This window comes from Engystomops pustulosus, chromosome 1 (assembly GCF_040894005.1).
Source record: "Engystomops pustulosus chromosome 1, aEngPut4.maternal, whole genome shotgun sequence".
Taxonomy (NCBI): Eukaryota; Metazoa; Chordata; class Amphibia; order Anura; family Leptodactylidae; genus Engystomops; species Engystomops pustulosus.
In genome coordinates this window covers 250481539-250553627 of record NC_092411.1, presented here as the reverse complement: position 1 = coordinate 250553627, position 72089 = coordinate 250481539, and the positions used below count along the sequence as shown (strand labels likewise).

General features: G+C 43.9%; 2 protein-coding genes across 2 annotated transcripts; both read left to right on the top strand.

Annotated features, from left to right (window-relative positions):
• Positions 1-58910: 58910 nt before the first annotated feature.
• On the top strand, positions 58911-64186 carry LOC140125887 (uncharacterized). The gene is made up of 12 exons (XM_072144813.1): positions 58911-59230; positions 59316-59390; positions 60120-60203; positions 60740-60760; positions 61226-61240; positions 61329-61412; positions 61544-61591; positions 61718-61792; positions 61892-61995; positions 62300-62441; positions 62752-62908; positions 64117-64186. Exons 1-12 carry the CDS (start codon positions 59011-59013, stop codon positions 64184-64186), a joined length of 1095 nt encoding a protein of 364 aa, XP_072000914.1. The 5' UTR covers positions 58911-59010.
• On the top strand, positions 64181-65983 carry LOC140109998 (RAC family serine/threonine-protein kinase homolog). The gene is made up of 5 exons (XM_072132123.1): positions 64181-64253; positions 64947-65085; positions 65199-65389; positions 65514-65629; positions 65756-65983. Exons 3-5 carry the CDS (start codon positions 65261-65263, stop codon positions 65805-65807), a joined length of 297 nt encoding a protein of 98 aa, XP_071988224.1. The 5' UTR covers positions 64181-64253; positions 64947-65085; positions 65199-65260; the 3' UTR covers positions 65808-65983.
• Positions 65984-72089: the final 6106 nt, after the last annotated feature.

Genomic DNA, 72089 nt, shown 5'->3' with positions numbered 1-72089 from the left:
TTTCAGAAACTGCTGATCTACTGGGATTTTCACGCACAACCATCTCTAGGGTTTACAGAGAATGGTCCGAAAAAGAAAAAACATCCAGTGGGCGGCAGTTCTGTGGGCGGAAATGCCTTGTTGATGCCAGAGGTCAGAGGAGAATGGGCAGACTGGTTCGAGCTGATAGAAAGGCAACAGTGACTCAAATCGCCATCCGTTACAATCAAGGTAGGCAGAAGAGCATCTCTGAACGCACAGTACGTCGAACTTTGAGACAGATGGGCTACAGCAGCAGAAGACCACACCGGGTGCCACTCCTTTCAGCTAAGAACAGGAAACTGAGGCTACAATTTACACAAGCTCATCGAAATTGGACAGTAGAAGATTGGAAAAACGTTGCCTGGTCTGATGAGTCTCGATTTCTGCTGCGACATTCGGATGGTAGGGTCAGAATTTGGCGTCAACAACATGAAAGCATGGATCCATCCTGCCTTGTATCAACGGTTCAGGCTGGTGGTGGTGGTGTCATTGTGGGGAATATTTTCTTGGCACTCTTTGGGCCCCTTGGTACCAATTTAGCATCGTTGAAACGCCACAGCCTACCTGAGTATTGTTGCTGACCATGTCCATCCCTTTATGACCACAATGTACCCAACATCTGATGGCTACTTTCAGCAGGATAATGCGTCATGTCATAAAGCTGGAATCATCTCAGACTGGTTTCTTGAACATGACAATGAGGTCACTGTACTCAAATGGCCTCCACAGTCACCAGATCTCAATCCAATAGCGCATCTTTGGGATATGGTGGAACGGGAGATTCGCATCATGGATGTGCAGCCGACAAATCTGCGGCAACTGTGTGATGCCATCATGTCAATATGGACCAAAATCTCTGAGGAATGCTTCCAGCACCTTGTTGATTCTATGCCACGAGGAATTGAGGCAGTTCTGAAGGCAAAAGGGGGTCCAACCCGTTACTAGCATGGTGTACCTAATAAAGTGGCCGGTGAGTGTGTATGTATATATATATATATATATATATATATATGTATATATATGGACAAAGGAAAAAAGGCAGCACACCAGATTGTAGTGAAAAGATACCTTAGTACCTCACTGTTTGGAGCCGAAATGTTACTCTTTCACATGGAATAAATCCACTAAGGTATTTTTTCACTACAATCTGGTGTGCTGCCTTTTTTTCCTTTGTCTCTATAACTGAAGGACCTGATGCCCGGCCCTCTTAGGCGTGCACCGCTTTTAATTTTTATATTTGTTTACCCATTGTCTATTTTGATAGTGCTGTTTGGATCTTTTCTTACTGTATGTATATATATATATATATATATATATATATATATATGTATATATATATATATATATATATATATAAATATATATATATATTGTGAGACACTGAAGGGGTTAACTGTGGATGGGCGGTATGTTTCCCCTAGGTTTTGCTATTATGCAAGGCCTTAGTGCTGAGGTTGGGTGTCCAGCACCTTGGACACAGGTGATGGGAGCAGCCCAATCAGTCTTTTTTTTAAACCGCTCAGCAGAGCTGGAAGTGTTGTCTCTCTCTGGAAGGAGGCTGGAGAGCACACAGCCCTGACCTCTGTGCCTGGAGCAGCCAAGTGATTTTGTATAGTGGTGAGTTAGTGAACACCTGTATAGTTAGCACCCTGACGGGTAGGATTTTTGTTTATTTAATGCCTGAATGTAAAGGCTGTTTTATTTTGCTGCTACAATAAACGCAGGCGAGACCTGTTTTGGACTGTACTTTGGTGTCACTGTCTTGAACTGCATCACAGCACCCCGCTACCACGGTCTCTACTGGGCCAAATCCCCCACAATATATATATATATATATATATATATATATATATATATATATATATATATATATATATATATATATAATTTCACTGATGAGGGTGAAAAATCGGTTGTGGTGTTTTTAAAGCAATGTTAAACCTTCAGTTTAAAACGGAAGAAAAACGGAGACACAATGGAGACAAAATGCAACAGATGCGCAACTAGAAGCTCAGAACTAACGCCAATGTGAAAGAGCCCTAAGGCTGGTTTCATATTTTTCTGTATCAGTCCGTGATCACGGACGTAAGAAGCACTGTGCCACGGACCAATCACTCTGCTGGGGATGGAACTTGATATATGATGCAGGGGGTTCTTGTTTCCCCGTTATACTCCAAAGCCAATACTAGAGTGTCGGCTTGGCTGGACATCGGGGAAACAAGAATTTCATGCGTCATATATCAATATTACGCACTGAGTTCAGTCCCCAGCAGATTGGTCTGTAATAATGATTAAGGTAATGTTGATGTGGCTCCTTTCATCATATATAGCTATGTTATCCTGTCCACTCCACTGGCTCATGAAATCAGGTAACCACACAGACCACTTATATTCATGTACTTTACTGTGTACAGGACTGTGTCAATGTGTTGCCTGTGTCCCCTTCTCTATGAGCATTCATCTAGTGTGCAAAAAGTGGTGGTACAGCAGGTTACAACACACAAATAATGTTACATGACTGCTATAGACTTACCTCTCTATAAACCATTGCAATCAGTTATGTGGTAGAGTTTACCCTTGGTGATCTGTGTTGGCACTTTGTCGGTCACTTTGGGACAAGCAGGTCACATTGGGACATCTTTGGCAGTTGAGGTGAAGAGCTGCATTACATATGATAACTAAAGTAAATGAGATTATGAGAAATTAATCTAAACCATAACCTCAACCACTTCACAACACATTACAACGATGTTTGGCTGCTGCATCATGAGCGGCTTGTCTTACTACGTACTTAATGAAGAACAGCCTGCTATATCACACTATAATTTAGATCGATCACAGTATGTATATGACCTGATGTATACTGCGATCAGTATTGTACTATAATATAGGCAGTTTGGGTGGTAGCCTGGGGCCCAAGCCTTCAAGGGGACCCATGGCCACCCAAACCACCCACCAAATTATATACTTATACTGAGTACCATCAGCCATGAAATCCTTGTATACAACAGCTATTTCAGGACCTTTGAAGGTCCTTCAATGGTCCTGAAACCGCAAATTGAAAGCAGCAGAAGGGACACATCCTCCATTCCCAGATAAGTTTTATTCTAGTAGCATATGTAGGAAATGATACCGGACTATATTATTCATACAGCCCTGGGCTCATGTCAGTCTTAATTCACTCATGACTGTGATATCTGCTGATTGTAAGATAAAAGCCATGTTATCTAGAGGCAGCCATGGTACACTGAAGAAATATATTACTGGCTACATATTTGTTGGGTGTACAGGACCCTGTAGCTGCAGACATTAATCCGCTCCTGTAGGTAAGGAAAGATGCACATGGACAGGCCTTGTAGCAAATTACAGCTTTGAAACATATGTGATTTTATAGTAACTGGAATTTATCTGCATGGGAAGTTTTCATGCTCTGCAGATTTTCTGCTTTAAATGGGATGGAGAAGAAGAATTCACAAAATTTAGGCCAAAATCTGCAATGAATCCACATATATGACTGGACCTCTTACCGACTGCTACAAGGAACCATCATTTTCTTATATGGGCAACATGATAATAGTTGTTTATTAACCCTTGCTATTGTTATGTATTCAGACCATTTTCTGGCTACTAAGGGTGCCATTTATTATTGACTTTTTTGGCAGATTTTTTTTCTGTGGCTATGGCTGCTGTGCCTTGTTTATAAAGTGTCAGCACCTCAATATTTGTCTTTCCCAACATCGGGGGGTGTGGCCATCGGACAACTGGACGGATTCGGAAAAAACACGGAATTTAAAAAATTTGTGTCGCAAGATCAGCACTCACATGCACCAGGATGAAGAAGGTGAACTCCGGCGGACCTCGGCGCAGCAGCGACACCTGGTGGATAACGGGCGCACAGACCTTAGTGAATCCCGGCAGACCCGAATCCTCGTCGGAGAACGTGCCGCTGGATTGCGACTGGACCGGGTAAGTAAATGTGCCCCACTGTTTTTGATGCAATTTTTGCCACACGCTGAGAAGCTGCAAAAAGCCCATCTATGGAGTTTTATTTCACCTTCATGAATGTGGAGACATTTCTACACCTTCTTGGTCATGTGCTAATTCACTAACCCCTTGCACAACAATCTAATATCCCAGTGAAAATTATAGCATGATCCGGGGCGCCAAAAACACGGACCCTGCGCCAAAATTGAACAATGCTTCACGAAGTGTCTAACAAATACATCTGTGCTGATTCTGTCTTACAATAGAGGCTACGGTATCTAGTGGTGTGCTTAGTCATAGTACAAGAGCAGAGAAAACATGAAGTACATAGTGGGGCATACGTGTGAGTGTTGGAAAAGGACGAATATTTTGGCGCCAACACTTGATAAATATGCTACAACTGGTGCAGAAAGGGGAAAAAAATCTGCCAGAAATCTGGCGTAAAGTCATTGATAAATGCGTGTAGGTGTGATGCAAAGAACCAGCATGTGTTTCTTTGATCTATTATGTCTTCAGTTTCCGTAAATTAAAATTATACTGATTTATTAAAAAGATTTTTAAAAAACTGTGTTGCCCTATAGTACACTGCCGTCACTTTATTTGGGTAAAGTTTTGATAACAACCTGTAAGTTCATTATCATATTCTGTGTTGTTCTAAATGAGAAATAATTATGTTGGCAGATTTCCATATGCAGATTGGCAGCTGGACACTAGAATAACAAAACCTAGCGGAATCCTTTCTTCTCAGTTTAAGGACTGAACCCACACAGAGCTGCCATTCATAACATCTGTGTTTACAATGTCCTTCCCCGCCAGGGGCTGCACATTGCTCAGGCCATTCAATGCAGCAGGTTCACAGTCAATGAATGTTTCCTACTGTTTATACGAGGTCTTCCGTTTGTTGATGTCCATTGAAAACCTGCATTCTCGATTAACCCCTTCAATACTTTTGGACACAGGCACTTTGCAGGGCAGGACATGTTATGTTCTTAGAGCTCCAAGTCCATAGTTGATTTTTTAGTGCCTATTGGTGGTTAAATTATTATCACATTGTTAGGTGAGTAGCTAAAGGGGTTGTACACTTTCAGTGTACAATAAAACATTAGACAATGGTGGAGATGTATTAATGTGTTGGTCATTAGACCAGTGCAGAGTAGAACTAGACCGCTCTCTACTGTGCCAGATGAATCCCCGTGTCTGATGCTTGATGATAAATCTGGTGCAGTAAAAGAATAATGCACCTTCTTTTAGTTAAGCTATTTTTCAACACTTGGGGCAGATTTACTTACCCGGTCCCGTCGCAGTTCCACGGTGCGTTGTCCGATGTGGATTCGGGTCTGGAGCGATTCACTAAGATCGTGTGTCAGAGTTCCTTCCTGTGACGCTGCTGCGCCGAGGTCCGCCGGAGTTCACCTGCTTCTTCCCGGTGCATGTAAGTGCTTGATCTTGCGACACAAAACCTTTTATAATTTCTGCAGTTTGTCCGAATCCGTCCGGTTGTACGACAGCCACGCCCCCCAATTTCTGTCGCTTGCAAGCCGGCACCGATGCGCCAAAATCTGATCACGTATGCGAAAATCCCGGTGCAATTCGGCGCAAAACGGAAATATTCGGGAAACCCGACGAAAGTGCGTCCGACGGACCGTTAGTAATTGAGCCCCAATATTTCACTTTCTGGTGCATTTTTTTGCTGAGGTAATGCTCCTTTTTCGGACAAGTCAAAAAACTGCCTCAAAATGGTCCAAAACCGCCTTATGGCATTTGAGGTGTAAATTACTGTAGTGTTCTGGTATAGACAGATTTATACATCTACCCCAATTTTTCCAATTTACTTTCAGTATACATTCCTAGATTACTAGATCTCTGCTTGCTGTCACTCAACAGGAAGCTTCATTGTTTACTTTGTGTAAAGAAACACTTGTCCATGGGCATGTGATGTCACGAGGTGCACGGCTTGTTATAACACACAACTCTGATTTCTGCAATGATCTGTGGGCCCTTATGACATCATATTATCCTATACTGGTCTATATACACATATATTTTAAATAGGTCTTATGACGAGCCCACCCCTTCCCAATACTGGTCTATGGAAAGTGATTACACATGTACAACCAATTTTTCTACCGAAGCAGTAACTGGTCCTGGTAATGGTGTTGCATGAATTGGTCAATAAAGCAATGGTGGACACAGTGGCCAATTTCCCAATAAGAACCAGCGGCCACTGGTCACTGCGTGCTGCTTGGGTTTGGTTGTGAGAAGTCAGCTCCTCTATTTCGTCTTGATGTTATAGGAGTTATATTTTGTGATCAAATGATATGGTCTTCTATGGGTATAGTATGTACACAGATGATATGGAAATTAAAAATCCATCAGAGAAAAATCTCTATTTGCGTAAAGAGGTCCACTCTGAAAAAAATTTAACCATTGATTGGTAGTCACAAAAAACAGATGTTCCGAAACTATGAAGCGAAATCCAGTTCACACTATTGTTCATCCTAGCGCTCTTCCTGTGATGTCTTTTCCTGTCGGATATATTTGCATACAGACGAGGACTGGCTAAACTCCTCCATGATATAAGCAAAGTGCATCAGCCAAAGATGGCTAACAGCTTTCCTCTTCCTGTACAGCTGTTGTTTGCCAGAAGAATGACATAAATTGATTAACTTTTTTTTATGAATGAGTATAAGCCAGCGTAAAACTGCATGAGAGATAGAACAATGGACAGGACCGGCTTGTTATGGTCACTTAAGAAAAAACATCCTGAAGATGCAGGTGGAAGCCTGAGACGTGCTGTGCAGAGACGCAATCAGCTAGAACGTTACTAAGAAATTTCTACCAGACAAAGGTAGAAATCACACATCATTGTGTAGTGAGACTGTATGAGAAATAAGGATCCAGGCAAAAATATGGACTCCAAAATATATACGGTGGTGTTATCAATTGTCTTTTATCTGTATTTTCTTGCTACAGTATATTTGGCTTGGCACGATAGGAACCTATACATGGTGTAATATTTGGGTCACCATATTTGGAGCTGTATTATACTATTGTTTCTAGGGGAGTATAGCTAAATAATGCAGCATCTGAGGAAATATTGCACATTATGGGGAAATGTATTTTATCGTTGCCCTCAAGGTCATGCTAGAGCAAGACACTCTGCTATAACCGGCATGTGACAGTTTGGACATAAAATTAGTTCTTTGCCTGGCGTAGAATTATGTTATAGCCTGCGGCAGGAACTGTGTTCTGACACGGCCCACGCCAAGCCACGCCACTCCCCACCCACTTGTCGGTGTTATGCAGGAAAAGTCACACATTTCTGGTCAGGTGGTAGGAATTGCAACTTTATCAAGGCTTGTTTGCCAGTATAAGCCTTGATAAATCTTTCCTATATTGATAGTGAGAGAGAGAAAATGAATCAGGTCTATAGCACCATATAATGGGGAGATCTATCAGAAGTGTAAACTGTTAGGGTAAAACTGTTCTAGTTGCCCATGGAAAACAATCAGATCTCAGCTTTCATTTTACAAACAGCTGTGGGAAAATGAAAGCTGGGATTGGTTGTCATGGGCAACTAGAACAGCTATTTTTTATAAATCCCATAGAAGTAAATGAAGAGACATATGCACACTGTTCCCTGTCCCATTTACCGGTGGCTGTAAACAGGACATCCACTTTCGATTTACAACTATCAGGTACAGTATTTATTTATTGAATATCCTATGTATATAGCCATAATAGTTGATATGGGAATACCTCTTAAGTAAACAGGGCCAATTGTAGTTCCCTGCGCTACTGGTCTCTGGGAGTAACACTGCCCAAGAATATATAGCTTATGGTCCAAAGCATTAAAGGGGTTATCCCACCAAGCAAGTTAGGCCCTTTCCACAGTTTAGGGCCTAACTTGCTGATCGATGGTGGTTTCAATGATGAGACCCCCCCCCCACAGATAACGAGAACGGGGAGTCCAATGGAGTCCCAGGTACCTCAGTCAGACCACTCGTCACTCCCCAAGATGAATGGAACAGATGGCCGTGCATGCGCTGTCTCACTGAGCCCCCCACCACCGATCAGCAAGTTAGGTCCTGTCTACAGGATTGGTGGGAAAACCCCTTCCAATCCCAAAACTACAGTTTTTTGTTTTTCGGAAGTATTTTTGTGTGAAAGTGGATCTGAATTAGCGAAATTATATTATTACATTGATTGACGTGATTCATTACAATGTGTGTACAGTGTTATAGGACATCTTGGGAATACATCATACAGGAAATAAGCAATAGACAACACTATGGTAACAGGAAACCTTCATAACTCTAATTTTAACCTTTGAAGGATAAAGCCTATTTTGGTCTTTAGGACTCAATTCTATTTATTTCCTACATTTAGATTTCATTAATATATGAAGGCCTGTGTTTTAAATGACTAGTTATATTTGTAATGGGAACAATAAAGGGTTAAAAAAAACCAGACAGCGTTTATTTATTATCCATTCCATTCAGTAACAAATGATAATTTAAGAAATTTGGTCAGCAGCCTGGGGCCCAAAACTACAAGGCCACCTAAACTAAGCACTACATTTCATAAAGAGAGAAGAGAAATACATTTGTTGCTGCTCAAAACACGCAAGTCCAAGTGTCCTTCCAGGACCTTTGAAAGTCCATCAAAGGTATTTAAACTACAGAAAGGACGCTTCTCCTTTCCCAAGTATCTTAATGCTGTTACCATATGTAGGAAGTATATGCTTGAGGGGGCCATGGTTGTCTTAATCTGTCCCTGATCTTGTTATCCATCCCATATCCAAAGCCATACTATTTCTCTTAACAGTACAAATAGTATTTTTGACAAAATACTTCTTGTCAGGCTTTAGGGTTGGTGAACCCCCTGGACCACCGTGGACAATGACACAAGCCAAGATCTGGGACCAGAGTCTACGTAGCAACCGGTCTTCACCAGAGCCCACCACAAAGCAGGATGGTCTTGCTGTGGCGTGGTACCTCCAGGTCGTTCCACAGGTGCGATTTGTTCGCAGTGGCAGCCAAACTCGAAGTACAGGAATGCTAGGCAGTCTTGAGGTTGGGGACAGGCAGCCAGCTTTTAAGGAATCCCGGAAGTGGGCAGTGCCAATCAGCGCGCATTGGCCAGTCGGTGCCGCCACTGAGAGGGGCATGGGTGTACCTGCGATCCAAAACGTGGATCCCAGGGGCACCCATGACACTTCTGTTATTTTGTCTACTGTATTTTGTCACACAACATAGACTGCAATTTTTTTTGCCAATACATTGGGGGTCATTTACTAAGGGCCCGATTCGCGTTTTCCCGACGTGTTACCCGAATATTTCCGATTTGCGCCGCTTGTACATGAATTGCCCCGGGTTTTTGGCGCACGCGATCGGATTGTGTCGCATCGGGGCCGGCATGCGCGCGACAGAAATCGGGGGGGCGTGGCCGAACGAAAACCCGACGTATTCGGAAAAACCGCCGCATTTAAAAACCGAAAATGTGTCGCTTGGGGAACGCTCACCTTCACCTTCTATGGGATGGTGCATTCCGGGGCGTTAAGATTATTTTCGGCGCTGCAGCGCCACCTGGTGGACGGCGGAGGAACTACCATCTTAAATCCCAGCCGGACCCGAATCCTGTGCAGAGAACGCGCCGCTGGATCGCGAATGGGCCGGGTAAGTAAATGTGCCCCATTGTCTTGTCCATGCGCTATCCATTCATTGAAGGGCTGGCTTGCAAAAAAACTTCTATGGGCTCAAACACACGGTCCTGGTTTCCACGGTCCCATGTGTTTGACAAAAGCCTGTGCTCTTTCAAGGTAGCAAAAGGAGGTATTGTTTTCCATGTAACACCTTGAAAAACTTATTTGCATTCTTCCCAGAATTCCCTAGTGGAGCATCTATGGCTTTAAGTCTCCACACACCTTTAAGGTGGCCTTAATTTGCAATCTCTCCTTAAGAACACCTACTGTCTGACCCTAGTCAATAGCCTCTCACACAGCCAAATCAGTTCCCTACACTGTACTGAGGAGACCCAACGAGGTTGAAACAGTACTGTCTACAGTTGTGCAGATTAGCCCGTGCGGCTAATCAGCGTGTACGCTTCCCCTGACAGGGGCGAGCGACTGGAGCTTTTCCAGAACCATGGGCTGCAACTCGCCACCACTAGGGTGGTAGTGTTGGCCGGCGATTTCAAGTGCGTCATAGAGGAAGAGTGGCGCAAGCTGGACTCCACGTCCAAACTGCTGATAGAGATAGTGACAGAAGCATCCCTGAGGGACGCCGTCGGGGCCGACTCAGTGAATTACACTTCCCTTTTAAGATTGACTTTGTGTTCACCTCCAAGGCAATCAGACAGTGTGGGTCCTTCACGGTCCCCTGCTTCTTCTCCGACCACAAGGCCGTGCAGGTCCGGTGCACCCTGGGCCACGGTTTCCCGCCAGGCTCCTGGAAACTGAACTGCGCCCTGCTGGCGGACGAGGGAGTGCAGGCGGAGCTGAGAGACATCTACATGGTCCTGAGAAATGCCAAATGTTTATTTGAAATCGTAAGCGAATAATGGGAATATGCTAAAGTTGAAATCCATTCTTTCTTTCAGGACAAAGACAGGTGGCCGCAGCCAAGAGAGGCCTCAGAAACCTCCAGCTGAGATCCCTGCAGGACCTCGAGTGCTTTGGCTGGGACGTCAGAGAAGAGCTGGAGGACACCAAGAAGGGCCTCAAGAGGCACTTTGAGGAGGAATCCAGGTTAATCATCTTTCGTGCCAAAGTGGTCAACCTCTGCTCAACGTGGACTACAAGATCCTGGCCAAGGTGCTCGCCAACAGGCTGAAGGGAGTCATCGGAGAGATTGTCCATCCAGACCAGTCCGGCGGCATCCCGGGCCGCAGGATCGTGAAAAACCTGGCCCTGGTGAGGGACACCTTGCATTACGTCGGAAGCCGCCGCGTCCGCACGGCCCTGGTGAGCCTGGACCAGGAGAAGGCCATTGACCGTGTCTCTCACCGTTTCATGAGCCAGGTCCTGCGCAGGTTCGGGTTGGGTAAAACATTCTGCTCGTTTGTTGACCTAATGTACCTTGACATCCACAGCTCGGTGTTGGTGAACGGCTGGAAGACTGATCCCTTCCCGGTGCTATCTGGGGTCAGGGAAGGCTGTCCTTTTTCACCCCTTCTGTTTGTTTGCGTTATAGAGCAGTTCGCGGAGCCTATCCGGCAGAACGAAGGGATCAGAGGGATCACCACACAGGGACCCGGACGCGACAAGGTCAAGTGCTTGCTGTACATGGACAACGTGACAGTCTTCTGTTCCGACTGGAGTTCGGTGACGGCGCTTGTCCAGACCTGCGAGGAGTTCGGACAGGCTTCGGGGCAAAAGTAAACTGCAAGAAGTCGGAGGCCATGCTTTTCGGAGACTGGCAGCTTGCTTCTTCTGCTCCTTCCCCTTCACCATCCAGCAGGACTTCATGAAGGTTCTGGGAGTTTGGTTCGGGAAGGAAGGCGCAGCCCTGAAGACTTGGCAAGAACGCTTGGCTAAAGTCAACACCAGAGTCACCCTGTGGAGCCTCAGACAGCTCTCCTTGGAGGGGAAAACACTTGTCCTGCGTAACGAGGTGCTGCCCGCACTCCAGTACGCGGCTCAGGCATGGCCGCCCCCGGCTGCAAGGCCGTTACCAGGACGGTTTTTCATTTTGTTTGGGGCTCAAAGATGGACCGGGTCAAGCGAGCAGTCATGTTCAAGGAGCCAAGCAAGGGGGGCAAAGGTGTCCCGGGCATCTCCACTTTGCTCTGGATCTTCTTTGTTTGCGACTGTGTGCGAAGGACCCTGAGGAATTCTTCAAGATCTGCGGGAAAGTCCATGTCCCGCTTTTTCCTCCTGCCCCTCTGGAGGGGGCTCGGCTGGGACAAGTGGGACAGCTCCATCCCTTACAACTGGGACGGGCCCTTGTACTACAGCCAGGCCGTCCGCTTTGTGAGGGAGCACCAACTGGAGGGAGTCAAGACCGTCCTGTGGAAACCAATCGAGCCAAATATCTGTTGGAATTTGTCCCAGGAGTCACTCAGGACATGGCCAAGACCATCTGTGCCAACGTGTCTTGGGGCAGACTGCTCAATAGGCACAAGGACATATCGTGGATGGCCATTCAAGGGGGGCTGCCCCTGCGGGCCTTCACACATGCCCGAAGACTGAGCAACACACGCTACTGCCCCAGGTGCCCCTGGACGGAGGAGACCCCTCTGCACCTGTTTTGGGGGTGCCCCTTTGCTCAGAGCCTGTTGGATGCCCTGGAGCCCCATTTTCAAGACGGTGCCCAGGAGCTGCATGACGCACCATGCGGTGCTTTATGGGCTGTTCCAGGGCACTCATGCCATAGAGGATATCCAGGCCGCCTGGCTCCTTATAAATTGCTATAAGGATGCCATCTGGTACGCCAGGAGACTCCTCACTTGGCACAAGACAGCTTTGACGACACCAGACTGCTACAGACTAATCCTCAACAGCCTGCTGGATTATTCCCTAGCAGTGAGACAAGAAGGAGAAGCTCCACTGTGGAAGCCACTCTAAAACGCAGAGCAGGTTCTTCCATGTTCTCTGCTATTGCAGTTATTGTAGCAAAAGTGGACCTCACAACCCCTTGACAGATGTGCCACAAACAACAAATCTGGATAATACATGCATCAATGTATAGGTAGTGTAAGGTTACATACACACAGCCGTATGCCCGCCCGGATGTGCGCTGGCGAGGAGGTGACCATTCCATAGAGAAAAGCGGCGCATGGCCACACACACGGGGAAAGATAGAGTATGCTCTATCTTTTCCCCGTGTGAAGCGCGGATCGCTGCCCTACATGTGTGGCACCGTACCGCCGCCAGGCCGCCATTGCCGTCTTTGCAGACGTATATGCGGCCGCATATACATCCCTGCAGATGCCTGTCTAAATGTACCCTAAGTCTGTGAAATTTAGAAGTACCATTATGATGACCGGTGTGATACTCTCTGGAAAATATATCTACTTTTATTATGGTAGTTTCCTTTTAACTCTACTGCTATCTTCATTTCATAGAAGTACCGTATATGTTAATATGTGGTTAATGTCAATGTGTCATGTGAAACAACGGTTTTCTGTCTGTGTTCCCGCTGAGTCTGTTTGCCTTTATTTTTTCTATCTTCCTGAAAAACCTTGGCCCCAGAACATGTGTGTCTTTCACAACACACCTCAGGCTCACATCCTTACAGATTCATCTATCGTAATGTTGTGACTGTTCCTGTTCATAACTGACAAAACTGTAATAATAAACTGAACAGCAAAGAGAAAAATAAGTAATTCCTGGGTTTCTGGATACAATGATGTCATTAGAGAAGGGTTATCAGTAGAGATGAGCGAACACTAAAATGCTCGGGTACTCGTTATTCGAGACGAACTTTTCCCGATGCTCGAGTGCTCGTCTCGAATAACGAACCCCATTGAAGTCAATGGGAGACTCGAGCATTTTTCAAGGGGACCAAGGCTCTGCACAGGGAAGCTTGGCCAAACACCTGGGAACCTCAGAAAAGGATGGAAACACCACGGAAATGGACAGGAAACAGCAGGGGCAGCATGCATGGATGCCTCTGAGGCTGCATAATCGCACCATTATGCCAAAATTATGGGCAACAGCATGGCCATGACAGAGTGACAGAATGAAGCTAGATAGCATCTAAAACATCCAATAATTGACCCTGACACTATAGGGGACGGCATGCAGAGGCAGCGGCAGCAGGCTAGAGAGTGTCATGGCGACATACCCTAAATGGACTCAGGCTTCAAACCAATGGGTGGCAGAGAGGAACCAAAGGAGGTGAGCAAGAAGCGCTCAAATAATATCGGTACATGATAAAAGTTTGCCAGTATATTTTGTGGATTACACAGCAGGGTGGCGACAAAGTTAACATGGAAGCCATGAAAACAACCCAAAATTCTGCCTGACACAGCTCGTTTGATAAGGGGACCATGTATGGAGGCAGTGAACTAGTAGTAGATTAAAGGTGCTGCAGTTAAAACTATGTTAGTTGGATCTTGGCATGGAGCTGGCGCTCCGCTGCCAGGCGAGCTTTCGCCAATCCAAGCCCCTGTCTATAGGCTACTCCCCAAACAGCACTTCTAAGAACCTTTTGTATAAGATCAAGTGTAGTAGCGTTCTTATAAGTTTAGGATATGGCGGGTGAGGGGAATGTAAACAGATGCGCAAGAAGCGCTGAAATAATATCCCTAAATGGTAAAAGTTTGCAAGTATATTTTGGGGATTACACAGCAGGGTGGCGACAAAGTTAACAACTTTGATGTGGAATGCCCTGTAATAGCTCTTGGGCGGTGTGCCTTTTATCGCCTAGGCTCAGCAGTTTCAGCACCGCCTGCTGTCGCTTAGCGACGGCACTGCTGCTGTGCCTAGAGCTACCGACTGATGGCGCCATGCCCACGGATGGTAATTCGGAGGAGGAGGAGGTGGAGGAGGGGTGGGAGGAGGTATAGTAGGCCTTTGAGACCTGGACCGAGGTAGGCCCCGCAATTCTCTGCGTCGGCAGTATATGACCAGCCCCAGGGTCAGACTCGGTCCCAGCCTGCACCAAGTTAAGTGTAGTAGCGTTCTTATAAGTTTGGGATATGGCGGGTGAGGGGAATGTAAACAGATGCGCAAGAAGCGCATGATGCGCATGGAGCTGGCGTTCCGCTGCCAGGCGAGCTTTCGCCAATCCAAGCCCCTGTCTCTAGGCTACTCCCCAAACAGCACTTCTAAGAACCTTTTGTATAAGATCAAGTGTAGTAGCGTTCTTATAAGTTTAGGATATGCCGGGTGAGGGGAATGTAAACAGATGCGCAAGAAGCGCTGAAATAATATCCCTAAATGGTAAAAGTTTGCCAGTATATTTTGTGGATAACACAGCAGGGTGGCGACAAAGTTAACAACTTTGATGTGGAATCCATGAAAACAACCCAAATTTCTGCCTGACACACCTCGTTTGATAAAGGGACGATGTATGGAGGCAGCTATATGGACGACTTTTGGAGGTAGCAATGGAGACAACGTGTGGAGGCTGCTATGGAGACAATTTAATTTGGATAGTGCCTGTATGTGGCAGTCCCAAAAATGTTTCAAACCAGAGGAGCAGGTAGGTGGCCCTCCAGTAAAATGGAATAGATTGAGTGCCTGTATGTGGCAGTCCCAAAAATTGTTCAAACCAGAGGAGCAGGTAGGTGGCCCTGCAGTAAAATGGAATAGATTGAGTGCCTGTATGTGGCAGTCCCAAAAATTTTTTAAAACAGAGGACCGGGTAGGTGGCCCTCCAGAAAAATGGAATAGATTGAGTGCCTGTATGTGGCACTCACAAAAATTGTTTCAAACAGAGGACCGGGTAGGTGGCCCTCCAGAAAAATTAAATGCATGAAGTACTATAGCAAGAGCCAGTGGGCCCTGTCAAAAAATAGCCATTTTCCTCTGCTTTACTGTACAAAGAGGAGGAGAAGGAGGAAAATGAGGAGGAGGAGGAGGAGTGGATCAATTATTCAGGTTGAGCTTCCTTCACCTGGTGGAGATTGGAAATTCTGAGAAATCCAGCCTTTATTCATTTTAATAAGCGTCAGCCTGTCAGCGCTGTCAGTCGACAGGCGTGTACGCTTATCGGTGATGATGCCACCAGCTGCACTGAAAACCCGCTCGGACAAGACGCTAGCGGCAGGGCAGGCAAGAACCTCCAAGGCGTACAGCGCCAGTTCGTGCCACATGTCCAGCTTTGAAACCCAGTAGTTGTAGGGAGCTGTGTGATCATTTAGGACGATGGTATGGTCAGCTACGTACTCCCTCACCATCTTTCTGTAAAGATCAGCCCTACTCTGCCGAGACTGGGGACAGGTGACAGTGTCTTGCTGGGGTGACATAAAGCTGGCAAAAGCCTTGTAAAGCGTACCCTTGCCAGTGCTGGACAAGCTGCCTGCTCGCCTACTCTCCCTCGCTACTTGTCCCGCAGAACTACGCACTCTGCCGCTAGCGCTGTCAGAAGGGAAATACTGTTTCAGCTTGTGCACCAGGGCCTGCTGGTATTCATGCATTCTCACACTCCTTTCCTCTCCAGGGATGAGAGTGGGAAGATTTTGCTTGTACCGTGGGTCCAGGAGAGTGAACACCCAGTAATCGGTGCTGGAATAAATTCTTTGAACGCGAGGGTCACGGGATAGGCAGCCTAGCATGAAATCTGCCATATGCGCCAGAGTACCAACGCGTAAGAATTCACTCCCCTCACTGGCCTGACTGTCCATTTCCTCCTCCTCCAACTCCTCCAACTCCTCTTCTTCTGCCCATACACGCTGAACAGTGAAGGACTCAACAATGGTCCCCTCTTGTGTCTCGCCAACATTCTCCTCCTCTTCCTCCTCATCCTCCTCCACCTCCACCTCCTCCGATATGCGCTGAGAAACAGACCTCAGGGTGCTTTGGCTATCAACAAGGGAATATTCTTCCCCCGTCTCTTGTGACGAGCGCAAAGCTTCCGACTTCATGCTGACCAGAGAGTTTTTCAACAGGCCAAGCAGCGGGATGGTGAGGCTGATGATGGCGGCATCGCCACTGACCATCTGTGTTGACTCCTCAAAGTTACTCAGCACCTGACAGATATCAGACATCCACGTCCACTCCTCATTGTAGACTTGAGGAAGCTGACTGACCTGACTACCAGTTCTGGTGGAAGTTGACATCTGGCAGTCTACAATCGCTCTGCGCTGCTGGTAAACTCTGGATAACATGGTCAGTGTTGAATTCCACCTCGTGGGCACGTCGCACAACAGTCGGTGAGCGGGCAGTTGGAGGCGGCGCTGCGCTGCCCTGAGAGTGGCAGCATCTGGGCTGGACTTCCTGAAATGCGCACAGATGCGGCGCACCTTCGTGAGCAAATCAGACAGATTGGGGTATGTCTTGAGGAAACGCTGCACTATCAGATTTAACACATGGGCCAGGCATGGCACATGTGTCAGTCTGCCGAGTTGCAGAGCCGCCACCAGGTTACGGCCGTTGTCACACACAACCATTCCCGGCTTGAGGTTCAGCGGTGCCAGCCACAGATCAGTCTGCGCCGTGATGCCCTGTAATAGCTCTTGGGCGGTGTGCCTTTTGTCGCCTAGGCTCAGCAGTTTGAGCACCGCCTGCTGTCGCTTAGCGACGGCACTGCTGCTGTGCCTAGAGCTACCGACTGATGGCGCCGTGCCCACGGATGGTAGTTCGGAGGAGGAGGTGGAGGAGGGGTGGGAGGAGGAGGAGGCATAGTAGGCCTGAAACACCTGGACCGAGGTAGGCCCCGCAATCCTCGGCGTCGGCAGTATATGAGCAGCCCCAGGGTCAGACTCGGTCCCAGCCTCCACCAAGTTAACCCAATGTGCCGTCAGCGATATATAGTGGCCCTGCCCGGCAGCACTCGTCCACGTGTCCGTGGTCAGGTGGACCTTGTCAGAAACGGCGTTGGTCAGGGCACGGATGATGTTGTCTGACACGTGCTGGTGCAGGGCTGGGACGGCACATCGGGAAAAGTAGTGGCGGCTGGGGACCGAATACCGAGGGGCGGCCGCCGCCATGAGGTTGCGAAAGGCCTCGGTCTCTACTAGCCTATAGGGCAGCATCTCCAGGCTAAGCAATCTGGAGATGTGCACATTAAGGGCTTGGGCGTGCGGGTGGGTTGCACTATATTTGCGTTTCCGCTCCAGCGTCTGGGGTATGGAGAGCTGAACGCTGGTGGATGCTGTGGAGGATCGTGGAGGCGACGATGGGGTTTTTGTGCCAGGGTCCTGGGCAGGGGGCTGACTAGCAGCTGACACAGGGGAAGGAGCAGTGGTGTGCACGGCCGGAGGTGAACGGGCTTGTTGCCACTGAGTGGGGTGCTTAGCATTCATATGCCTGCGCATACTGGTGGTAGTTAAGCTAGTAGTGGTGGAACCCCTGCTGAGCCTGGTTTGGCAAATGTTGCACACCACAGTCCGTCGGTCATCCGGTGTTTCCTTAAAGAACCTCCACACTTCTGAAGATCTAGCCCTCGCCGCAAGAGCCCTCACCACGGGAGCTTCACTAGTTGACAGTGGCGCTGATGCACCAGCTCTGGCCCTGCCTCTCCGTCTGGCCCCACCACTGCCTCTTCCAACCTGTTCAGGTCGAGGACTCTCCTCCGTCTCAGAAGCACTGTGTTCACCCGGCCTCTCAACCCAGCTTGGGTCTGTCACCTCATCATCCTCCGATCCCTCAGTCTGCTCCCCCCTCGGACTTCCTGCCCTGACAACAACTTCCCCACTGTCTGACAACCGTGTCTCCTCATCGTCGGACACCTCTTTACACACTTCCACTACGTCAAGAAGGTCATCATCACCCACAGACTGTGACTGGTGGAAAACCTGGGCATCGGAAAATTGCTCATCAGCAACCGGACAAGTGGTTTGTGACTGTGGGAAGGGTCCAGAAAACAGTTCCTCAGAGTATGCCGGTTCAAATGGCAAATTTTGCTGGGAGGGGGCAGACTGGGGGGGAGGAGGCTGAGGTGCAGGAGCTGGAGGAGTGCCGATTTCGGTGACATGGGTGGACTGCGTGGAAGACTGACTGGTGGACAAATTGCTCGAAGCATTGTCGGCAATCCACGACATCACCTGTTCGCACTGTTCTGGCCTCAACAGTGCTCTACCACGAGTCCCAGTAACTTCAGACATGAACCTAGGGAGTGTAGCTCTGCGGCGTTCCCCTGCTCCCTCATCAGCAGGTGGTGTCTCACCCCGCCCAGGACCACGGCCTCTGACCCCTGCAGTAGTTGGACGCCCACGTCCCCGCCCTCGTCCTCTACCCCTAGCCCTCGGGTTAAACATTTTTAAAATGAGAGTTATAACTTCTTTTTTTTTTTTACTTCTTTTTGTTTTTTTTGGTGTTTTTTTGTGTTTTTTTTTTTTTTTTGTGTTTTTTGTTTTTTTTTGAGTTTTTAAAACCAAACAATCCTATCCTATTGCTATGGCTATTTTCTAGCCAAGTATCAAAGGAAGCACACTACTATGCCAGATGAGATGACACTGAGTTATTGCCTAATAGAAATCCAACCCCTACTGAATTTTGCCACTTCGGCCTTTGCTATGGATATGTGCGCCACTAAGCGCAGAACACAGCGGTCGCAAGTCTCACTACAAATTGCTCAGAATTGGCAAGTACATGCACTGCAGAAACTACAGCCACCAGCAGATCAACCAGAAATCAAATATATAGAACGCTACTGTAGGCTTCAAGAAGCTGTTTGTATTCTCCTCTGGCTATTTTCTAGCCAAGTATCAAAGGAAGCACACTACTATGCCAGATGAGATGACACTGAGTTATTGCCTAATAGAAATCCAACCCCTACTGAATTTTGCCACTTCGGCCTTTGCTATGGATATGTGCGCCACTAAGCGCAGAACACAGCGGTCGCAAGTCTCACTACAAATTGCTCAGAATTGGCAAGTACATGCACTGCAGAAACTACAGCCACCAGCAGATCAACCAGAAATCAAATATATAGAACGCTACTGTAGGCTTCAAGAAGCTGTTTGTATTCTCCTATGGCTATTTTCTAGCCAAGTATCAAAGGAAGCACACTACTATGCCAGATGAGATGACACTGAGTTATTGCCTAATAGAAATCCAACCCCTACTGAATTTTGCCACTTCGGCCTTTGCTATGGATATGTGCGCCACTAAGCGCAGAACACAGCGGTCGCAAGTCTCACTACAAATTGCTCAGAATTGGCAAGTACATGCACTGCAGAAACTACAGCCACCAGCAGATCAACCAGAAATCAAATATATAGAACGCTACTGTAGGCTTCAAGAAGCTGTTTGTATTCTCCTCTGGCTATTTTCTAGCCAAGTATCAAAGGAAGCACACTACTATGCCAGATGAGATGACACTGAGTTATTGCCTAATAGAAATCCAACCCCTACTGAATTTTGCCACTTCGGCCTTTGCTATGGATATGTGCGCCACTAAGCGCAGAACACAGCGGTCGCAAGTCTCACTACAAATTGCTCAGAATTGGCAAGTACATGCACTGCAGAAACTACAGCCACCAGCAGATCAACCAGAAATCAAATATATAGAACGCTACTGTAGGCTTCAAGAAGCTGTTTGTATTCTCCTATGGCTATTTTCTAGCCAAGTATCAAAGGAAGCACACTACTATGCCAGATGAGATGACACTGAGTTATTGCCTAATAGAAATCCAACCCCTACTGAATTTTGCCACTTCGGCCTTTGCTATGGATATGTGCGCCACTAAGCGCAGAACACAGCGGTCGCAAGTCTCACTACAAATTGCTCAGAATTGGCAAGTACATGCACTGCAGAAACTACAGCCACCAGCAGATCAACCAGAAATCAAATATATAGAACGCTACTGTAGGCTTCAAGAAGCTGTTTGTATTCTCCTCTGGCTATTTTCTAGCCAAGTATCAAAGGAAGCACACTACTATGCCAGATGAGATGACACTGAGTTATTGCCTAATAGAAATCCAACCCCTACTGAATTTTGCCACTTCGGCCTTTGCTATGGATATGTGCGCCACTAAGCGCAGAACACAGCGGTCGCAAGTCTCACTACAAATTGCTCAGAATTGGCAAGTACATGCACTGCAGAAACTACAGCCACCAGCAGATCAACCAGAAATCAAATATATAGAACGCTACTGTAGGCTTCAAGAAGCTGTTTGTATTCTCCTATGGCTATTTTCTAGCCAAGTATCAAAGGAAGCACACTACTATGCCAGATGAGATGACACTGAGTTATTGCCTAATAGAAATCCAACCCCTACTGAATTTTGCCACTTCGGCCTTTGCTATGGATATGTGCGCCACTAAGCGCAGAACACAGCGGTCGCAAGTCTCACTACAAATTGCTCAGAATTGGCAAGTACATGCACTGCAGAAACTACAGCCACCAGCAGATCAACCAGAAATCAAATATATAGAACGCTACTGTAGGCTTCAAGAAGCTGTTTGTATTCTCCTATGGCTATTTTCTAGCCAAGTATCAAAGGAAGCACACTACTATGCCAGATGAGATGACACTGAGTTATTGCCTAATAGAAATCCAACCCCTACTGAATTTTCCCACTTCGGTCTTTGCTATGGATATGTGTGCCACTAAGAGCTAAACACAACGGTAGCAAGTCCCCCTGCTAATTCCTCACAAAATGGTAAAAGATGCAAATTAAAATAAAAAAAGTAGAACGTTATTGTAGCCCTAAGAAGGGCTGTTGGGTTCTTTGAGAATCACTCCTGCCTAACAGTAAGCTAATAGAACACCCTAACGCTTTCCCTGACCAGCAGCAGCTCTCTCCCTAGCGGCATCCAGAGACAGAATGATCCGAGCAGCGCGGCCAGCGGCTAGTCTATCCCAGGGTCACCTGATCTGGCCAGCCAACCACTGCTATCGACGTGTAAGGGTACCACGTCATGCTGGGTGGAGTGCAGAGTCTCCTGGCTTGTGATTGGCTCTGTTTCTGGCCGCCAAAAAGCAAAACGGCGGGAGCTGCCATTTTCTCGAGCGGGCGAAGTATTCGTCCGAGTAACGAGCAGTTTCGAGTACCCTAATGCTCGACCGAGCATCAAGCTCGGACGAGCATGTTCGCTCATCTCTAGTTATCAGGTTTAGGGCACATGAACTAGAATATCACACAGCGCCATGTGGAGGGTATTCTTTTTGTTCGATTACCTAGAAATAAAAGAAAAAACTTCACATATGCATCATACTGCGTATACATGTATATTCTCTTCTAGAAGAAAATGATTATTTCAGTGCTTATGATACATAGTGGAGACAACAAAACAATGGTTTTCCAAAAAATTATATTAAAGGGGTATTCACACGAAGACAAGTTTCTTATATGTACTTAGGATAACAAAGTAACACATTCTCTAATTCACTGTTTTTAACAAAAATACAGCATTTCTCATATATAAGTCCAACCTGTCTCTATTAATCCTGGTGTACACAATTTCAGTTGCCCCTAGACACGACCCTGTATCTTCTGACTTAGAGTCGGGTGGCCGCCATCTTGGATGAAATCGTGCAGATGAGATTTCAGTCTCTCTCTGCTGTGTGGATGTAGCCACGCCCTCTGCACGGAGCTCAGAGACACTCACTGATTACTTCCTGTCAGCACATGGTCAGCAGAGAGAATCAATCAGCAGACACTCCATTTCAAAAGTGACCCATTTTAGCCAGTTATAGCCTATATGCATCACTCGGAATGGAGAATGCAGCCATGTAGAGAAATATTTAATGTAATTGAAAATATCTATTATTTAAATTAATACAGAATAGTATATACACACACACCAAGATATCAACCTCTAATATAAAAAGGGGTATCCAAACTCTCAATATCAAGGAACTGAAACTCTAAGCCTAAGACACATGACTGGTGGGTAAGTAAATTCTTTAACATGCTCTATCCAGATTTCATGGATCAAACACAATGCAGATGTCAGAGCATCATAGTTATATGTGAGGCAAGGAGTCCCTGGATCCCAGTGGAACAGTGGTGCCGATATGTAACTATGGTTCCCAACTGCTGTTGCATTGGTCCTATTAGATTGGTATAAGTCCATAGGGCCTAATCACCTCTCTATGCCATCTACTGTCTATAACAAGTAATACAGCTATATAATATCCGTCTGGAAAGGGAGGGTTTACAAGTTGATCAATAAGAATTGTTTTAACTTCAAAACTGTCAATGCCTGTAACTCCACCCAGAAGGGAATTAACTTATACCCAATCGGGCTGGAGGTTCCCGAACAGTTGGAGTTCCAGAGAGTTCTTCCAGAGTCTTCTGTGAGTGCTGTGGAATGGCACACATCACTACACTAGGCCTGCAGACACCAACCTGCTGTCTCTCCACAGAGGGAATCTCCATCAGGCATGCAGCCCTGCTCACCCATCCAGGGTCTTAACTAACCGTGCTGCCCAATCTGCTTTTCCTTCTCCAGCCTCAAGTTCTGTGATCTGGGCTGTGAGCATCCTTTACCGGACTGGATCCAACCAGCTGCCTCAGACATTGGCAGATAGGACCTCTACCATAGCCTTTTACATTGCTGCATTGAAGTTCTACATCTTGTCTCCATGTGTGACCTGTGGCTGCTGCTAACATCACAGGCCTTCCCTCTACAAGCTGCTCCCTAGACATTAGGTCATGCTCCTGTAGGAGGACGTTGCACTGTTCCAAGTGGAAGAAAGAACTCCTGGCCTCACGTATATCTATGATGCTCATATTCTCGTCACTGGTTGGCACTGCTACACTTTGAGTAAGAAGGGACTCCTTGTATACTAAGTAAATATTTATCTAGGAGTCCCAGCGCTTGTTTGGCCCTGTGTTAGGTCTGTGATATCTGTTGCACGGTTCAGGATCCACAGTCCAGCCTCTCTGGCCAAACACATGATCCTTTTGGTCTGAAGCAAGATAAGCAGCTGCCAGTCATTAAGAATTTAGTCAAGATAATTTTCACTTAAAGAGAACCTGTCATCAGGAGCCCTTTTTCTGGCTCCCCCCTGTCCGAATAGAGAATAGTGTACACATTGCCAAAGGCTTTTTCCAATAAAAAGAAGAGTTAGTTTACCTTTCTCTCTGCGGCACAGTGTCACGTTGGGAATGGGAGTGGCCAGTGAGGAGTGGTTTCCCCCTCCAACCCTCAGGAAACTGTTCTGTCATGTCTATATCCCTCCTATTTGAAATGACGGAGCGGTTTCCCTCGGGTGGAGGGTAAACCACTCCTCACTGGCCACTCCCATGGGACACTGCTCTGCAGAGAGAAAGGTAAACTTGCATCTAACTTTTCTTTTTATTGGAAAAAGCCAGTTTTATTTTATAAACACTTTGGCAATATGTACACTATTCTCTATGGGGACATGGGGGAGCCAGAAAAAGGGCTCTTGATGACAGGTTCCCTTTAATGTTTGAATGTAATAGTTCGCTGGACTAATATACCAAGACAGAATAGAAATATGAATCTTTTGATTTCAAGTAATATTAAATATCATGCCGAAGACATTATTCTAACGTCTATGTCACACTTTTCTACTGATTCTACAAACTATAGCCCACAGTGAAGCTTGCTTCAAAGCAATTATCTTGTCTAGATCTTCACAGTAAATATCTCTATGCTGATTAATAGCTGGATAGATGATTGAGCATATCTTCAATGATGTTGATTACAAAAAAGGTTTACAAAGAGATCTAATCACACATGAAACCAATGGCAAGCGACTAATGAGTATAGTATTATGATGTGGCTAAAAAACCTTTCTTATTTACTACACTGAGCATAGTTTGAATTTTTTGCTGCCTTTGATGTTCATTTTTGTTGTGTTTAGTCGAGAAGATTTAATGATATGATTGGATGTTTAACTTTTTATCAATAATATCTCTATATGTCTATTTAAATCTACATAGTTGCCCACACCCCATCACAAATGGTGATATATGTATATTAATATTTGCCCATTTTAGCAGTCAAGAAGTTCAGGAATTGTCTGTTCCCCATGATCATTACTGCAACTGCTATGTCACTTATCTCCAACACCTTTTGAGGACATTTAGATGCAGATATTTGGATAAAGCTAGAGGCTCTTTTTGTTTTAACTACGGTCTTTAAGGGCTTTAATTGAGTCCGTGAATGAGAAAGAAAAAATGCTAACACAGCAGGATTAATTGTTCTAAGGAGCATTGCCTCCTTCTCTAAGATACTTTTATAGCCACAAATTACCTGAGCATTTTACCCAGACACTAGCAATTAATTGCAGGAAACCAAGCCAGCAAAATATTCATGGAAAACATTAAAGAACAGCAGGAAATAGGGTGGAAACTCCACAGTTCTAACATGTGATCAGCCCCCTGCTAGGCAGACCAATGCTATGTTATATGGGATTTGCATACTGTCAGTGACTCTGAATGACACTTATGTAAACCTTATTGACAAGGCACAAAGGTGGGAGCTCATCAAAGCCATGCAAGGTGCAGGAAAGTAATGCAGGTGAAGAGCGCTCCATCATCCTGGCCCTTCTCTCTCTTCCCTTGTGATGTATTGTTTTCATCTACTTTAGGTCGATTTTATATTGCTAGTTTAAGACAATCCCTGTATTTATGGGATGGAGTAATCCTTCTTTATGCTATGTTTTAGATCTTTTCTCTGCCAGAGTGCTCATTTACTATTTGTCATTGTGGGATAATACATGTGATCCCTTATTATATCTGTTAAAGGAAGGATAAGATTAACCATAAAGCGTGGACGATTAAACCTGATTTAGAGCTTTGTGTGAAGGTGGAGACACTAAAATGACAAAACTGGGGAAGCAAATAGTTAAATTGTTGGGCTACATTGCCACCACCAACGAATGGGAAAGATTCCATAGGATGTGATGAAGACTTGGATTAGGTCTTAATCTTAACGCCTATTAATTACCTATTACTTAGTTATAAAAAGTGTTTATTATTTTGATAATTGGTTAAGTGACAAGTTTTATTCTGAAAAAACATCAAGTCAACACATACAGTGCTACAGTGCCTTGTGAAAGTATTCGGCCCCCTTGAACTTTCTACCTTTTGCCACATTTCAGACGTCAAATATAAAGATATAAAATTTTAATTTTTTGGTGAACAATCACCAAAAAAGAATCAAAAACAAGTGGGACACAATTGTGAAGTGGAACGAAATTTATTGGATATTTGAAAATTTTGTAAAAAATAATGAGCTGAAAAGTGGGGCGTGCAATATCATTCGGCCCCTTTACTTTCAATGCAACAAACTCCAGAAGTTCAGTGAAGATCTCTGAATGATCCAATGTTGTCCTTAATGACTGATGATGATAAATATAATCCACCTTTGTGTCATCAAGTCTCCGAATAAATCCACACTTTACAAATCTGGCTTTTATGGAAGAGGCAAGAAGAAGCTCATTTCTCAAAGATATCCATAAGAAGTCTCATTTAAAGTTTGCCACAAGCCACCTGGGAGATACCAAACATGTGGGAGATGGTGTACTGGTCAGATGAAACCAAAATCTGGAACAGAGATTTATCTTCCAACAAGACAGTGATCCCAAGCATAAAGCAAAATCTACAATGGAAGGTTCACAAATAAACTTATCCAGATATTAGAGTGGCCAAGTCACAGTCCAGACCTAAATTCAATTGATAATCCGTGGAAAGAACTGAAAACTGCTGTTTAAAAATTCTCTCCATCCAACCTCACTGAGCTTCAGCTGTTTTCCAAGGAAGAATGGGCAAGGATTATTTTATGCATTATGAACCAAACATACCTTGAGAATGCTGCTGCTACACTGATGCAGAAACATATCTTGTTTAATCCCTGAACCAAATGGTTTTGCTGAAAAACAATTATAAAATTTTGACAATGAGTGTTAGGGTTGGGTAACGCAGAAGACAGGGGATAGTGAGCCCTGAGCTTGCCCCAACCTCTGTCCCTTCCTATAGCCCCCCCACACTAAACCGTGGGGCAACTACTTGAAGACTCGGAATACACTAGATAACTGTTGGAAGGGGACGACACGAGCAGACTGACAAAAATAAAACACAAAAGAGTAGTAAACTAGCCGGAGTCACAATGAGAGGGTACGTCAAGAGCAAAATCAGTAAGCAAAGGGTCAACGTCAAAAACTAGCCGAGATCACAACAATTCAGAACATAGAGCAAGTCAAACCAATGGCAAGGAGCAAGCGATGAAAGGGATTTCAAACATTGGCACAGGTTACTAGTGAAACTGCAATTTATGCAGCCAGAACCCCACCTCCAGAACTTGATAGGAGCTGGACAACTTCTGGGAATTCACCCCTCATGGTGCAGAATAACCAAGCACATTCGCAGGCCACCAGAGACCGCTGGTAGCGGATGAGAGGTTGAGTTTGCGCGGAGACGCGCCTGAGGTCAGAGAACGCTGCTAGCACCACCAGAAGCAATAGAAGTTCCAGCGTTCTACCCTGCGAACCTGACAATGAGGCTCTCTTGTTCTTTTGCTTGGCTCAGCGCTTCTCCACACCCTAATTGTGGACTGCTTCAGCCTTGTCCTGTTCAGCATAAACTGAGAATATTTCATCACTGTGTTGTCCTTGACAGGCAGAAGTAATCAATCGCTGCACCATCCCTCAGCTGCTGTGTATGAGTGATCCAGACCAGGTTGATTATTCCTGTCTGGATAGTTCAGGAAGCTCCATGTGTAATGTGCTTATGTAAGCACCAAGTTTCCCATGGTCCTGAATTTTATAATTGTTTTTTCAGCATAACCAATTAGGTCAGGGAATAAACAAGATATATATATTCTTTAAGGGGGGGCGAATAAAATTACATGTCCCACTTTTCAGTTTATTTTTTACAAAACTTTAAAATATCCAATAAATTTAGTTCTACTTCAAAGTTGTGTCCCACTTGTTGTTGATTCTTCACCAAAAAAAATACTTTAAAATTAGTTAAAGGGGGACAAAAACATGGTACTGTTTATTCCAGATGCTTAAGTATTTAGGCACATGATGCACCTTATTGCCCTATTGGAACACTGTACACCCCAAATTTCACAGTATATTTCTTTAGTGTGGAACATATTTTTGTTGACTTGGGTATCTTGTGGGAAACCACAGAAATTGTCTTATATTCCTTCAGTGTCCCTGCAGGACAAATGAAAAAGGGGTTGCTTGGAAGGGGGAAGGGGGGGAGGTGGATAGTTTTAGCCTATTTTTGGGAACCTGTCACCATGAATGTCATTTTTAGCTAGCTAGGGGTTCTAATAGACTGAAGCTCTACTGATTTAAAAATGGCTTTGTCAGCATTCTGAATCATTTCAGTGGTTTATAAAAGTTTACTTACATTACCTGGCTCCCATGCTAACCACATGTGGTGGATCCCAGGGGTAGTGGGGCAGATGGAGTATCCTGTGTGCATAAGTATCCTCTATGGGAACCTGCCCAAGACTAAAAATTTGCAAACAGCGGTGACAGGTTCCCTTTAAGGACGTATTTAACCACATTTATTATTATTATATATACTATAGATTTATGCAATTTGGCTTATATACAGGTACTTACACTTTCAGGGGAACAATTAAATATTAGAATATTTGAATGTTATTCTGAACCATGTGTGGATTCTGCCATACAATCGCACTTACCATCTTATCTAAGAAGCTGGGACACAGAAACAATGGGTCCTTTAAACTATCCTTTTTCCTTGGAAGTACTGCTGACCTTCTATTCAAAACCATCTGTTTCAGATTACCCAATGTTTTTATTCATGCTCCCTAGTATGTATTACTATGCATTTATAGATGGAATGGTTAATTAGAGGTGAACATTTATAATTAACACTTATAAAGCAGCGTCCGCGGCGTTGTACAATTATATTCATTAAATCAGTGCAGTTAATAAAGCCAGTCTGAAAGTAGTTACCGTAGAATACATATGGTTATTATTGGTCATTATTTCTGAGAGTGAAATATAAAGAAATATACTGTATTTGGGGTATATAGGGTTGCAATAGCAGATAGTTTATTAGTAGGCTCTGATTTATAACATTGGTTGTTGCCTGGAGTTACCTAAAAGGCTATATAAAATGTAATAGCCATGCTCCCAACATATAAAAATGGAATCTATGCTACAAAGTTTGGTGATTAGCAATACCATTCAATGTATACAGTGCCTATGCAAATCTATGTGTCTCCATGCTAACACCTTATTTTTATGATCTACTAGCAGTAGATCCGGACGTTACCCGGGATAGTAAATAACTGCTCATAGCTAAAACAAAATAGAATTGGTTAACAAAAAATATTTTATATCTATCTATGGATGTATCTCTCTCTGTCTGTCTCTCACTCTCCCTGACAGTCGCTCACTCACTCACTCTCCCTCCTTCTCTCATTCACTCTTGCTGCCTCCCGGGCTGTCTCACTGCCAATCACTCACTATCTCTGCCATTCACTCTCCCTGCCTGTGTCTCTGTCACTCCCTATCCCTGTCTGTCTCTCACTCACTCTCCCTCTGTCTGTCACTCACTCTCCCTGCTGGTCTCTCTGTCTCTAACTCACTCTCCCTGCCTGTCTCTTTGTCACTCACACTCCCTATCTGTCTTTTTGTCACTCACTCACTCACTCTCCCTGCCTATCTCTCTTCCTATCACTCTCCTAGCCTTTCTCTCTGTCACTCTCTCTCTGCCTATCTCTCTGTCACTTGATCTCCTTGCCTGTCTCTCACTCACTCTCTCTGCCTGTCTCTCTGTCACTCACTCTCCCTGCCTGTCCCTCACTCACTTTCCCTGCCTGTCTTTCATTAACTCACTCACTCTCCCAGCCTGTCTCTCACCAACCCTCCCTGCCTGTCTCTTACTCTCCCTACATGACTTTCACTCACTCTCTCTGACCGTCTCTCACCATCTCTGACTAGAATGAAAATATGCAGGTATAGATGGAGTCAAAATTGTTAGAAAAAAGAACATTGCAGCTCACATGATGATGAGAAACTGTGTAGCTCTTCATGTATACATACTGGTTATAGTAAATTTGGCATATATTTCTGGGGCTCCAAGAAAGTCTTGTTTGGCTGCCCCCTAATGTGTAGTTTTAGTGTAAGCATTGCTTTAGACCAAGAGAAACACCAAAATGCCACAAACCAATTTAAATCTTTTAAAACACAAAACATCTCCAATTCACAGCACTGTCACCATATTTCTTTTAAATTAAAGATAAATTACAATGGATCCCAAAACTATGAGAAATAAAGGAAAGTTTTTTGTCCTATTTCCTCTCAAACAGCTATTTAAAATAATCACCTGCCATGTAAAACCACCAAAACACTGCTTTATGCAACAAACAAAGAAAAGGTAGCAATACAGGCCATAATATACATGTAATGAGAGGTGAGAGCTATAGCCACCATGAAAAGAGCCAGTGCCACCTGTAGATATCTTAATGACTGGTGGAGGTGGGATACGGGCAGGAACCATAACAAATGTGGTTCCTGCTGATATCAATAGGGAATTCTGTGTAGAAAACTGCTGTGATCAAACTAGTTGACCTGGATTGTCAGGTTCTGTAATTGCCTCTTTTACATTGTCTTTAGTGAACTTGACAAATGGACACAAGCACAGTAATAGGAAAGAAAGAACCGTGCAGGTGTCACAACAAAAACAAAAGACTTGCAAAGCTCAAAGTTACCAAATCACATCACATGTACCAGTGGCGCAGATAAGGGTTCAGCAAAGGGGAGGGCTAAACTCACCCAAGTGAGCCCCCAAACCAGGTGGACCCGTATTCTACCATACAGTGACCATATAGTGGTAGATACTGGTTCTCCTCAGCCCTCCTTATTAATAATCATAGTATATAACAACATAGTGACTTATAGGAAACATCTCTGCACTCATACACATGTCCCGTCTCTCTTGTATGACCAGTTCTGCTCTGACTTCTACCAGTGGGATCTTGGAATTGTTAAAGGGAACCTGTCAGGTGTATTTGGGACACTAAATAGGTCCTTATGGTGTTTATACTTATCCAGATTAGGCACGGAGGACTCACATCTAGTGCTTTTGTGTCTTCACTGAAGCTGGAACACTCCAGCTATATAGTACATGCTGCGTAGCAGGGCCGGGTCCAGCACTGGGTGTACCTGGGCAAGTGCCGGGGCTCAGAGCTACTGTGGGGGCCCACATAGAGCTGTACATAAGGAATCCATGGGTTGAGGGGGGCTAAATCTATTTTAATATATAGAGTCTTCAACAAGTATTAGTCCACATCAGGTATCTAAAATTTGGAGGTGCTTAAAGATTAGGGGTCCAACTCCCAAATCATGTGTAAATATGCAATCCAAGCACAACCATATGTAATTTAAGGATTTTAATAGGATACACAGGCAATTTTCATGTAAACGTTTTCGGCTGATGAGCAGCCTTTATCAAACACACAGGCAAGGTAAAGTGTATATTCTGTATGGTGGAGCATAGGAAAGGTACGGCAGAGGCACCACTATCCTTGGAGTAATGCCGTACCTAGAAGCCACTATGTAGAACATACACTTTACCTTGTCAGTCTGTTTGTTTGATAAAGGCTGCTACCGCGGGCAAAAACGTTTACATCAATATTTGCTGTGTATCCTTTAATAACCATGATGGGGCTGTATATAAAATAACCATGAGGGGGCTGTATATAAAATAACCATAAGAGGGCTGTATATAAAATAACCATGAGGGGGCTGTATATAAAATAACCATGAGGCGGCTGTATATAAAATAACCATGAGGGGGCTGTACATAAAATAACCATGAGGGGGCTGTACATAAAATAACCATGAGGGGGCTGTATATAAAATAACCATGAGGCGGCTGTATATAAAATAACCATGAGGGGGCTGTACATAAAATAACCATGAGGGGGCTGTATATAAAATAACCATGAGGCGGCTGTATATAAAATAACCATGAGGGGGCTGTACATAAAATAACCATGAGGGGGCTGTATATAAAATAATCATGAAGGGGCTTGTATGATAAACTAGGGAATATTTTAGGGACAAGAGACTGTTTTAGTCTCAGAATTTTTAATGCCACCACATGAGTTCACTGCAAAGGGGCTACTGAGGCTTTGTTGCCCAGGGGTCTACTGAAACCTGGAGCCGACCCTGCCCATATATACAGGATAGGAGTAGTGGTACTGCGCTGTGCTCATATATACAGGATAGGAGTAGTAGTACTGTGCTGTGCCCATATATACAGGATAGGAGTAGTAGTAGTACTCTGTTGTGCCCATATATACAGAATAAGAGTAGTAGTACTGTGCAGTGCCCATATATACAGGATAAGATTAGTATTACTGTGCTGTGCCCATATATACAGGATAAGAGTAGTAGTACTGTGCCAATATATACAGGATAGAAGTAGTAATACTGTGCTGTGCCCATATATACAGGATAGGAGTAGTAGTACTGTGCAGTGCTGATATATACAGGATAAGAGTAGTAGTACTGTGCTGTGCCCATTTATACACAATAGGAGTAGTAGTACTGTGCTGTGCCCATTAATCAGGTGTTTTGCGAAACTCAAATTCCTCTCTATGCAAAAGGTTTCTCTGTAAAAAGTGTTCAACGCACTGAGGGCCTCCAGTGTGGAATCATAGTAATGCCTATGTAGTAAATGTTATCCAATCATATGTTCTGTATCATTGTAATGTCAGGAGCGAGCTGGTTGGATTAGGGAGCTGCTACCTCACAAGGGGAGTGTATAAAACCCCTTGTGGGTGGAAAGTTCCACCGTAATAGTACGGAGCATGTCTGGTCCATACTGTAGTATGGCAGTATATGATAGGATCGATGAGACAACCTAGGATTAAAGTACCCTAGTTGGGTCTGAAAAACAGTAAAAATAAAAATAGTTTAAAAAAAAAATTTCATACACATTCGGCGTTGTCTGCCCGACTCGAGTTTCGCCTCTGGCGGCTTCTTCCGGGGCTGTTTTAAAGACAGATTCCTAGAAAGAAACTCACCAGGTGCCTGGCACCCCAAAAACTCGCATTGTCACTTCACTGCCACAGCTTCACAGGCTTTTGACCTAGGCTGGCTTTAAGACAGCCCCGGAAGAAGCCGCCAGAGGCGAAACTCGAGTCGGGCAGACAACGCCAAACGTGCATAAAATTTTATAAGGCCTGTTTTTAATGAAAAAATTTCTGAGTACAACCACTAAAGAAATTTCTTTTGTTCTGAAAGAAACTGTGTTGCACTATTTTTCGCGTTTCTCCCCTTACCCGTGTCCTGTGGAACGAAGCGGAACGATAGTGGAGCGGTGGAGTTTCCTAGCCGGAAGACAAGGGATCTGCACAGCTACACGCTGTACAACGCAAGTCTGACCATCGGACCCACGAGAAAGCCACATTGAGGGAGCGTACGGAGAGTATGTTTTATCTGATCCAATGTTTGGCATAATATATATGGAGTTTGAAAGGTACTGTTCATATTGACTGCCGTTATACCGTTATGTATCTACATATATAATTTCCTTTTAATGACGTAGATGCAGAGGAAAACTCTTGAGACTGTCTTTTACTTGATTGTAAGGAATATTGGACTTCTATTCCGTTTTTGTTTGTCCTCTTTGCGCCGTCATAGATAGCTGTCAACTGGTATAAGATTGTTTCCAAATATTTTTTCTTTTTTATAACTTTTAAACCCCAACCTGAAACTTTTTATCCAGGCTGCGTGGATATCTTTCTGAGGACCGGTTCCAATAAAGAACTGTAAATTATGCTTTACCAAAGTGCCTCTGAGTGATCCCTGGATTAGGCTATCTACCATAAAGGGCGCCCCCTCACCAACATCACGTATCTACACATCGGGGTTGCCCAAGGGAGAAACCTACACTTTCAGCCTCTCCCGCCATTTCCTTGCATACACCACCTGCTGGAGACCTGCCAAGCCGTTGATGAGGCCTCCGTTCCTGATATCAAGCACCGTGACCATCTCCGTGCGCTAGGCCACACTAGGCCACGCTAGGCCACACTAGCCAGCCGATCCGGTATTCAGGGCCCCGACTTCCTCCAGCCAGTGAAAAAGGCTCTGCCCAAGTGGGAGATGGTTCACATACAATGAGGAGCCCATATCTATTTTATTTTGCCAATGAACCTGCTGCTAATATACTAAGTCCTTCCCACTACACAGAGACTATATGTAAGAACAATATGGGTGATTAGGGTAAACAAACTGTAATGAACCCTTCAGCTCCATAGAGCGAACGTTCATTAGATAAGAAGACTCTTCCAATTCCTTGCTGCCCTGCTCCATGTGTCTCTCATTCATTTATGCTCAGGAGTGAAGTTTTATTCATTGAGTATTATTTAAGGGTATGTGTCTTTATATGAAAATTTAAATAATGTAAAAACATATTTTGCAACATTACAGTTTTTGCCTGCATCAATGGAAATTGAATAGAATGATCATTTTAGGGTCTGATGCTTGCCCTAGTGACCAACCCCTTTTATGTTAAAAGAAAAATACAAAACATAGACCTACATACATTAGATCGGATCTGATACTTCCCCAAGCACTATATTCTGCTGATATGTTGTAAAGCAAAATACTGTAATTTTAAAAAATACCATTATTATGTCTACTCATTATGTTGTTTTAAGAAATTATCATTTTTATCAATATGCTAATGAAGTAGCAGTGCACCAATGTGGTATCCTCAGCACTCAGGCGGCTGCTATTCCTGCTTGGACTTTCCTCTCTCTATAAAATAGGCAGGAGATTTGTGTATGAGAAACATGGGCTGATACTGGAATACAGGGAAATGATGAAATTTCTTAATGGACAGAAATAAAAAAAGTTATCTCGGAAATCACGGTGCATTTTTCTAAAACATGCTGCCAGCAGAATATAGCATTTGGTGGAGGTGGTAGACGCCCAATTAGCGATATTTCTGCTAGTTTCATCAGAACATGTAATGCAGCACATTGCCTTGTTTCATTGGTCAAAATATTCTATAAGCAATATGGAAGTCGTAGAAATACATGACAACAGAAGAGATTAAAAAAACATTGAAGTCAGTAAAATATTTGACGAGTCTAATGTTTTTCACTTATTTAACTAACATGTTATTTCTCTTACATGAAATTTGTACAATCTAACCTGCAAATCGACCCTACCTGCTCCATTATCATGGCCAACATGAGATTTATTGAAGACCTGAGAACAATAGAATCATTTTCAAAATATTCACTTTTCCAAATCACATGGGGGTCATTTTTACTTTGACACCTAAAATGGGGTCAATAACAGTTCCATACTTATGGTAGATAGATAATTATCGCTGTAACCAACCAGTTCAGGACCTGCATACAACCCTTCTGGATGAACACACAAGTGAGCGTGCTGGAGAGGAAGAGCGCTGAGCGCAGCAGCCGCCATAACATTTCCTATATTTCACCATACACGGTCACGTTGTGCTGATCATCGCACACTGACCGGGTGCCATAGATGTCAATTTGGTTTCCGTTACTTTTGTGTAAATGTACCCTTATACTGGCATTTAGTAGCATGCCTTGGCTAGTCCACAATTGTCCTTACAGTAGTAACCAGTTGTGATGTCCTTGCTTCTGTGACTGCTTTTGGACACTGTTGTATCACAGTAGCAACGCAACCACTTACACTTAAGAAGCATCCAACTAACGCGTTTTGAGTCAGAAATGACTCTTAATTATAGATCAGGATCTATTATTAAAAGTCATTTGTGAGTCAAAACGCGTCAGATGATGCTTCTCAAACTGGACTTTCCTTTGTCGGTCTTGTGTGTTATATTGAAGATTGTGCAGTAAAGATTCATCATGTGTAAGTACACTCGTGGAAGTATGCTGGTCTGTACTTTTGTGTTTGGAATGATAAATACAACCAGAATATTGCCCAAACTCCTTCAGATTCAGAGACACATTGCGGTCGTTTGTCATGGACTTCCAAATGGAAAATTGGCGTTTTTTTCCCCTTTCTGAGCCTCTTGAGCCTTTATTTATAAAGTGTCAGCATATTGGTGTTTTCTGACACTCTCCACTTTTTTTTTGGCACAAGAGAAAAGCTAAAAGCTCTAAACCTTTTACATACATCCCACTGAAAAATATAGCAGTGTTCCACCCTGCACCAAAATGGACAGATACCTCTCATCAAATCTGGAATTTACTTTGTCATAGAATCCTACCAAAAAACCTCTGTGTGTCCATATGAAATTGGGAGCAGACAGTACAACACAGTACGAAATAAGACACATTTTTCTTCCAAAAGCACTTATTAAAGAAACTAAACTGACTTGACTGCATCTATATATCTAGTGCTGCCCTCATGTGGTTCGCTTAAGGACTTGCCATTGTCTGGAATTTATTCATTTATGGTTTTCTTTCAATGGAAATAAGATTTTCAGGAAACTGAAAGCAGAAATATGACAAATGTATTGATAATGAATTGTTACTTGTGGGACAAATTTGTTCTATTTACATTGAATTGTTAAAGCTACAAGCGACATAGAAAATAATAATAAATCTTTATATGACAGCATCATATCTGCAGTGCTTTACAGATCGTAGGGGACATATACAAACAAAATCAGACACTACAGGGTAATAACATGGTCAGGTGAAACAATAGGAATAGGCCCAGCTCCCAAGAGCTTACATTCTTAACCCCTTAGTGACCAAGACCTATTTTTCAAAACCAGCATTTGTCATTTTATTCGGTTAAAACTTTAAAAAGTTTTAACTTTACTCAAGTGTTTTTGAGTTTATTTTTCTGTGACATTTTGTACTGCAAGTTAGTCGGCAATTTTGGTTGATATATTTAGCATTTATTTATGAAAAAAAGGTGAATTTGGTAAACATTTTTGAAAAATTTGATATTTTCAAACTTCGAAATGTTTTTCAAACTGACAATCTTATTACCAAAATTACTGTATTTTTCAGACTATAACGCACACAAAAAATCCTTTGATTTTATCCCAAAGAATTTGTAAACTTTTTATCATGTGGTATAGGGGGCATTTTAGCCCCTTGTCCCTGATGGGCTTTTTCCATTTTACTTATTGCTCCCCACTTTCAAAAATAATTCCAAATGGCATCTCTAATATATTCTTTGGTTTGGTACGATCACAGGGATACCACATTTATATAGGTTTTATTAGGTGTTAATAGATTTGGAGTACTGAGGGGTACGGAGTTGGATATGATGTCATTTTTTTCCGGGACGAGCTGACATTTTCATTGCTTCCATTTTAGGGACTGTCTGACCTTTACATAACTTTTTATTACATTTTTCATGTGTTGCGAAAGGGCAAATAGCAATGTTTCGGACTTTTGAATGCGACATTTTAATATGTAATTTTATTTTTACTTTTTTCCCACTTTTTTATTATTTATTGTTTTATATGTGTCATGGGACATTCTAATAAATTTTAGTTTTTATTTATTTTTTTTAAACTTTTTTTTATTTTAACAATACTATCCTATAAACTAGTGATAATGTGATCACTTACGGGATCGCATCACGGGGTTGCCAGGAGGAGAAGGAAGGAGCCTCCTCCCTCTACAGGTATGTAGATCCTGCGGTCATAACACAACTCTGTTCCAATTCGGACTGTTAAAGCAGGGTCCCGGCTGTCATAAGACAGCCAGGGCACTGCTGCAGGGCACTGCTGCATGGGGGGCGTGTGCAGAACTTGGGTTAGGCTGGTGGAGACACCCGTCGGCCTAACCAAAGGCCCCTTAGTGATCAACAGAGGAACCCGTATGGTTGGACACTAAGGGGTTAAACAAATATGCAAACTTAGACACAGAACCCAGCAGGTTCATGGTTGCATCAGAAACCTTCATAAGCTTGACCAAAGTTGTTAGGGAGTACAGATTCTACCTCTATCTCTATTTAAATTAAAACAGAGCAACCAGCGATCTTGAAATTAATGTAGATACAATAAACACTTGTGTACAGACAGCATGCAACTTCCTGAAGCCTTTCTTCTGTCCGCACATGAAATGAGTAAGAGATATGAGAGGCCCATTGTTTTCCTGCTGCTGCAGACATGTTAATACATGAAGAAGATGTCGCTCGGAGAATGACAAGTTGTAAAGTTCAGGGTTTGTAACATTAACATCAGTAATGTCTGTGCATGCCTGTGGGACAGGTAGGATGGCACCTGGTTTATGATGTCCTATATGACAGGAAAGGTGTTCAAAGGTCAGTGTACATGAGGCCACATACAGAAGATGTGGAGGAAGAGTGTGGGAATGTGGAGGAAGAAGCTACATCAGCATCCAGGTATTTGGTAAAAAGAGGTAGTGAAGTGTGTATAGTATATTGAGTGTAATAAGGATCTAGCCTACATGGACACATTTATTTGTGGTACAAATGCATTCTGCCACAGCATGTAATAAATCTACTCAAGTATTGATATACCATACAAATATGAGTAGCAGACATACACATTGTATACATCATTACTGCATAAACAATGGGGCACATTTACTTACCCGGTCCAGTCGCGATCCAGCGGCGGGTTCTCTGCACTGGATTCGGGTCCGGCCGGGATTTAATAAGGTAGTTCCTCCGCCGTCCACCAGGTGGCGCTGCTGCGCTGAAAAGCATTTTAACGCGCCGGAATTCACCGAGGCCGTCTGAGTGAAGGTAAGCGGGTCCCGAGCGACACATTTTCGGTTCTTAAATGCGGCGGTTTTTCCGAATACGTCGGGTTTTCGTTCGGCCACGCCCCCCGATTTCCGTCGCGCGCATGCCGGCGCCGATGCGCCACAATTCGATCGCGTGCGCCAAAATCCCGGGGCAATTCAGGTACAATCGGCGCAAATCGGAAATATTCGGGTAACACGTCGGGAAAACGCGAATCGGGCCCTTAGTAAATGACCCCCAATATGTTATACTATAAGGCCTCATACACATGACCATTTCCACCAAACCGGCCCAGGACCTGGGCGTACCACAAGGCACTCCTTACCCCTGCTCTCTCCATAGGAGCCAAGCAGCCTCAGCAAGAGATAAGACATGTCCAGGTTACATCCCCCACCGGGTCCTTGGGGATAGCTGGATCCCTTCGGTACCTGAGTGGCTGGCAAAATGTGGCCTAGTGTTGTCTGTGGCCATGGTGCTGTGTAATAGGGAAAGAGGCCTCGTCCAAAGCCTGGCAGGTCTCCAACAGGTGAAAGCACAAGAAAGGAGGGAGAGGCTGAAGGTGTAGGATGTTTCTCTCTAGGGCAACGCTGATGTAGATGTATGGATCCCTTGGTGATGGTATATGGCAGTGATGGCAAACATTTTAGCGAGTGAGTTCCCAAACTACAACAAAAAAACAACTTATTTATCACGAAGTGCCGCTAATGGCAATTTACGGTAAGCAATAATTTCACTTTGTAACAGCTTTCAATTGTATTGGCACCCGTAGGACACCGATACAGTAGAAAGCACGTGGAGAAATTCAGATTATTATTGTAGTTACCCTCCAGGGTTCCCCGAACACGAAGAATTGTAGGGCCTAGAGCAGGAGCTCCAATGATAATCTAGCCCTGTCCACACCTTCTCCCTCCTCCTGTAGTCCCAGAGAGCTAATGTGTTGCTTTAAGAGCACTAACCTATGTGACTTTGGACCACAGAAGGTGACCAAAAGTCTTGTCTTGTGAACGCTATGCTGGGGTAATGGCAAGGGTGCCCATATAGAGGGCTCCGAGTGCCACCTCTGGCACTTGTGCCATAGGTTCGCCACCACTGGTATATGGGGTGCCCTTAGTGTTATCAGCCTCAGGCACAGATCACTCGGAGACAAGTGATATCAACCATTAAACTTACAATTCATTTATTCAGGAATACGGCAAAGGCCAAAACAGCAGAAACAATCAACTAGTGCGAGATGGCTGGTTTGATGGTGTTCTGTTGCTTACATAGGTAGCTTCAGGTTGCAGAGGGTTGTCTCTACTACTGTATTGCAACATATAATATTCACTCCTTAATTTCATCCTCCCTTTACTTTTGTTCCCCAACTTTAAGTGTAGCCACTTGTCCTCCATCCCCCTACTCCTCTCTTATATGGTGGCTCACTGTTCTCACTGGCTCCCTCCCTGTCCTTTCTCAGACAGTGACCCCCTCCTCTAATATTGTGCCCCCCCCCCCATTCTCTCTCATACTGTGGCCCTCTATTCTTTCATATACTAGCCCCCTCCTCTCATACAGTGGCCCTCCCCTCTCATAATGTGGCCCTCTGTCCTTTCTCATACAGTTGCCCCCTCCTCTAATATTGTGCTCCCTGTCCTCTGATATTATGCCCCCTGTTCTTTCACATGGACTCAGATGAGAGGGCCAGGCAGGGGAGGATCTACCTCCACACATCTTTGCTGTAGAGCAGAAATGTGTGGAGGCAGCAAGAGTTGATCCCACCCACCACTTGCTCCTGGTCCCAGATCCTCTCTAGTGTGTCGGGACTGGGAGCAGAAGGCAGAACAATCCGGGACAAGTTGGGACATTCTCCCACGCACCCACAATGGCGGGACACCTCCAAAAACAGGATAGTCATCTCTCTGAAACTGGAACTGGAACTAATACATATATACAGCCCCCGTGACAATTAATCCAAAAGTGGGCCATATAGAGCACCATTTAGACTAAAAGTGCAGTCCATTTAGACCACCATAGAACCTATTAGTCACTGTGTATCACCCCTGCCAAGACATAGGCAAGGTGGTAGTTGCGAATAGCACCCTCTCCATGTCAGGAGCTGTTAGGGAGACTGATCAACTTAGTAATTGCAGCTGTAGTCATTGCCTGGTAAGGCAAGAGTTAACACTGTGAGATGTTACTGTCCAATTATGTTCTTGTAAAGCAAACTGGAAGCTGATTGGAGGAGTGCAACAACCTGACAAGGGGAGTAGATAAACCCCTGCTGGGCAGAAGCACGTGGTCTTAAGTCATGGCTTTTTGAGAGAACCAGACCTGATGGTTTCCCTTCTACAGCAAGTGGCCTGATACCAGGAACCACAGGTGCCTCAGGGCAGTGCCTAGAACCCAGGGCAAGTCTAGAGATGTCAGCCCTCCGGCCACAAAAAAAGACTAGGCCCCGGTGGGGGGTGTTGCAACTACACTCACCGGCCACTTTATTAGGTACACCATGCTAGTAATGGGTTGGACCCCCTTTTGCCTTCAGAACTGCCTCAATTCTTCGTGGCATAGATTCAACAAGGTGCTGGAAGCATTCCTCAGAGATTTCGATCCATATTGACATGGTGGCATCATACAGTTGCCGCAGATTTGTCGGCTGCACATCCATGATGCGAATCTCCCGTTCCACCACATCCCAAAGATGCTCTATTGGATTGAGATCTGGTGACTGTGGAGGCCATTTGAGTACAGTGAACTCATTGTCATGTTCAAGAAACCAGTCTGAGATGATTCCAGCTTTATGACATGGTGCATTATCCTGCTGAAAGTAGCCATCAGATGTTGGGTACATTGTGGTCATAAAGGGATGGACATGGTCAGCAACAATACTCAGGTAGGCTGTGGCATTGCAACTATGCTCAATTGGTACCAAGGGGCCCAAATCGAGACTTATCAGACCAGGCAATGTTTTTCCAATCTTCTACTGTCCAATTTCGATGAGATTGTGCAAATTGTAGCCTCAGTTTGCTGTTCTTAGCTGAAAGGAGTGGCACCCGGTGTGGTCTTCTGCTGCTGTAGCCCATCTGCCTCAAAGTTCGACATACTGTGCGTTCAGAGATGCTCTTCTGCCTACCTTGGTTGTAACGGGTGGAGATTTGAGTCACTGTTGCCTTTCTATCAGCTCGAACCAGTCTGCCCATTCTCCTCTGACCTCTGGCATCAACAAGGCATTTCCGCCCACAGAACTGTCGCTCACTGGATGTTTTTTCTTTTTCGGACCATTCTCTGTAAACCCTAGAGATGGTTGTGCGTGAAAATCCCAGTAGATCAGCAGTTTCTGAAATACTCAGACCAGCCCTTCTGGCACCAACAACCATGCCACGTTCAAAGGCACTCAAATCACCTTTCTTCCCCATACTGATGCTCAGTTTGAACTGCAGGAGATTGTCTTGACCATGTCTACATGCCTAAATGCACTGAGTTGCCGCCATGTGATTGGCTGATTAGAAATTAAGTGTACCTAATAAAGTGGCCGGTGAGTGTATATGCAACATCCCCCACCGGGGCCTAGCCTTTTTCGGGGCCTGGAGTCAGCCGGGGCCCGCAGTACCTGAGTGGCTGGCGGTTGCGGCCTTGGCACGCTAGTGTCACGGTGCTTGGTATGGGGGAACCGGAGGGCTGTCCTACAGCCTGGCAGGTCTCCTGCAGGGTGGTGTTGGCAAGAAATGATGAGGGAGAGGCTGCTATAGCGGATCTCCCTGGGGCAACCCTTTGGTGTCTAGAGTATGAGTCTCTGTGTGGTGGACAGGGTGCCTGTGATGATGGCAGCTGTAGTAGCAGGGACCAGACGGAGGCAGAGGTTGAACAAAAACAACTTACAGTTCTTTATTGGAACCGACAGGAACTTCAGCAACGTGCCTTTAACAGAATGGTGGAGTACTGAGATGCAGTTGGAGGAAGCCACAGGAGGTAGATCGCCAGCCTTGTCACTGAGTGAAATAGAAATTAAGGTTATAGAAAAATGAATTTTAAAAATATAACATATAAAAAAAAGAAGCCAAGTCTTGATAATGCGTTGTAGAGCTGTAGAGTCTTATTTGCCTTATTTGCTCACCTGTGGGCGCAGTAACCCAACTGAAAAGTCTCTGGTTTGTGTCTTTAACAATAGTTTTATAAGCAATGCTGTCGTTTCAGCACTAGATGGTGCCCCACACGTGTGTAGGACTGTTTCTGCTATCATGGTCACTGCATTAGATGGTATTTATTGGCAGAGAGTAGACTGTGCAACCCGCTTTCTTTTTTCATTTCATACAATTTTCTTTCCCCAAACTATGCTACTGGACAATATAGACAAGTTCCCTCATCATTCGTAATGTATCACGGAGGGGTTAACTGACTATAAAGCCTCAATGTTTCATGGGTACATGTTCCATACTAGTCTCGTTACTACAATGGCATCAAGATATATAGATGAACTAATAACTTGTTAAAGGGGTTTTCCCACAAAAGAAAATTCTCACATTTCAATCTCCTAGTGATGATAACACAATAAAGATAGTTTTTAAACCTCTTACTTTACAATTCTACTCAGTTTTATTGCTGTTTTAGCTCCTATCACTCCATGGCTGTTCAGTGCAAAATCCCAGGGTGTGGGCGGGGCCTCTCTAAGCAGACACATTGAGGGTCATTTACAAAGGGCCCGAAACGCTCTTTTTCGTCGGGTTTTCCGAAAATTACCGGTTTGCTCCGAATTCCCCCAGGTTTTTGGCACACGCATTCGGATTGTGTCGCATCAGCGTCGGCATGCATGCGACGGAAATCGGTGGCATGGCTGTTGGAAAACCCGGCGGATTCGGAAAAAATGCGGTATTTTTTTTAAAAAAATGTGCCGCTTGACACACGCTTACCTGCACCCAGGATAGGATGGTGAATTCCGGCGGACTTCAGTGCAGCAGCGACACCTGGTGGACATCGGGCGCACTACCTTAGTGAATTGCCGGAAGACCCGAATCCTCGACGGAGAACGCGCCGCTGGATCGCCACAGGACCGGGTAAGTAAATGTGCCCCATTATGATTTCTCTAGTGTATGTGTCAGTGTGAGCTCTGTGCTGTACTGCAGGGGGCGGGGCTACAGGCTCAGAGCAGAAAGACACAGAAACCAGAAAGACACAGAAACAGCAAGCATGGCTGTCACACAGGAATCAAAAATGGCGGCCACCCGACCCTAAAGTCAGAAGTTACAGGGTCGTGTCTTTGGGCAACTGAAATTGTGTACACAAGTACTGATATAAACAGGTTGGAATTATATCTGTGAAATGCTTTATTTTTGGTAATAACAGTGAATTAGAGAATGTGTGATTGTGTTATCCTGAGTACATATAAGAAACTTGTTGTCGTGGGTGCCCTTGCAACCCATGCCTTGGGTTGCAGATGCACCCGTGTGCCTCCGTGTGCCCCTCTGCCTCACTTACCTTGCCGGGTTCCAGCGCACTCCCCTGCAGCATGCGCGTGCTTCCCCTCACCTAGAGCGCGCGCCAGCTCTGGAAAATTTAAAGGGTCAGTGCGCCGCTAATTGGTGCTGGCTGGGTTCCAATTCTGTTAAATAGCCAGCCCCTTCCTGTGTCCTCTGCCGGATCTTTGTGACTTGTGCCTTTGAGAAAGCTTTGTTCCTGATGCCCTCTGCTCGTGGTCTGAATTCCCGTTGTGACCCCGATTCTGTTCCTGACTGTGCTCCTTTGCTGCCTGCCCTGACCTACCGGTACGTCGCTGATTCTGATCCTGTGCTGCCTGTCTCGGCCTCCTGTCTGTCCCCGACCATGAGATTGCCTTATGATTCTGTACTTCGCCTTGGCCGCCACCGCGCACCAAGTGATGCCTGTGGAATGACCTGGTGGTACCGCGTCGCAGCAAGTCCAACCCGCTTTGCCGCAGGCACTGGTGAAAACCAGGTACCACTTAGAGTCCGGTCCCAGGTGTCAGCTTACGTCATCGTCTGCAGTGGTCCAGTGGGTCCCCTACCCCTGGTGCCTGACACTTGTCTTCATGGGAATACCCCTTTAAGGTTAGAAAGCGCAGAGTTAGACTAAACATCTTATTCTTCACCAGAATCAAGTGTCTGTTGCTGGATGATAAATCCGGTGCAGTACACAACAGTCTAGTTATCTAGTCATCTAGTCTAGTTGATTTACTTTAGTTATTTTTTTCTGTCGGGTCAGGAATATTTTTGGAGTACCAAAAAAAACGTCAAAAACCCTTATAAATGTGATGCAGACACCTTTTTAGTGCAAACTATGACAGAATTCTGTCGTAGACAGATTAATAAATCTTCTCCAATCTTTTGATAAATCCCACCATAGTCTATCCAAAGGCTGGTGACCTGAGCGACTATAACCATCTTGGACAACTAGGCAGACACAGAAGAAAAGGATTAATGGGGTTTTCCCACAAAAGTTAGGCCCTGTCTAACTTGCTGATATATTTAAGAAACTTGTCTTTGTGGGAATACCCCTTTAAGCTTTTCATCTATGACACCTAATGCCACTCCTTCGTTCAAATGTTTTTCCAATTTAGTTTGTCAACTAGTTGTGAGATCAATGCAGAGTTTACGGTAAGTATTATCATCCCCCGCTCAGGTCCGTCGGAGGTCCTTTTTGTTAAAGGCTTTTCAGTTTTTCATGTGGTGCTTGGGACTTCCTTTGTCTGCGGAGAACACGGAGGGTCCATGTTCTGTGATCACATTTTTGGGTATAGAATTGGATTCTTGTGCAGCAAAAAAAGATCACCTTGCGGCAATTGCAATCCCTTTTATGTATGTTGGTCTTAGCCTGTCGTATTATGCGCACGGGGCGTTTTTTTTCTAGGCATCTTTCTTTAGCCACCAGAGGGGCTACGAAGCCTGAACGCCATATTCATATCACCTCTCAGCTCACCGGCCTCCAATTTGCTTATAATCCCAAGCAAGTGTCATGTCCATGGACGTCCAGTAGCCCATGGGTGTAGTACTTGAAAATTTGGATAAAACATCCAGCATGATCCACTGACCAAAAATTACAAAAATATGTTTGTTTATTGAAATTTTAGTGCATCCATGATAGCAGCAACACATATCAATGCAGTGAGCAATACCACCACGGTCTATGCGTTTCGATGCAAGTCGTCTAAATTGTTACCTTTTCGTCTAGTGAATGTAAAAAACATTTAAAATGATTTTCCTCTTACGTCATGGGGGTGGGCGGGACACTTGTATAACCCAGTATAGCTGACCCAAGTATTGTCTTTTCTATGTGTAGAGGTGCTGATAAATAAACTTGGGGACACAAGGGACCTATTCGTGGGAGCACGTTTTGCCACATATTCGATAGCAATGGAGACTACGGGGTTTAGCATAGAATCTTGTAGTAACATAGGAATATATTTCTTGATTATGTGAATAATTATCTGATACTGCTTGCTGTAAGTGGTAGAAAAGACAATTTGTTGTTTGCTATGATATAACTTTGTGCTTTTCGAGCAGTACAGATTGTTTAATTTTATCAATTCTATTTTCTGCTGTAGCAATGTCATGATTTTTATATCTCCTCAGCTTTTTTTCCAAATTTAGTTTTTCTTTTATAAAATCTGTATCATCTGTACAATTTTGCCAATACCTTACAAACTCACCATAGGGGATATTCCCCACCACTTGTGGTGGATGGCATGAGGTGGCGAGTAAAGTAGAATTGCCTGAGATATTTTTCTGTATGGAGTAGACTTAATTCTGTTATTGATGATGCGTATTTCAATTTCTAGAATATTATGGAGTTGCCCCCAGACATATGTGTAAACCTAAGATTCATCTGATTATTATTTAGATAATCCACAAATTTGATGAAAGTGCTTTCGACCCCCTCCATATCCACACAAGATTGTACCATGCCACTTGGTTTTTAAATAAATAAATAAATCCTCCCACTGAGACATTTTTATATTTGCAAGAGAGGGGGGAAATTTAGCCCCCATTGGGCTCCCTCTACTTGCAAATAATATGTCCCATCAAATATGAAAAAAAGATTTTCTTTAAAAAAAATTTAGTGATCAAGAGAATGAAATCTTTCAAGTTGTCACTATAAGTGCTGTATTTGTTTAGATGTTTCCCTAAAAAATGCAAGCCAAGATTGTGGGGAATGGAGGAGTAAAGGGCAGTTATGTTACAAGTCAGTGGCGTAACTAGGAATGAGTGGGCCCCATGGCAAAGTTTTGGCTGGGGCCACCTCCAACCATAGGTCCTCAATTTTACATAGGGGTTTCCATTATCTTTTTCTATTATGGAGGAGATTAACAGAGACCGGCAGTAGATGAAGCTCTACAGGAGGTTTCCTTCTACTGTATTCATAGCTGTAATAATAATGCTGGCGGCTACACATGTTTTTCTGCTATAAGTAATGGTAGAAGTTATGGCGCTGGGGGAGGGGCTTCTATTTACTGCCGCTCTATGTTATTCTCCATAATAGAAGAAGATAAAGGAAACCCGTCATGGCCGCTCCTGCTCAGTACCAGTATATGGGCCATGTCTCCTCATCACTAACTAGTCAGGAGGTTTAACCCTTACACTGCTGAGCCATTAGCTGCAAAAAAGCAGGGTAAGGCTATATTCACACGGATGTATGAAAACGTCCGTATCCGTACCGTTTTTTTTACAGGTTACATACGGCCACATTCATTTCAATGGACAATACGTCTAACTATTTATATTGCCATTTTTTACACTGTAGCGTACCGTACCGTATACTGGCCGTATAAAAATATAGAGCATGTCCTATTTTCTCCCGTATTTCAGTTCTGTATGCCCTAGAAGTCTATGGGGATGTATAAAATACAGGTCACATACGTGCTGCACACGGATGAAAAATGTCACGTATATACGGGCTCATGTGGCCCGTAAATACGGGACTGGAGAAATCATAGAATGTAGCCTAAAGGTTAAATCTCTGGACTTCTTGCTTCATTTTACTAAAGTTTCTTATAAGCAGGAACAGGAGCAGCAGAACCTTCCACTACATACACCAGCTGCTGCAGAACCCCCCAATACACGCACCAGCTGCTACAAAACTTCCAAGACATGCGCCATTCGCTGCAAACCCCCCAAGATATGTGCCAGCTGCCACAGAACCCCCCAAGACATGTGCCAGCTGCCGCAGAACCCCCCAAGACATAAGCCAGCTGACGCAGAACCCCACAATATACGAGTCAACTGCTGCAGAACCTCCCAAAAGAAGCACTAGCTGCTGCAGAACCTCCCAATACACGAGCCAACTACCGCAGAACACCCCAATCCACGAGCCAGCTGCTGCAGAACCCCCCTATTTATACTTAAGATGTTGTAGAACATTATAATACACAACTCAGAGACCACATTTATAAAGTGTCTGCGCCAGTTTTGTGTCGCAGATGCTCTGTGTCCGACAATACTGCTTAGTCTGAATGTGCGCCACATTTATTACTGACTGCTCCACATTTATTACTGACTGCTCCACATTTAATACTGACCGCTCCACATTTATTACTGACCGCTCCACATTTATTACTGACCGTGCCACATTTATTACAGACCGCGCCACATTTATTACTGACCGCGCCACATTTATTACTGACTGCCTCACATTTATTACTGACTGCACCACATTTGTTACCGACTGCATCACATTTATTACTGACTGCATCACATTTATTACTGAACGTGCCACATTTATTACCGACTGCTCCACATTTATTACTGACTGCACCACATTTATTACCGACTGCATCACATTTATTACTGACCGTGCCACATTTATTACTGACTGCATCACATTTATTACTGACTGCGCCACATTTATTACTGACTGCATCACATTTATTACTGACTGCACCACATTTATTACCGACTGCATCACATTTATTACTGACTACCTCACATTTATTACTGACTGCGCCACATTTATTACTGACCGCGCCACATTTATTACTGACTGCATCACATTTATTACTGACTGCACCACATTTATTACTGACCGCGCCACATTTATTACTGACTGCCTCACATTTATTACTGACTGCACCACATTTGTTACCGACTGCATCACATTTATTACTGACTGCCTCACATTTATTACTGACTGCGCCACATTTATTACTGACTGCATCACATTTATTACTGACTGCACCACATTTATTACTGAACGTGCCACATTTATTACCGACTGCTCCACATTTATTACTGACTGCACCACATTTATTACCGACTGCATCACATTTATTACCGACTGCATCACATTTATTACTGACTGCCTCACATTTATTACTGACTGCGCCACATTTATTACTGACTGCATCACATTTATTACTGACTGCACCACATTTATTACCGACTGCATCACATTTATTACTGACTACCTCACATTTATTACTGACTGCGCCACATTTATTACTGACTGCATCACATTTATTACTGACTGCACCACATTTATTACTGACTGCATCACATTTATTACTGACTGCACCACATTTATTACTGACCGTGCCACATTTATTACCGACTGCTCCACATTTATTACTGACTGCATCACATTTATTACTGACTACCTCACATTTATTACTGACTGCACCACATTTGTTACCGACTGCATCACATTTATTACTGACTGCCTCACATTTATTACTGACTGCGCCACATTTATTACTGACTGCATCACATTTATTACTGACTGCACCACATTTATTACTGAACGTACCACATTTATTACCGACTGCTCCACATTTATTACTGACTGCACCACATTTATTACCGACTGCATCACATTTATTACCGACTGCATCACATTTATTACTGACTGCCTCACATTTATTACTGACTGCGCCACATTTATTACTGACTGCATCACATTTATTACTGACTGCACCACATTTATTACCGACTGCACCACATTTATTACTGACTACCTCACATTTATTACTGACTGCGCTACATTTATTACTGACTGCATCACATTTATTACTGACTGCACCACATTTATTACTGACTGCACCACATTTATTACTGACCGTGCCACATTTATTACCGACTGCTCCACATTTATTACTGACTGCATCACATTTATTACTGACTGCGCCACATTTATTACTGACTGCATTACATTTATTAATGACTGCTCCACATTTATTACTGACTGCGCCACATTTATTACTGACTGCGCCACATTTATTACTGACTGCATCACATTTATTACTGACTGCGCCACATTTATTACTGACTGCATCACATTTATTACTGACTGCACCACATTTATTACTGACTGCTCCATAATTTTGTCCTGGGTCCTAGATACATATGTCAGCAGCTGCAGAACCTCATATTAATGCAGAAATGCAGTGTTGGGGGAAGATAAGTGGGGATGATGCAGAGGGGTCTGCATGTGTTTAAGGGACACACTAGGACAGGTGAGGAGAGCTTCATAGCTGCTCCTGCACACAGGACAGTAAGGGGTTAATGCAGAGTGTGAGGAGACACTGGGGGGAGGGAGGACTTATCTCTGTCTGATTCCAGGCTGCTATGGAGGAGGCTGCTGCTTCTCTGCAGGTACTGCAAGTTCTCCCTCTTCTCTGTATGAAGCTTCCCGCGCTGCTGACATGCAGAGCGGGGATTGGCTGCAGGCAGGCTCCTCCCCTCCCTCCCTCCTGATAGCCTGCACGGAGCCTGCTACAAGGAGCAAGAGGACGGTGCCCGTCCCTAAATACAGCCCTGCACTCAGCGGTACCTGCCTATTACATGGAGGGACGTAACTACAGCCAGGGAAAAAGAGGCCGGGACACACAGCCGTGTACGGGCCCATGACCCTGCCGTGCCCTGTAGCAACTGCTACGTCTGCTACGGCTGTAGTTACGCCCCTGTTACAAGTGGCCCATCCAAAATCTTGTTGGATACACTAATGATGGTGCTTTACTGTTTACACTCGGGCCTTGTGCAATGATGTGTTTCTGTATGGTGCTCCTCTATTTTTGTTTGTCAATTTTAACTCATTTTGGTAAAAGCATTTGAATAAATAAAATTCATAATTTATGTGCTACTGTATTTGTTACTTTTATCTTTTCTTGGGTAATACTAAGGCATCTTATTGGTTACATTATACATTCCTTCTCAGGCAGATATTTACCAGCTGCATTGGCATTTCCAGACACTGGAGGTCTTGCGGAGTTGATCTGGTTCAGAGAAACCTTTTAGAGACCAAGTGCCCAAACTACATCCAAAACCTACTTATTTACCCTGATGTGCCAATGTGCCATTTTAAGCAGTAACTTATTGCTACCTGTTCTTCCACTTCTTTAATTGTATCGGCCGCCTGATGCCACCAATTCAGTTGAAAGAAGGTGGGCAAATTCAGACTATCATTGTAGCTTCTCTCCAGGGTCTCTCTGTTTAGGAAGAATGATGGGTCCAGCAGGATGACCTCCAAAGATAATGCACTTCTTTTAACACCTTCTCACTTTTCAAGCAGTTCCAAACAGTCAATGAAGTGTCGCTGTAAAATCGTGCTAATCGCAGCATCTCATAAGTTGCCTAGGACTGCAGGAAGATTTAATGCATTTCGTCCTGTTTGGTGAACTCTGTCCTAGGCTGATGGCCTGAGTGCCCACAGAAAGGGCTCTGAGTGCCACCTCTGGCACCAGTGCCAAAGGTTCGCCATCACTGCCCTATAGAATGGAGGGAGGATATGTTTTTGTAACACTGTGTTGGCAGGGGTGTCACATATCTTCTATGTTTTGCTGCCCTGAGCTGCTCTATGGAAAGGGGATTGGTGAGCAGCCCTCTTCCTCTCCAGCACACTGACTTGTGTGTTCGTGTGAATGTACCCCAATTCAGGAAGGGTTGTATGCAGGTCCTGAACTGTTTAGTTACATAATAAGGACCTGATAATTATCTATCTACCATAAGTAGGGAACTGGTATTGACCCCATTTTTAGGCGTCATATGGTAAAGTAAAAATGACCCCCCATGTGATATGGGAAAGTGAAAATTTTGAGAATTGTTCTGTTGTTCTCAGGGCTTCAATAAAGCTCATGTTGGCCATGATAATGGAGCAGAAAGTATCGATTTGCAGGTTAGATTGTACAGGTTTCATGTAAGAGACCGGTGATTTACTTTTATTAACCCCTAGGCGCACCAGGACGTTATAGTACGTCCCCGGGGCTAGATGCTTAGCGCACGGGGACGTTCTATAACGTCCTGCTTCTGGCACCGGCTCACGAACGGAGCCGCTACCAGAAGCAGCGGCTGTCAGCTGTCTAGTACAGCTGACAGCCTGCGCTAACACCCGCGATCGGAGCCGGCTCCGATCGCGGGTGTTAACCCCTTACACGCCGCGGTCAAACATGACCGCGGCGTGTAAGGGTGTTTGCGCTGTGGATCGGATCCCCCGTGCCGCTTACCGGGGGATCCGATCCACTTCTGGGCAGCTCCGAGGACTGGCATGTGCCCCGGAGCTGCCCGGTCTCCATGGCAGCCAGACCCCTTCCGGGTCTGGCTGTAAACTGTCTGAGCATGCGCAAGCTTGCTCAGACAGTTTACACTGCTCTACAATAAAATAGTATTGTAGAGCAGTGTATTGAACTTAAACCAGTGATCAGAGCATCACTGGTTCAAGTTCAAGTATGTATAAGTAAAAATATGCAAAAACACTTAACACTACACATTATAATAAATAAAAAATAAATACATAAAAATATAAGCCCCTAAAATGTCACTTTCCCATAAAAACACTTAATAAAGTATAAAAAACACAAAAACATAAAAAACCCCGCATATTTGGTATTGCCGCGTCCGTAACAATCTGTATAATAAAACAGAATCATTACTGGACCCGCACGGTACACGCCGTAGAAAAAAAAAACGCAAAAACGTTCCGAAAAAAGATCATTTTCAATTAATACCCTATAAAAATGCTCTAAAAAGGGATTTAAAAAATGTTATGCACTCTAAAATAAGACCACTAAAAAGAACAATCCTTCTCGTAAAAAATAAGCCCTTAAACAGATTTGTGAGGCGAAAAATAAAAAAGTTATGCATATGAAAGACGGTGATGCTAAAAGTAACAACATTTTTGCCAAATTACTTTTTATGCACTAAAAATGGGAAAAAAATAAAAAATCTATATAAATGAGGTCTTTTTGTAATCGTGGCGACCCATAGAATAAAAATAATATACTATTTTTATGGTATGGTAAACAGCCAAAAAAAAAACCCCATAAAAATCTTCCTGAAAAGTGATGATTTTCATTTCCTCCACCAACAAAGAGTTAATAAAATCTCACCAATTAGCCTATAGATTCCCCCAAATTACGTACCAGAAAAGTGCATCTCATGTGGCAAAAGAAATAAGCCCCTATAGGTCCACATTAAAAAAAGAAAAAAATTATAGCCTGTACAATGTGACATAGCAAATCTGATCTGGATGGCGCCTCCTTCCCTTCTATGCCCGGCCGTGCGCCCATACAGCAGGTTACCACCACATGTAGAGTATCCGTGTACTCGGGAGAGATTGGGTAACAAACTTTGTGGAGCCTTTATTCATTTAATCCATTGTAAATGTTTAATTTTCCACCCAAAATGAGTGTATTGTGAAAAAATATTACAATTTGCAGACTGCACCTCCATTTTGTTTTAACCCCTATAAAACACGTAAAGCGTTAACAAACTTCTTAAAAGTGGTTTTTCATACGTTGAGGTGTGTAGTTTCCACAATGGAATATTTTATGAGTCCCACTATTATTTAGGCCTCTCAGTGTCAATTAGAAGTTGAGCAGGTCCATCTAAATACAGGTTTTGGTGATTTTACAAAAAATTTGAAAAATGATACCTAAATTCTGAGCCTCATAACATTCTAGTAAAATATGTGGAATCTTAAAAAACCATGCCAACATAAAGCAGACATTTGGGAAATGTAAGTTATGAATTTATTTGGGAGCTATAACTATCTGCATCAAAAGTAGAGAATTTAGAACGTTGAAAATAAAGAATTTTTCCAAATTTTTGCCAAATTTAGTTTTTTTTCATAACTAAACACAAAAGATATCATCCAAATTTTTAAACTAATTTGAAGTACAATGTGTCACGAGAAAACAATCTCAAAATCCCCTGGATATCTCATAGCGTTCCAAAACTATAACCACTTATAGTGACACAGGTCAGATTTGAAGAATGGGGCCGCGTCCTTAAGGCCAAAATAGGCTGTGTCCCCTAGGGGTTAAAGACTGGTCAAATATTTTACTGACTTCAATGTCTTTTTCATTTCTTCTGTTGTCATGTATTTGTACACCTTCCTAGTACTTATAGAATATTTTGACCAATGCAATAAGGCAATGTGCTGCATTACTTCTTCTGATGAAACTAGCAGAAGTATCACTAATTGGGCGTCTACCACCTCCACCAAATGCTATATTCTGCTAGCAGCATGTTTTAGAAAAATGCACCGTGATTTCCGAGATAACTTTTTTTATTTCTGTCCATTATGAAATGCGTATTTGATAGAGAGAGGAAAGTCCCAGCAATAATAGCAGCAGCCTGAGTGCTGAGGATAACACATTGGTGCACGGCTGCTTCATTAGCATATTGATAAAAATGATAATTTCTTAAAACAACATAAGGAACACACACAATAATGGTACTTTTTTTACAACATTCCAACAGAATATAGTGCTTGGGGAAGTATCAGACCCGATTTAATGTAGCATAGCTCCCAACCGTCCCGATTTTGACGGGACTTTCCCGTTTTTCGTACCTCTGCCCCGCGTCACGGGCAGCTATGAGATTGTCACGGATTCTCCCCCCAGATCCCGGCGCTGTGTCGGCATAGTAAATACTTTGAAAGCCTGAACTCACAGTACAGAATGGCTTCTACAGACATCGGGAGGGAATCCTTTTCAGAGAAGTGTCGGGCTTAGCGGAGAGAGCAGAGACCACGTCATCAGCTTCAGATCAGTATCTGTCCATATATGGTCACTACATCTCCTAGGGTTCCCCAGAGCAGACATCGGGCAGGGAATCCTTTTCAGAGAAGTGTCGGGCTTAGCAGAGAGAGCAGGGACCACGTCATCAGCTTCAGATCAGCATCTGTCCATATATGGTCACTGCATCTCCTAGGGTTCCCCAGAGCAGAGGGCAGGGAATCCTTTTCAGAGAAGTGTCGGGCTTAGCAGAGAGCAGGGACCACGTCATCAGCTTCAGATCAGCATCTGTCCATATATGGTCACTGCATCTCCTAGGGTTCCCCAGAGCAGACATCGGGCAGGGAATCCTTTTCAGAGAAGTGTCGGCTTAGCTAAGAGAGCAGGGACCACGTCATCAGGTCAGATCAGCATCTGTCCATATATGGTCACTGCATCTCCTAGGGTTCCCAAGAGCAGACATCCGGCAGGGAATCCTTTTCAGAGAAGTGTCGGCTTAGTGGAGAGAGCAGGGACCACGTCATCAGGTCAGATCAGCATCTGTCCATATTTGGTCTCCAGGGATTCCCCAGACACAAGCTCTTTATATAATTAAATTAAATAAAGTTTTGGCCAGGCTGAGATTCAAACCTGGGACCCTCTGCACCATAGACAGGAGCTTAACTAACTGAGCTATAAGCCCAGTGATACAGAGCAGAGGATTTCTGGTAACTAAGACATGTTATCTGCCATTTACATTGTGATACAGACTAATGCACTGATATATAGAGAGGGATCTTCTCAGAGGTTATTATTGTAATTATTGAGACTATTATTATTATTATTATTATTATAAATTTTATTATTTTTATTATTATGGAGATGATTATTAATAATGGTAAAAATAATAATAATCATCTCAATAATAATAATAATCTCCATAATAATAATAATAGTCTCAATAATTACAATAATCTGAGAAGATCCCTCCCTATATACCAAAGCCGTATATAGTTCTTAGTTACCAAAATTCTCCACCTTGTTAATCACTGAGATTATAGCTCAGTGGGTTGAGGCGCTGTGTTATTATTGCACATGGACACTACAGGTTCTGGGTTCAAATCCCAAAGAGGATTTTTTTTTTTTTTTAATTGAGATGATTTTTATTATTTTAATATGGCTAAAATTTGGGGCGTGGCCAGGGAGTGATTGGGGGCGAATGTTGGGAGGTATGAATGTAGGTCTATATTTTGTATATTTTGAAAGGCGTGCTCACTAAGGAAAGTATCAGACCCCAAAAGGGATCATTCTATTCAATATCCAATGATGCCAGAAAAAATCTTGCAAGAAACTGTTTTACTTTATCCAAATTTTGTATATAACAATGCATACTATAACAGTCATAGAGCCCCTAAATAGTCCGTGTAAGGTCCAAAGATAGTCCACATGCAACACCCCTGCGGTGCATAAGTGTCCCTCTTGTCAGGAACTGTCTGGCGAGCCTGTGCAAATCACTCGGAGGCAACTAACTGGTAATTGCAGCTGGAAGCCTCTGCCTGGAAGCGCCAAGAGTTAAATATGTGTTAATTCTGTTGACCAATCGTATGCCCTGTATTTATTGAAGTAAAGAGAAAACTGGTTGGACAGAGTCCTTGCTACCTCACAAGAGGAGGTTATAAAACCCCTTGTAGGTAGAAGCACATGGTCAGAGTATTCCAAAGTCAGTCTGCTGAGTCAGACAGAGACAGATCAGAGGTCAGTCTGAGAAGTGGAAAGTGTTAATGGGGCTGCCTTAGAAGGAAGCTAAAAGAATCAAAGTTTCCCTTATATCATCCTGCAAAATGAACATAAATGAACATTCAGAATCATTCTGAATATATATTTCACAAAGGAGTTATCCTCTTACAGACATATATATGTCCACTAGTACAGAAGACTCTATACCAGCGGTGGCGAAGGCACGCGTGCCAGAGAGGGCACGCAGAGCCCTCACTGCTGGCACGCGCCCCATCCTCCCAACCACTGCCAGGTGCGGACAACCGCACCTGGTTGTCATGGCTGTTAGCAGTATCGGAGCTGCGCTCCGATACTGCTAACAGCCATGCCAGAGCAGGGTGCTGACACTGCCTGCTCTGTCACTCCGATCACAGCAGCGCACAGGACGGTAAGCGTCCCAGCGCTGGCAGCGCAATGATGTCATTACGCTGCCAGCGTTGGGCACCTTACTCCGTGTGCGCTGCAGTGTGCGCATCCACGGGGCATAGTAGATCAGCTCCCGCCCCTCCCCTCCCCTAATCAACCGGCCCGAAACTCACTGCGCCGCTACCACAAGCCCCCCCCCCCCGCGCCCGAACCCCAGCCCGCTTCTGCCCGCTATCACAACCCTACCCCCCCCCCCCCCGCCCAACTCCGGTCACTGCCCCGCATCACCCCCTCCCCTGGAACTCATGCCTCATAACCCCATTGCCCCAAACTCCAGATGCTGCATTACCCCCCCAGCCCTAACTCTGGCCGCCCACCCTCTGCCCATCTACCCTACTGACCACCCCCTGGAGCAACAGACACCTGAACTTCTGCCCGCTGGCCACCTTGGACAACCAAAGAGTAAATAACATATGTATTTCTATGTATGTATTTATGTATATACACATTATATTATATATTTATACCTGTGTGAGGGCTTATTTTTTGCGTAACATATTTTACTTCTCATTTATTATTCCATGTCGTGTACTGGGAAGCTGTAGATTTTAATACTTTTGCTGTGCGCTCCAAATCATTTGTCTCCTTTATTCTTTGGTTCGGTAAACTCACAGTGATACCAGATTTGTAGGTTTTATTGTGTTTTAATACTTTTTCAATAATTAAAACAGTGTACGAAAAAGAAAATGGTTTCGCCATCTTGTGACGCTAATAACTTTAGTGCACGGAGCTGGGGAGGTGTGATTTTTTTGCTTAATGAGCCGTTGTTTCCATTGCTACCATTTTGAGGACTGCGTGACCTTTTGATAACTTTTTATTACTCTTTTATGTGATGTAAAATGGTGTAAAAGTGTCGTTTCAGTGTGTATAGGACTGCTGGAATCCGAGCTCAGACAGTCCTGTGTAAATTGATTCTAAACTAAACCGTCAGTTTTATGGTTAAATTGCCGTACTGGCACTTTGCGATAAGTAATTAGGTTTTGGGTTGCAGTTTGGCCACTCGGTCTGTAAAAGGTTCGCCATCACTGCTCTATACCATATATTTAGTCTTACCAACTGCACCTATAACTTAGTGACACCAGATGGCAGTAGAGTGCTAAAAAATTCCATTTTATTTAAACTTCAATTAAAATACAATACATTCATAAATTTTCAATTTGTTTATAAGATGCCCATCTCTTACATAGAAAAAAGTTTAGGTGGGTACCAACAAAACATTCTAAAAACGTAAGAAAGAGGAAGAAAAAGATTAAGAAGTGTTAAAACCTATGCACTGGGGAAGGGGGGTCCCGGCTGGTGAATGAGAAAGATGGATATTGCATCATTGTTTGCCCGGCCAAAACATAGTTACTTTTGTATTTTGCAATTATCATTATATTTGCTATATAATCGCTATGTGTAGGATATATTTTTTACCTTTTTTTTGTCCAGGGATAAAAAGTTTGTGCTGGTCACCAGTGGGGAAGTCTCCGCCCGGTGATTGCCTCGACCCCCCCTTTTCGCCAAACGGCTTCGTCAGGAGGAATGAGGTAAAGTGATTGTGCCCTGTTATTTATGTGGTGTTTGGCCCAATGGGATGCCAGAACAGAAGAGGAGAGGAGGAAGGGGAGGAATATGGGTTGTTAAAGACTGCTGATTGGCGCATGCTCGGAAGTCAAGTTCCGCTGATGTCATGTGGAACGCAAACAAAGCCAGCGGGGCCCGCGCATGCGCGATCGGCTCGGCTAGGGGAGACTCCTCCCCTGACTCGTCATCGCCATGGGCGGGTATCAATTGTGGCTGTGCCGCGGTCCTGCAGGAATTGAATCTCGGCATGCGTCTGCAGTAAAGTGGGGATCGTGTATAATAGGTAAGTATATAAAATGCTATGAATAAGCTATTAACTACTTGGGAGGCTCCGAGTAGGAAGGTGAAGGTAAAATGTGTGTAGAGTGTGCTGAAAAGGGACTGGGAAAAGGTGCTCCAGGTTGGATGCAGTGACATGGATATTACTTTATCCGTGTAATTGTAGTAAAAATGTGCAAGGCTATGTAGTGTTCTTGTGTATAATTGATAATATTATTGTAACTAAGTATAAAGTGCCTGTGCTGGAATGGGGTGATCATTTCACACCCAAAAAATACATTATTATTGTTGTTAGGGAATGGGCTAAAAAAAGGGGGGGAGGGGGGGAATTATATATATACATTGGTGTCAGTGGATGCGTGGGAGGTATGAGCAGTGCCGTGGCCAGGGGTGTGGTTAGGGGGTGTGGCTAGGGTGTGGCTTCTGTGGGTAAAAAAATCGCCGCCGCCATTTTGTCCCTCTTTCTCCTCCACAAAAGTTGGGAGGTATGGAGGGTTGTACTCACATTTGTCAGAGACTGTACATTTATGGGCCACCTATGAAATATGATAGGTTTATTCTATTAGAATTCTAGAATATGTGTTCCGGAACTTAATTTGCATATATCATATTATGATGTCATAATGGCACTTCTCCTTCACCTCATTTGCATATCCATTATGACATCATCAGACATTTCCTATAAATTGAGAGCGCAGGCAGGGATCTGTAACAGTTCTGTTGTCTTCTCCGTAGGATACAGACCTGTCCTCTGCGACCTGAGCGTCTATTGACACAGGAAGCGATTTTACAAGAGATTTTCTAACTTCTCTGGTTCTTTGTGAATCATGATGTGGACTCTGCTGCTGATAACATCTGTCCTCATTGGCCGTTCCCTCTGCTGTATACCATGTGATCGCAGAGGGAAAGATCTAATGGATGATTATCATACCATCCTGAACAGCCAGGTGGACAATAATGCAGAGGCCTTCGCCACCATGAAGAGCGTTAGTAAAGGTTACGAGCGCGAAGTCCTGGACTACCTGGAAAATGAGGTCCAGCAGCTGGGTGAGTCTTTATTACTATTATTTACCATAACACAATTTCTATATATAGACAGATTATAATAATTGTATCTGTGTTTATATTCCAGATGAATACACCATATCGGAAATAGTATCCGAATATAAACTAGCTGTGGAAGTCATTGAAAAGATTAATGTAAAAGGTAAATACAACTTCAACCATGTTAACCCCTTAATGACTTGGCCCTTTTTAGTTTTTTCGCTTCCATTTTTCACTCCCCACCTTCTAAAATCTCTAACTTTTTTATTTTTCCTCATAAAGATTTGAGTGATGGCTTATTTTTTGCATTTCAAAGTGACAGTATTTAATATTCCATGCCGTGTACTGGGAAGCCGGAAAAAAATTCCAAATGCAGTGAAAATGGTGAAAAAACGCATTTGCAACGTTTTTTTGTGGGCTTGAATTTTACAGCTTTCACTGTGCGCCCCAAATGACGCATCTACTTTATTCTTTGAGTTGCAATTACGGGGATACCAAATTTGTATGGTTTTATAATGGTTTCATGCATTTACAAAAATTAAAACCTCCTGTATACATTTTTTTTTTAATTTTGCCATCTTCTGGCGCCAATAACTTTCTCATACTTCATTATATGGAGCTGTGGGTGGTGTAATTTTTTGCGACTTTTGATGGCGTATTCATTGCTATATGTTTTAGGACTGTGTGATCTTTTAATCACTTTTTATTGATTTTTTTTAATAATGCAGCAAAGTGCACCGGGACCCGGCTTGCACCGTACTAATACGGGGGGGGGGGGTTAATAACATTTTGCTTCTAATAAAGGAAATTGCTGAGAACCTTCTGGGGGGCTCAGATTTATACATGAGGGATTGTATTATCTGACAGTATTCCTTCTCTTTCTATATTCTAGATGCCAACCTTCTTTACACCATTGGACGTGTGTTCAACAAGCTGAAAGAAAAGGTCAAAAATATTGTCCAGGATGGAAAACCAAGTAAGTGACATCTTTCTTCATGTTAGGAGAGAAGCGGCCTTGGATTTAAATGTGACGGGTAGAAGCAGGTAGTGATAATGGGGAGGTCACCTCTATTACATGTCTACATGCACCTCCACCATTGTCCTGACTACTTCCAGGCATCAATGGTTACAACCTCCTAAAGTGATGGATCTCATCTTTAGACCAGGGACCACCTTATTTGAAATTCCCAAGTTTGATATAAAGGTTTAGCATTATCAATATAGTGGAGATAAATGTGTCATGTAACTCAAATAATATTGTACAAGACTGATGATAACATGTATCAGAATGAATAACAAATGGAGCTACTTCACATGTCACTCCTTTACATTTATTGTGCTCCAAGTGGCTTTAAGATTGCCAGATTTAGTTTTTTCATTTATTTTACTAATTATAGCATAGTAATTGGAAATCGCTTTTTCTGCACTTTTCTATTAGCGCAGGGTTATATATGTATTTTCAATGAAATATTGTCCACTAATTAGTCTTTCTGCTTTTCTCTTTTTTACCAGGGAGGTGCCCAAATAAACAGGGTAAGTTCTTAAAGATCATTATTTCTTTATAACATGTACAAAAATTGCATGTAAGGCCCCAGGCCCCGTGGCCCATCTGACATGTCAATAGAAAAAGATTGCCGGGGCCATAGACCAGGGCAGGAATAGGACCTGCTCTTTCTTTTGCAGCCCGGGCAGTCGGGTCATACCTAGTAATATAAGGTAATACAAACTAGTAGTTTCTTTATAGTATCAAAACTTCTATATTTCCCTTGCTTTATACACAAGAAAGCCAGAATCACATTGGCCGCCATGGATGTGTCTCTGTAGCAGAAGCTGCTATGGACTTTACAGGCCCAGACCCTATAGGGGCAGCTCAGATAGCATTCGCTGAAATCTCCTACACATCGACCGGCCACAGATACTAACGTACAGTAATAATAAGTAACATAGAGCTTAGACATTCACCATTTATGCGTCTCTTCTTTATTTCCCATTGTCCAGGTCCAAAGAGCTGTGGTAAGTACATTTTATAGGATATTTTATCTTATTATATCTATAAATTCCTATAACATTATTAGGATATAACACAAATGTTTTTCCTCAGGTTTAATGGTGCAAGAATTTATCAACTGCAAGACCTGCGCCAAGGAGAATGTTATTTGTGCTGGAGGCCCTCCACAAAATCAAGGTAGAGTATAAGATTTCTAGCAGTGTCCATAGGATATCGTATTGTATCATCCCCAGTATTATTATTCTGTGTCTCTGACTATATTCTCCTGACTGGATGAAATTATTTACTGATGTGACCTCTTTTCACAGAATACTTTGACCGGTGTAGCTGCCTGTGCAATAAACAGAGATGTTTCGGTAAAGTACCACTTCTATTATTATATATAGAAATACAGATATAATATATACACATCACATGATGCATCTGGCACTAGTATTATGTTCTATCATATACTTTGCTCATATTTGATTCTATATTTTTAGACCTAATCACCGGAAAGCAATGCACTGCCTGTAAGGACCACAGGGAACATCTGTCAGAGACTCTGAAATGTGGAGGTGAGGAGATTGATCCAGTTATCATCTAGAAAATGCATAATACATCCAAAACTATGACTAACATTAAAGATATTTTCTGTCATTTTTGTTTTTATCTAGAGCAAAATATCAAAGTTATCGAATATGAGGATGTGTCCCTGGACTGTGCCCTTGACTGGCATGGCCGGCTGGAAGACTCCTCCTACAGAAACACCTTCACTAAGGTAAGTACAAGAAAAAAGGGAAGTCAGGATTGTTATCATTTAGACTCAGTTCACACCTGCTTCTGGGCTTTCTGTAACACTCTCTGTTTTAGGGTTAGTGTAAAGGCAACTAAAAGTGGGAGGTCTTCTATTCCCCATAGATCTTTATTAAAAAGTGAAAGGGGAAACACAAGTTCTAAAACCTCTCCTATTTTACTCTCATAAAGCCCACGGCTAAGATATTTCTTGTCCCTAGAGATAATGACTATGGTAGATATAATGCTGAATTACAAGGCTCTAATAATCCTCTATATGTTTTCTCCAGCGTCCGTACTTTAAAGCTAAAGTCACGGAAGAGGCCTATCTACACCTTAAAGCCGTACATCCGGACGACGCTGGCACGTACACTTGTACCACCACAGTGAAGTTTGATTTGCCGGTCAGCCGCATCGTCTATCACGTGACAGGTAAGGATGTCTTATACTTTAAGTATTGGTAATACTAAAAGGGTTGGACCAAGATTTAAAGTTGGGCCTTTTTAACAGGACCCCCACCAATCACAGGGACAGGGGGTCCTGTTCTCTTGTCGGAATGGAGCAGCAGGCTGTGATGTACAGAGGCAGTTCTGTCACCTGCTTATTGTAGAAGTCCATGGTGGGAGCCATGAGTGATATGATTCAGATATATCATATTGTTATTTGATATTTGAGATATATTATAATGCTGTTATTTCTGTCTTGATTATATGAAGTAATAATTCTTCTTCTCTTTCTTCAGTTGAAAGCCCATCACTAGGGGAGGAAATCAAATTCACACCTCGCCCCACACTTCCTGATAGGCTTGACCTGGACGGTCCAGAACCACCGAGCACAATGGCCATAGTAGCAATAACTATGGGTGTCGGTGCTGCCATCGTGATGGTTGCTGGTATAGGGTAAGTAACGCTAAGCTGTTTTCATCCCATATTATGCATCAAGCAGTTCAGGAGCGATGTATACAGATTCTGTTCTCATGGGATCCAAATGAAATTTTACTTCCTAGTAGCTGTCCAGTCGCTATTCATATACTGATATATCTATTGGGATAACTGAGCCATTAGTAGGGTAAAGTCCATATGATATCAGGTCTTCATTGTCCCTTATCTCCAACTATCACAACTGATTCTTTTTCTATTGTATGGTAGAGAAATCTTATGTGCCGCAGGTATGCTGCACTTTCCCGCCGTACTGCCTATGGGGGGGTATATACAGCCGCCGTATATACGATCCCCCAACGGTCATGTGAAGGGCGGCGCGGTGGCTGAGTGAGTAGCGCTTCTGCCTTGCAGTGCTGAAGTCCTGAGTTCAATTCCCACCCAGGTCAACATCTGCAAAGAGTTTGTATGTTCTCTCCGTGTTTGCTTGGGTTTTACCCGGGTGTTCCGGTTTCCTCCCACACTTCAAAACATACTGTTAGATTGTTTAGATTGTGAGCCCCATGGGGACAGGGACCAATTTGACATGCTTTGTGCAGCGCTGCGTAATCTGTGTGCGCTATATAAATAAAGAATTATTATTATTATTATTATTATGGATAGAATATCTCCACAGATATCAATGCCTTGTGCCTACCAGATATTGTACTGTAAGCGACTACCATATCATACCTCACAGGGTTAGGATTTAATGCAATGATGGCGAACCTTTTATATACTGAGTGCCCAAACTACAACCAAATCCCACTTATTTATCCCAAAGTACCAACAAGGCAATTTAAGCAGTAAATTATTTCTCCCTTCTCTATCATAGCTTTCATAGCTTTACAGTAGAAAGACGGAGTGACAAAATCAGGTTCTCCTAAATAGGAAGAATTTTCGGGCCTAGAGCAGGAGCTACAATGATAATGCAGATCTGCCCACCCCTTCCCATTCCTCCTGTAGTGTAAAATAGCAGTGTTAAGGACATCGCACTGGTTTTGGACAATATCTTGACTGTCCTGGGCTGTCTGGGAATCCTCTTTGGTGATGGCCTGGGTGCCCAAAGAGAGGGTTCTGAGTGCCACCTCTGGCACCCGTGCCATGTTCATGTTCAGTCTATTGTTGTAGAGCTTACATCTCACATATAAAAGGAAGCTAATCAGATAACTTGAACTCCTTTCTTTCAGCATCGCCATCTGGTTCGTCTTAAGGAAAATAAAAAAATCTAAAGAGCCTAAGGAAGAAGAGCCGGTGTGAAGGCGCAAGCCACAACTGTCAGGAGGAACACACCAACGTATATATATATATATAAAACATGTGACAGGTAAGCATATCTCTCACTAACTAATTAGTAATACTAAAAGAGCTGGACCATGATTTTAAGTCTGCCCTTTTTAACAGGACACAGGGACAGGGGCTCCTGTTCTCTCGTCTTATGGCTGTCAGTGTCACCATCATGTTGTTTGCTGGTATATGGTAATTAATGCTAATAAGATAGTTTTGATCCCTTATTACACATCAATCAGTTCAGGAATGATGTATTCAGATTCTGCTCTCATTGGATATAAATAAAATTTCACTACTTAAATCACTCACCCACGCACACAGTAGGGTAAAGTACACGTGACAGCAGGTCCTTTATGTGACTAACATATTCCACACAGGGTTAGGAATGAAACGATTAGTGTGCGGTCCGTCCATGTTCAGTCTATTGTTATACTTATTTACTGTGCTCTAATGTGCACCTTGGAAGATCACCAGGTAATTGACATTTACTGTATAATATTGGAGGGGGTCTTTTACATAGGGGTTAATTATTGGGAATATTTTCTTTATATGACTTTTGCAGGAAGTTCCTTCTCCTTTGTCAGCCACTGATTAACATATAATGCCCCATCTTTCTTGGGGAGAGGTTCTGCAGTAGCTGTAGTGTGTATTATATAGATCTGTTCCACAGACGCTGCAGAGCTTCTTTATTTCACACTATTTGTGAATTGTGTATTTCTTCTTTCTGCAGTGACCTGAAGCCAAACAACTTCCTCCTAGATGACTTTGGACACATATAAATCACTGACTACAGCTCTGCAGCCATCAATGTGTCTAGGGAGGACACAACAACAGGCTTGGTAGACAAGGCTGGTTATGGTGCCCCAGAGGTAAGGAACATAGAATCCCTATGGAGCCTGTTGTCTAAAGACCGATCCTCATGTAATTGTGTGTGATACCCTTACCAGAATAATCTCTTATCTCATGACTGATGTTCTTCCAGGTGCTTGACGGGAAGCAGTACAACCATCAGGTGGATTCATTTCCTTTGGCGTCATCCTGTTCATGATGTGCGTAGAAGAACAACCATTCTACAGCAAAGGCTCAGTGGAGGAATATCACCTGTCACTGATGAGGGACGTCCCTGTTTTCATTCCTGGGATGTGCCCTGACACCATGAGCTTCATAGAAGGGGTGAGTAGTAGGAGAAGATGGAGAAGAATAGTGGTTTGATTATGAGAACTGCTCATAGACATTGGATTATAACCTATTGCATTAGTCATATATTATATATCTTATTATCTCTCTTATTTTCCAGCTCCTGAGCAAATCTCCAAATGAACGACTGCCAATAACATCTGCCACCAGATCCCACCCGTTCTTCATCTCTATTGACTGGAGTGATGTGGAGTCCGGCAAGGCCAATGGTTCTCTGTAAGTATAACACCCACAAATATAGTGATATTATTACAGTTATAGACATACAGCCCTTAATCCCCCCCCCCATAGTATATACATTATATATGTGATACTTAGACGTGTATATTTCTCTTCTTACAGGACTACAGGCACCAGTAACATCCAGGACCGTTTATTCTCTACCGATTTATGACTTTCTCACCGATTTCCACCACATACCATCCATAAAATATTTGAGCACCTATTATCCAGGGATGTTATCCGATCGCCATATTTGGGGTCAGGAAGGAATTTTTTTCCCTAATATGAGGACAAAACAACTTATAGTCCTCATGGGTTTTTCGCCTTCCTCTGGATAAACATAGCAAGTCATTACAAGGTTGCCACTGAAGAACTTCTCTCAACCACACTTGCTATGTAACACCTAGAAAGCTCATCTACAACACGGTGACAAATAAAAATCTAAATCTGTATCTACATTTTAAACATACAATGATGTTATGTCTTTATTATTTCAATATACAGAACTTATTATGAACTAATATTATGATTAGGTGTGTTTGGGTAGGATTTAAGATATCCTCTTCTAGCGTGTGTTGGCTGTGTTTCAAATCAGTTCTAAATGCATTTGTGCACTGTCTCAAGAAAATGACTCAGACAACTGCTGATGCAAGACTTGCAAATGCTACTTGTCGCCCTGGGCAAAAATCAGCACTACGCAAGCTTTATTTGGTTTCACAAGTCTCTATAGAAAAATAGGATAGGGACAGAAAAAGGAGGAGCGTATAAAGCATAACAATATCTGACAGTCTCATGATTGGAGAACTTCCCTGCTTCCCCCTAAATCCTGGAATTTCTCTCAGCTACTCTTAGTCTAGAAGGACCTACAGATCTGCCCATATGTGCATTGTTCTTCTCTTCACCAGTTGGATGACAGCATACCCCTGTTGGGTGTGCCCCCATTTAGTGGACTTTCACATATGGGAATCAAATCTCTACTCTACCTTTGATATGTTTCAGGGGTGGTTGATCTCAGAGGGATATCTTCATTATGCAAATTTAGGTAAATTGAGTAAGGGGTCGTTGGCTTGTCTAACTACTGATATCCATGATACTTGGTGGACTTGTTGATGGGGACCACATAACACGCAATAAATGACAAGAGCAAAATCACAATCCCCAATATCACCCCCACTTAAAGGAAACCCTTCCAATCCCCCAACCACAAAGTGAAGGATATAGTGTCCACTCCTGAGTTTCTCTTGAGTTCCCTGGACAGTCCTTCAATATTTTTGGGGGATCTCTAGGAGGCGATGTCATCCAGGATGTACATGCAACAAGCCGCTACCAGCATCTTACAGACTACTCCCTTCTCAGCAAGGATCATGACCAAAGCCATGCGGTTCTGGAAAGCATCTTGGATATAATTCACAAATCTCTGTTGATTACAATAAAAACAGTTAACCCAATCAATGTATAGATACAGTGATAGTCATGGTTGGGGTGTCCCTGAGCATACAGTCAGTCAGAAGAGACCAGCTAGCAAGAAGAATAAGTAAGTTTGCAATAGAAAGCGTGAAAGCATGCTGGCTTCCCTCTAGCTTCACAGATGTGGCGCTGGTCAGCAGGACTTGGAAAGGACTGTCGTAGCGAGGCTCCAGACTCTCTCTCTGATTTGTGTCTCTTTACCACCACGTAGTCTCCAGGCTTCAGGTTATGCGTCCTGAGGTCTCTGTATCTGAAAAGGAATCAGAAACATTTTTGCAGACCTTTTCCAAGGCCTGGCTCAACTGTGTGGTATATTGCACCTGGTTTCCTACCATCAGCTATAGGGTCTGTGAGAAGTAGAGGCCTAGTCTGGGTGCAAAGCCAAAAAGTACTTCAAAAGGGGACAATCCCATATTTCTGTTGAGGGTGGTCCTGACTAGACGGCAGCAGGAAGGCACTCGGGCCATGGTTTCCCTGTTACTTCCATGGCCTTCCGGATCTCTAACTTAAGAGTGCCGTTTAGTCTTTCAATCATACCACAAGCTGTCTGGGAATCCATGAAGCTACCTTGTATCCTCTTTGGTGATGCCCTGGGTGCCCACAGACAGGGCTCTGAGTGCCACCACTGCTATATAGGCTTTCACTAGTCTAGTGACAGGGGTAGTAACGCCTGGGGCAAACCACTTGCGGTTTATGAGCACTAGAATGGCCATTTTGGATGTGTGTGTGTGTCCATGGGCTACTTGACTTACTGTCAGGTGCAGTGCTTTGGGCAGACTCACCCTCTCTCCCACCATCCAGGCCCCATCGGCATCTGGGCTCCAGCTTTCCTCCACACTTCCTTCTCTTCTGATGACACTCGGGCCACCAGGGCCTGGAACACCTGTGGATAAAACTTCACAACTCAAAATTCACAGTTGAGACTTCAGGACAGTCTCTGGGTTCCATCTGTGCAGCTGCCTTCGCCACCCTATTGACGGCATACTTGCCCTTGACTTGTGGAGTAACCAAATTGTGTGTGCTTTTACTTTTACCATCCCCACCTCTTGTGGAAGTAAGAGAGCATCCATGGGCTCTTTAATCAGTGTGCCATGCTTTAAGGGGGCACCTGCAGAGGTGAGTAAATCTGTAGCCTTCCATATGGGTTCATAGTCGTGTTTAGACCCCAAAACTACACCTTGAGTATAGATGTTTGTCCTTTTACCTTCCGCCAGCTGCAGCGCTTCCCTGACTGCCGTCACTTCACCTCTTGCGCTGACCTGTGTGGAGGGAGTGGTTCTGCTTGTACTACCTCATGTGCGCCACTGACCACTGCATATCCTGTGCAGAGCCATCTGTCTTCTCCTGCAGACCCGGAGCCATCTATGAGAAAAAAAACTCAACACCCTTCTCTCCCCCCACCCCTATGAATCCTGTAAAACTGGTGACAGAACGGCAGGATTCAGGGCTGTGCACCTTGTCACTGTGACAGGGCATCAGGAGTCTGAGCTGTTTGGCCTTTGCTCAGGTGCTCAGGTCAAGTGGGGTTTACACAGTAAATGAGTGATCTAGGATCTGGGATCAAAACAAGTCTAACCGGGCTTAATAGTGGGCCACTGGGGAGGCCACCACGTTCCTGGACTAAGACACCTGTGGCATGGCCTAGATACTCAGTGCAAAACAAAACAAAAGGTTTGGTCCAGTGTGCCCAGAACTGAGACAGGATTTGCCAGCTTAAGGCTGTGGAATACATCAATTGCCTCCTGACTAAGGGCAAATGGGGAAGAGGCAATGCAGTCAAAAAGTGGCAGCATCAGGATGGAGGCAGCAGACGTTTTCCCAGGCCTGCGGTAGCTGGCCAGTCCTAGAAACACCGGAAGAGGCTTAGGGTCTTGGGACAGGGGCATATTCTGGACTGCCAGCTTTCTTTCCTCTGTCAAGTGCCTGCCTGTAGCTGAGAAGCAGTGGCCTAGGAAGACCACCTTTCCCTGGCAGTACTGCAGCTTGTCCCTGGAAACTTTGCAACCTTTCTGGAACAGAAAACACACAAGGTCAACAAATGCATCCTGGCAAATCTGAAAAATAGAGGCACAGAAACAGTAGGTCATCCACATACTGTAAAAGAACATCAACCAGCAAGGGACTACTCTGCCAATCTACTCCCTGTAAGGCCGTGGAGTACTGGCTGGGGAAGTTTTACCCCCCTTGTGGGAATCTGCACTGGGTATACTGGAACATCTGCCAAATCAATAACAGTGAATAATAAGGCATTCTCGGGGATGGCTGCCATTGAGGTGTGTGGGTTAGGGACCACTGATGATAGCTTCAGTCCACTCATTGGCAGCTTGGAGGTCATGGACCATCCTACATGTACCCGGCTGATCTTTCTGGGTCTTTTTCTTGACTGGAAAAGAGTTAAATCTTCACTGGGCTAGCAGGGGAGGAGTCAAACTTCATTTCTACAATGAGAGGAGCTAACTCAGTCTGGGGGGGTGTACTTGCTGATGTCCTCATCCGTTACCACCCCCCCGTCCCGTCCTTTTTCTAGGGCGTCTCCGTTTCCTAGAATGTGGCGACTCACATCAGTCCCTTCATTAATGTCTCCTCCCCGCAAGTTGAAGCACGCCCATTTGGGTCGGGCTCACACAAGACCGGAACTTTCTCTCAGTCTCACTTTGGCGTGGTCAGTGAAACTTGTCTCTCTGTTCCTCACAGTCTTATCAGTCCCTCTCTATGCAAGTCTAGCAGATATGTATCTAGTCCGTTAACGTTACAAAGCAGCTGACAAGTGCACTAGATATACACTTCACTTTCAGGTTATTCTTAAATAAAGTGTTGGTGTTTATTCAAAAGAGGAAAAAAAAGTCATATGTTTCATATGTTCTGTCATAGAGTTGGGGGCTTGTCCTTGCTTAGTCCCAACTCTGTTTGTGGAGTACACAGTGGGAAATCACATGGCATACAGGGCAAACTGCATTACCACTGCCTGTGAGCTACGGGATAACAAAACACAGCATTCCAAGCAGCTCAATATGGAGAAATTCTGTTTTGTGTGTGCTTTAAGGCCACTTGCCTGTCAGGTCTAAGCATAACAAAACGCAGCTCAACAGCCCCCGAGATCTCCTTCTCGTTTACCCTTTAAACTCCAGAAAGCACGTAACAGAGACATTGCAACACTTTTTAGTAATTTTTCTACAAACATCAGGATCAAATAACAGTGTCCCACTCCAAGAACTATCTTTAGCAGAAATCTGGAATTTTGGTGAACTGACCGTTTATTCTAGACACCTGTCAAACTACAACAAAAACCAGTTGTTTTCTACAACTTTTATCCTCAACCAGCCTTTATGGCTGCCAACAGAGTAGAGTCATAGGCAATTAACCTTCAGGGACTTTAAGGGAATATAAACTGTCCTTAGATGGCCGCCGCTGAAGAATAAACTGTTCTAAGATTGCCACCACTGAAGGATAGTAAGGCATGTCATCTTCTCTAATCACCAGATACAGGGGTGGTGTCTACATTCCAGACACCATCTTTCCCTCCCGAGGAAAATATAATAAAATCACTTTTTTTCTCAAATTCTCTCCACATCAAAAACTTTGAAATGTCCCTTATCGCCTGTCTCTTTCTTCAATGGGCACTCTGAAGGATTCCTGTCACTCTGTCCTAGTCCGTCCGTCAAAGCCAGAGGCTCTAAGTGTCTGTTTGCAAATCTGATCAAGTTTTCTCACTTGTACAATTATCAGATCCTCTGACACATCCCAAAACCTTCAAACTTTCACTACTACTTTTCTTTTCACCACAATGCTACCAGCCCTTATGTTCCCTCTGTCTATACATCTTTCCCTTCCCTGCACTAAACTATCGCTAGCGCGCCAGTGGCTCCCTCTGGGTGGACTTTCTTTCTCTTCCAAAACTGCAGCATAAATTGTCCAAGTCCCTTACCGGTGCAGCTACTCACCGGCCTAAGGGCTGACCTTCAAGCTCACTGATCACGGGTTACAGAGACTTAGCCCCCCCTTTAAGATCTCCCTCTTCTCCTTATTCTGGTCAAAACCCCAGACACCCGTTCTTTACCTGTTCTCCTATTCTGGCGGCCTATGTCTGATATGCAGACACCTGTCCTATTCTCCTATTCCAACGGCCCGTATGTCTGATGTGCAGACACCCGTCCTTTTCTCCTATTCTAATGGCCCCTATGTATGATCTTCACTGCGGCTTCACTGTACTCCTTTCAGTATCTTGTCTGAACTTCGAACGTCCTCCCCCTCCCTTTCTGTTCTAGCTCAGCAAGCGACGCTCACACTACAGCCACACACTCAATCTCACACAGAGGTGTCTAATAATTAAGACCCCACGCAAGACACCAGGGGGCTTTATATATCTTACCCTCCAATCCCGGCTGCTTAAAACCTCAGTATCACCGACCCCCGAGTCACAGGCAAGTAACAGGTTAACATATGTAACCTGAAACTTACCGTGATCGTGGGTTGATCAGTCCCAATCAGGGAACAGTGATCCCGAGGCTGCAGGCGGTGCCAGAAGGAGGGGGCGTCCTGGTCCTGCTTCTCTCAGCAGTGCCTCTAAGATATTCTCTTTTAGTTTGCGTTGGCTGTTTCAAATCAGCTCTAAATGCATTTGTGCACGGTCGCAAGAAAATGACTCAGACTACTGCTGATGCAAGACTTGCAAATGCTACTTGCTACTTGCAAAAGCTACCTGGGCAAAAATCAGCACTGTGCAATATTTTTTTGATTTCACAAGACTATATAGAAAAATAGGAAAGGAACAGAAAAAGGAGGACGTATAAAGCATAACAATATCAGACAGTGTCTTGATTGGAGAACTTCCCTGCTATCGCACATTGCCGTCACCATAGTGGATTCCTGAAATCATTTAGCATTGATGTTTTGGGTGCATTCTAAGATCTCGGCGCTATCTTGAGTTCATAGTTTCTATTACAGTACTTTTCAGCAAATTAAGACAAGTAGAAATGACAGATTTTGA

What these genes read in the sequence shown, in the direction of transcription:
- LOC140109998 (XM_072132123.1), top strand. Translation starts at nt 65,261, where the DNA reads ATGATGTGCGTAGAAGAACAACCATTCTACAGCAAAGGCTCAGTGGAG. An exon ending in CCATGAGCTTCATAGAAGGG is followed by an intron (nt 65,390 to 65,513) that starts GTGAGTAGTAGG and finishes CTTATTTTCCAG; the next exon opens with CTCCTGAGCAAATCTCCAAA. An exon ending in GGCAAGGCCAATGGTTCTCT is followed by an intron (nt 65,630 to 65,755) that starts GTAAGTATAACA and finishes CTCTTCTTACAG; the next exon opens with GACTACAGGCACCAGTAACA.
- LOC140125887 (XM_072144813.1), top strand. Translation starts at nt 59,011, where the DNA reads ATGATGTGGACTCTGCTGCTGATAACATCTGTCCTCATTGGCCGTTCC. An exon ending in CAATAAACAGAGATGTTTCG is followed by an intron (nt 61,592 to 61,717) that starts GTAAAGTACCAC and finishes CTATATTTTTAG; the next exon opens with ACCTAATCACCGGAAAGCAA. An exon ending in GTGATGGTTGCTGGTATAGG is followed by an intron (nt 62,909 to 64,116) that starts GTAAGTAACGCT and finishes CCTTTCTTTCAG; the next exon opens with CATCGCCATCTGGTTCGTCT.